The sequence below is a fragment of the Carya illinoinensis genome, chromosome 12, assembly GCF_018687715.1.
Source record: "Carya illinoinensis cultivar Pawnee chromosome 12, C.illinoinensisPawnee_v1, whole genome shotgun sequence".
In the NCBI taxonomy this organism is placed as follows: domain Eukaryota; kingdom Viridiplantae; phylum Streptophyta; class Magnoliopsida; order Fagales; family Juglandaceae; genus Carya; species Carya illinoinensis.
This window is the reverse complement of record NC_056763.1, coordinates 18676638-18727370: the sequence shown is the minus strand read 5'-3', so window position 1 is coordinate 18727370 and position 50733 is coordinate 18676638. Positions and strand designations below refer to the sequence as shown.

Here is a 50733-nt window from a genome sequence, read left to right as displayed (position 1 = left end):
AGCGACGTAAAACTTCAAACATGTTGCCTGCAGGCCGGGCAAGTATCCAGGGCCTGGCCGATGATGCAATTTTGTTAGATTATAATTGGGCTATAATTAGTACATTTAATACCCAAAGGAGGCCCATTTCTGCTCTGTACCCGCACGTAGCTTGCACAGCAAACAAGCACTCGAGGGCTCAGCTTTGGGATGGGAGGCAATGGAAGATTCATATTCCGTGTAAATATATATTCATGTTGGGCCTAATTTTTGATTTTTTCGTCACTTATATAAATAAAAGTAATAAATATTTCCGACTTTTATTATTTAGTGAAACTAAACATTAAACAAAGAGCCCCCGAATTAGCCTATTTTCAATCTTTTAGACCGAACCGATTCTTTCAATCCACCAAAAATTCGGACTGGACTGACCAATAAGGCCTTTGGACCAAACTAAAATTTTGGTTCGGTCCGTTCAATCTTATCAAGTGTTTCGGTTCGGGTCATTTTTTAACATTTTTAAGTTTTTGATAAAAAGTTATATAAAATAATTAAATAGATACTTTAACTTAAATTGTGTAACTAAGTATATACTTAACTAATTACATATAATAATTGAATAGTATATTTATTATCAATAATTAATAGTTAATACAATGTCTTAAAATTCTTAACCCTTAATATTTTATATAATCCAAGCATAAATAATCAGATTAGAACAAAAGTAGATATATTAATTGCTTTCAATTTATATAACTACTTAAATAACAGAACATCATATAAAAAATTATCTAAAATTTTATATTTTAAATTCAGTTGGTCTAGGGTAAAAAAATTCCACCTTGAAATCAAACTGAAAATCAAATTTCTTAATTTTCTCGAATCGAGACCGATCAGTTATCGATTCAAACCAACTAAAGCCAGTCAGCCCATCTATGTGTCGATTTTAAAATTTTATTTGTAAACATATTAAATCTAAATACTTTTATACATTAAATCTTATTTTATTATTGGTGATCTTATTATAAATAAGTTTTTAATATATATATATATAGAATCAACTTTTTCTAACAGAAATGTTATTCATATTTTTCTTAATATCATTTTTTAATGTAATATTTAAATGAACGGTTAATGACAGCTTTTTTGCCGTTTGACCAAAGCCATCAAAGTGACCGACGAAAAAAACAAAAGAATAATGTTACTTGGCCACGGGAAGTGCGAACTTATAATGTTAAAATGGCTCTTTGGAATCCTGGATGTTGATGTAGCACTACTATGTAATATCATGGAATTTATTAAAAAAAAATTAAAAACATCAATACAAAAGAGATAGAGAGAATTTAGTATTTTAATTTTCATCTTTTTATATTTTTGAGCATCCTTTTGATTTGAATATAATATTTTGTATTTGTTTTGTTTTTAATAAACGAAGTGACAATGCCATGGCAATTCACGATCCTAGGTCGTGTTTATATCATATCAAGTCATGAATATTTAATTATATGAGCCGTTAAAGTAAACGAGTCAAATTTTTAAACTCTAATATGACTCATTTAAATAAAGAAAATGATATTATACTGACTAAGTTTGTTCCCTCAATTTGATCGCTCATGTATTTATGTATATATATATTTCTTAAAAAATAATTTACTTATGGTTTAAGAAGTGACTAGTATTAGTGTTTTTATTTTTATTTTTTAAGGATGTTTAAAAATATATTTAAAAGAAAAAGCATAAAAAAATGTGCAATTTGCACTAAGGGCACACCAAGTAAGCAAATTTGGGTGGCATAGTAACACTACCATTTAAATAATGGATTGTGTTGCATCACCTGTTTTGATCGATTTATTATCAATTAGAAATGGATCAATATCATACAACTCATTTATACCAATTTCATATAAATGGGTTGAACTAACCCGCATAACTTATTTATCATAATTAACATACTTTTATATAAAAGTTAAATTTTATATTTATTAATAAAAATAATATTTAAAAAAAAAAAGATTACGCACTAATAAAAAATATCAATAGGTTTTAGATTTTAATATAGAATAAACCAATATTATAAATCCAACGATAACAATCAACATAGGTCCATAATTACAATCTCAATAATAAAAAAATAATCATATTGAAAAATATCAATATTACAACTCAATAATAATAAAATTATATTTTTAAAATAAAATTTAAATGGATTATTAATGGTTAATTTTGAGTTAAGTGGGTTAACTGATTATTAGCTCGTTAATTAAACGTGTCTTAATGGATCAACTCATATTAACCCAAAAACATTTATATAAAATCCAAATCCGTTTATCTCATATTATATTTATATTGAGTTCACGAACGTGTTATTAACTGCCTTAATATCAAGAGAACTATCATAACTATAAGTTCTGGTTTGATTTCACAAATGTTTAAGTTCTCAAATCTTTCAAACTATCTTATGTCATATGATCTCAACATCTAAACATCAATAAAAAACAATCATTTTTTAATTTCAAATTTTTAAAATTTCAATTCTCTCATTTAATCAGTACCTAACATTACAAATTTTCCAAACTTTAAAAAAAAATATAAAAAAAATTCTACTTTTTTATATTTCAAAATAAGAATTATATTAAAAAATTATATCCGACCCTCTTTTAACTTTATAATTTTTATTCTTCAATTTTTTTCTTTCGTTTTTTAAAATTTTATAAAAATTTTAACTCAAATTATTTTATTACTATTAATAAAGAGAGGCGCTTTAAGCTGGATGTATGCCAAAAAAAATCTTCACACCAGCCAATAGACAAGTGCCACATAGGCACTCCAAAATGATAAGAAATGAGCCTGCATCCATCTAATTGTCTCCCTCTCCTTCTTCGCATCCATGTAATTTTCACACCAGCTTCTCTCTCTTTCTCTCCCTCTCCCTCCCTTCCCAATCTAGCCTCAACGCCGAGAAGCCATAAAAAAAAATCGTCGTCCATCCTTGCTTTGCATTCAATGCCGACAAGCCCAAAAAACAATCGCCACCGTTCCTACCCTACACTCGATGCCGACATTAATTTGCGTTCAGTGGCTTGGGATGGCAACCTTTCGTTACAACTATGGTCAATCAACTTGCTATTAACTTGAAAAAATTCATGGCTTGTCCAACGGAAGCTTTAAGGCAAGGAGAAGTTGCAGATCAGGGTATGAAAATTTGTCATTTGGGTATGAAAAGAACATTTTGTCTCAAGGAAAAAGTGGGAATAATAATGATGTTAATGCCCCAAAAAGCAATGAATTTTAAGAAATTAAAAGTAGAAAAGGAATTAAGCATTTCTGATTCTTCTGCATGTATCATGGCATATATGTGGAAAATTTTATAAGGAACTTCAATACAGGAAGCCAACAGGGGCATAGATACATGAGCAAAGCAAAGACAGAAGGGAAAGCATTTTTAAGGTTGTCAAAGAAACTTAAGCAAACATACAAGTCCCAGATTCTCATTCACTTCCATAGAATTTAACAAGTTTGAAGGGAACATATTTTACAGGAAAATGCAATCTATGTTCAGTTTCCAATATGCTCATACTCCATGCAACTTTAGAGCACTGAAAACCCATAAAGCCTCATTCAAATATGCCCCTTTAATGTAGAAAGAATCAAGCAGCATAGGAAGCAACAAGCATGTCACAGCTCCATTCAACAAGGTAATTGCAACTCAACAGAATTTTTGCAATATTAATCTTACTTCTCTCTCCATGAGTATATGAGAAAAAACACCCAAGAAAGCGTCAATGCAATATCCCCAACAGCCTACCTTAGCCAATCTCGAGCGAGATCCTCGAGCTTCCTCTCAAAGTACACTCTCCAAACGGCCATGGAAATGTGAAGAAGCACACACCTCTTAGCAAAGAAGATCTGGAATTCTATCCTTAACAAAAGACACCATGAACAAAAGTAACCCAATGGTAAATAAAAGCAAGCTCGAGAAGGAATCTAAGGTCCAAGTCAATAACTAATCTTGGGGCGTGGATCCTTGAAGCTTTCGTGCGATTTCAGAGATGGCCAAACACTCTATCGTGGGAACAGGGATGGTGGCGATTTTTTTTTTTAGGCTTGTCGGCATCGAGTGTAGAGCAAGGATGGAATGAGCAGGGATGGAATGCGATTTTTTTTGTTTGGACATCTCGACATTAAGGCCAGATCAAGGAGGGAGGGAGAGGGAGAGAGAGATAAAGAGAGATAGGATTTTCAGAAAAATCGTGTAGATGGGAAAGGGAGATGCATTCAAAGAAAGAGAGGGAGACAATCAGTGGATGTAGGCTCATTTATAATCTTTTTAAAATGTTTACGTGGCAATTATCTATTGATTAGTTTGAAAGTGTTTTTCGACACCCATTCATCCGGAAGGTTATTTCATTAATAAATTATTTTATTATTATTTATAAATTTTTTTATTTTATTTATATAATTAAAAAAAAATTTAATTATAAATATAATTACGTACTAATATATATCTCAATCTAACGTGATTAATTAAAAATTAAATTTTATTAAAAATAATATTAATTTAAATTTTAAATATAAAAAAATTAATATCAGATTAATACGTGACTTTCCGTTTATATAACAAAACTCTATAATCAAACAAGCTCCGAGGATTACTCAAAAGGACATCAGCGACTGCTGGGAAGGCATCCAAAGCGACATGTTTCTCATGCAGAACTCCATCCATCGAACAAGTGTACTCACCATACTCCACGTGTTCACCCTGCCCTCTCGTTAAAACTCACAACACCATCCCTTTGATAAAATCATAAGAACCCCTACCTCTTGATCATAATCTCCATCTCTCAAAGAATCAAAGCATTATTTACGAGCCAGGAAATTAAACCAGGACCTCCATGGCTGACCAGCGCCACCAACAACGCTCCACCGATGCCATGAAGGCCGGCATGTTCGCAGGACAAAAAGGTCAGGCTCAGGGTCCCCCTACTTCGAAAGTTCTAGCAGCCGTCACTCTCGTACCCGTCGCCGGCTTCCTTCTACTCATGTCCAGTCTCACACTTGCGGCAAATCTTATGGGCCTCGCTGTCTCGACCCCGCTGTTCGTGATGTGCAGCCCTATTTTGGTTCCGGCAGCAGCGGTCATTGGCTTGGTTATGACCGGGTTTTTGGCATCGGGAGCATTCGGTATCACCGGGATTTCGTCGCTTTCGTGGATAGCCAACTATCTGCGTCGAGCAAGACTGCCAGAGCAACTCGAGCACACAAAGCGACGAGCACAGGAGACAGCGGGTCAGATGGGGCAGACGGTCACGGGGAAGGCCCAGGAAACAGCTGGAAGAGCTCAAGAGGCCGCTGGGAAGGGGTGAAGAAAAAGGAACATGAAGAGTGTTGTGTCGATCCGAGGACTTTAAGGTTGTACTGGCCGGCGGTTGTATGAAAAAGAACATAAAACCCCTCTCTTTTTGTCAGTGTCTGTACTCGATCTGCATGCTTTCTTTACCTTTGTAGGCATGGCGTAAAGTCTGCAATGGAACAAATATTACAGGACGATAATACGGTACTCTCAAAATAATACAATTAATCTTCTAAACGACTTAAAATAATATATATTTATATATATTGAATGATAAATTTACCCTTCTTTTTATAATTGTTTTATAATTTTATTTAAAATAAGAATAGTTATTTCAAAATTAAAACTATTTTAATAAATTAAGTTAATTATACTGATTAATTGTGAAATGGGACGTTTTTTTTTTTTTAAAGTAGAATTTAAGTTAGAAGAAATTACTTGAAATATATAAGAATTGAAAAAAATAATATTTATGCCCTGTTTGGATGTAAGATAAATTGAATTATTTATTAATAATAGTAAGTTGAGATGGTAGAGTAAATTTTTATAGAGTCAAAATGAATTTAGATGTTAATATAAATTTAAATGTATTTATACAAAATTAAAAAATAATTATTTATAGCGCGTGAAAAATGTGTCGAGTTTAGATAATTTTAATAATTTAAAAATTAAGTATTTAAACTCTATTTAAAATTAAATTAAACTGTATTGAAGTGATATCAGTTGAGTCAAAATTGAGTAATAAAATAGCATTTTACAAAAAAAATCCATGGGGCTGGTGCTTCCGCTAATTAGGAATCTTATATTTAATATGAAAAAATATATATTTTGTTAAAAGAGAAAATGGAAGAAAAACTAAATAGTGACTGAATTTAATTTCTTTTTGGGAGCCCCTATAGGCCGGACGTTGTGTAATGCGAAGATTTACACCCTCTAATGTGAGGGTGACATGTGGCAGGTACAACAAGTTTACAAAGATGCAAAACACAGAAACCTTTAAGAGCATTCACATTGGTTTAGACATATGTATATGTAAAATCACATCTTTTAGAGATCCAATTTGTCACACAAGTAAAATTTCCACATTGGCTTATGCAAATTTGAGACAAAATAATAATAAAATATTATCATTTTTTTTTTTTTTTTTGCTTTTTTTTTAATAGGATTTGATATTCAAATATGTAAAATATTTAAGTAAAATATTTTTTAGGAAGTGAATGAGTAAAATATGTAGTAAAATATTTAAAGGTAAAATATGTAGAAAGAGAGTGGGAGGAGAGAAAAAGAATGAATAAAATATGTTTTGGAGAGTGAATAGTAGATCTTTAAACATGTAAAGATACTGTTCATAGTTATGCAAATATTTGAAGATGCATAATCCAATATAGATGAATTTAGACTCATATTATGTAAATATGACTTTGCATATGCATATGCATAGACCAATGTGAATGCTCTAAAAAATGCAAATTGCAATCCCTCCCCACGAGTCCACGAGTCTCTCTCTCTCTCTTTACCCTCCCTCCCTTTTCAGAAACCACATCTATAATCTCTCTTCACTCTCTCTCTCTATAAATGCAATCCCGCTCTTTCCACGACTCACTCTCTCTCTTTTCACTCTCTCTCCCTTTCAGAAACGACTATCTACAATCTCTCTTCACTCTCTCTCTTTTAATCGGAGGTGTGTGCCTTCCATTGCCATCTCTCTCTCGTTTTGTCCAAGAAATAATGATTTATCAATGGGTAACACTACACAACCACCCACTGTTCACGCATCCACCGCACTCCAGCCTACGTGGCAATATTTTTTTTTTTTGAAAAAAAATTAGAAACGCACGTTTTGCTATACATTTCAATTTCTTCCCCCCCCCCCCCTTCCCTCCCCCGGTTCGTGTTCATCAATTGCAGAAATCTTCCCCGCGTAGGTAGTACTCCTCGCCTCCCCCAGCTCGTGTCTTCGCGGGCCTGACCCTCTCCCCCCCCCCCCCAACCGGCATCAGTACGGAGCTTTGTGGGTTCATCACGCCGTCACGGTGGAACCGAAGTGAACATCTGGGTGCACCAGTTCCGTACGAGTTCTCGAGCCTCACGGTTTCGGCACGGGTTCAGTCCTCCAGTGGATGAGCTGCTTCCGAGACCCACCTTCTCTTGTCTTGAAAGGGTAAGAAACTAACGGCTAGGGTTTTGATTTTTCTATTTTCGTTCACATCTCTCCATTTATAGCATTATGCTGTTTTGTGTGGTATTTGCGTTTATTACCCAGCATTTGATGTTGGTTTCTGCGATTTGATGTTGGTTTGAGTAGCTTTTTTGTTGTAGAGTTACAGTAAGTAAATTCGGTAGCATATCTACCATTAAATTTACTCAAGAAACGAAGAACGCCACCAAAGAGAACTTTTCAAAATCTATATCCAACTGTTGACAACAAATAAAAACAGAGAACTTGCATCTTCTCACACCAGCCTTCCATAAATATCACTGTTAGAACAATATTCAAAACTTATGCCCCTAGGAAATTCAAGTCCCACGAATATCCAAAATATATAAAAAAGTTTAAAGCATTTCCAATAATTTCTACAAATTTAAACACCATATTGACCGAAAGCTTGTTGCTTGATTGTGAGAAAATTCAAGATAAAAGTTAATTCATTACATGGATTTCCAAATTGCATCCCTAGCTTGTCATTAATTTATATTTCTTGAGAGTTGATAACGTTGCATGCACTAAGCACAGAGATTACAATGAATATTGCCCCTGGTTAACATTTCTTTGAATGATTATCCTTAAATACAATGGAGGTGTAGCCAGGCAGCCTAAGTCCCCTACCCCAAGTAAGGTTCCTCACTATTACTCCCAACAATTTAAAGATAAAGAAGCCCAAATTACAACCTTGCACTACCCATGATCAGTACTGGAAATATACAGAAAGTTATTAATATAAATTAGAAGTCGAGTGGAGCGGGATATCAATGTTAGAACAGGTCCTTTTTTTGGCTTTTAATTGATTGATATTTGGTCATAATCGATACATGTCATAAAACTGAATAATTTTTTGGAGGGTACTCATGCCAAAAGTTCAATGGGTATTCAATTTATATGTTATTCATAACCTTTTTAATTATATTTTTAATATTTTTTAATATAATATTATGCCCAAATCACTGTAAACAGGAGTGTTATGTGTTTGCAGGGTGTTAGATGAGGTTGATTTTAAGTAGATAAGCTGCCCACCCACTAAATTTACGTGTAGTAGATACTGTTCCATAGAAATATCTATTCAAATAGCGTGATGGGCGAAGAGGAAGATGGAAGGCCACCCGGGCCTTCTACATCGACCCAGGTTTGATACACAGATTGCATATTTGTATATGCTCGCAGTGTTAGATATTGTAGCATCAAATTAATCCATGTTTTATTTTATATTGTAGGGATATCATGGTACTGGACTTCCATATGACCCGCCATATATGATGCCTACATATCCAAATCCATATCTGTATACTTGGGGTAGCCAGGTAAATAAATTATCTATATTGACTATTTTTTTCATATGAATATTTGTTTAGCAACACAACCAAAATCCTAGTTCTTATTGATATGTGTCTTGCATTGAAATTTGAAGCAAGATAGCTTTGTGAATTCATTTACATGTTGTTGAATTGTGGAGAGTAGAGAATTTTATCTCGGAGTCGGACCCATATAAAGTCAAATATAACATGCCAATGAAACAGATCTTTTATTTTTTGGGATTTAGAAGCTTGTGTTCTCATCCACTGTGCTTTTTATATTTGTGAAAGTCTAAATATCTATGAAATTTTATTATATATGTGTAGGAATTGAAACGTGTTTCTATTTGCATTTACTATCTTCTTGATCATCATGCAGAAGCAAATGGGTGCTTTTTGATCCTGATCAACTCTCTGGAATGTGTCTTAACTTTTGGATGTCGATGTTGGAGCTTATGGTAGAGCATACAAAGTGGGCATTAGCGAGATTGTTATGTATTAGAAGTTGAAAGGAATGTATAACCACTTGATTTATTTTGATTGGTGGTAAAGAATTTGTATAACTGATGAATTTTGAAGTAACCATAGATACAATCCAATTGAGAAATTTGTAAATAAATTTGTATATGAAGTGGAGAATACTTTGAGAGTTTTTTTGTAGTGCTTTAATTAAGGTTGTATTGCTTGCAAATGAAAATATATAAGGCAGGTTCTTTCATGAATGTTCCATGTCTATGATATTACAGGTTAAAGGCATGAAGTCACCCATTGATTATGTCCTGTGTGTTGGGGACTTTCTAACAAATGGTCTGGATGTATGGCCTGGAGGGTGATGGCATGGGTTCAATAAGCATTTAGATAATGTGTAATATGGCTTATATTTTCACTATTTTTAACTACATTATTATAGTCTATTAGTTAGAGCATTTAAATACCAATATGATTCAGATTGACTGGATGTATGATGCTTCAATTTGGTTTCATAGAATCCCAAATGAATTTGGGCGAGTTAGTGATGCTGGCTTCTAAAGCTAGACCACTTAATTTTAAAAAATGTAAAAGGAAAAAGATTAAAAAAATAAAAATTGAAGAAAGAAAAGTTGATAATGGGAACGCACTTGACGTATGTGATGATTCATCAACTGTATGTGAAGATATTTCACGGATGGAGACCTAATAGCAAAGTATTATGATTCAAAATGTAAGATGCCAACTACACATGCAGAAAAGTGAACCTAACATCCATAATAAGTTGTCATAATATAATTCATAGATAATATATTATACATGTTAGGATCCAATCATTCTATTTACATTTAAAACTAACATGATACATCTACATTCAAAACCAACCAAAAACTATTACAAGAGATACAACCCAATATAGACACAACAATATACGTACAATCCTATTATCTATTATCATTCTTCGAAGTTCGACCTCTTGCTTGTGAAGCATATTCTGTCTCTATTAATTTGTCCTTTTCTTTTTTAGCTTCATACTCATGCAACAATACAACATCTTCCCTCTTCCGAACTTCATTCTCTTTGTCAAGATTTTCTCAAATACTACTGATTGAAGTATATCTATCCAAATGAAGAATTGACATTTTGTTTCTCTTTATACCAAAGGCTGGGGTGATCATAGCACCAAAAGCAGGCGTGCTTGTAGCACCAAAGGCAGGGGCGCTCATAGCACCAAATGTAGGGGCGCTCATAGCACCAAATGCAGGAGTGCTTGTAGCACCAAAAGCAGGGGTGCTACTTGCACTAAACGCAGACTGACTTGTTGCACCAAATGGTGAGGAGGAACCAAATATGCTACTCCCAAATGCTGGTTGTGATTGTTGATTTGTGCTTCCAAAGGGACTTGCTGGAGTAGAAGTGGATCCAAACCCACCAAAAGAAGCCTTCTAACCAAAGACAGAGGATCCTATAGAGACAAAAGTGACATCAATTCCAGTAGAATTTTACAGTAAAGAAGGAAAACATATTATTTATATAATAAGGCATTTTAGAAGAAGTAAAGAAGAAATCACTCTACTCTAATGAAGTCTACATCACCAATATTAGAGAATGGTCACTCAAGATATACAGGAGGAAAAAACACCAAGGTAAGAACACTAGTGCAAGGAAAAAGAATAAGCAAGCTTCCATGTACTCAAAATTCAAGCAAATTACTACCTCAATTATTGTTTAATAATTCATTCAATTTCCAAAGAAGAAACTAATTCCTCGCCAGTGATGATGATAAAAAAAAAAAAAAAAAAAAAGCTGCAGCACGAATAAATACTCAATGTTCTAAATTTGTAAGAAAATAAATACTCAATTTTTCATTCCTTTGCCTCATGAATTCATGCCCTTGTCCTTTCCTTTGATGTTTCCGTTCCGAAACTGAAATAGAAAAAGAAACCAGATCAAACAAAGAATGCAATGTGTCCGTCAATAACCAGGTACTCAAAGGCCCATTATTCCATCTTTGCAAACTATTATTATACAGCAAAGGTTGATACGTAATTGGAAAATTGAAAATTTTAGTAAATCAACCTTAAGAACTTATCGACAACGGACTCCGAAATTTGAAACCACTTCTGCTTTCAGATTGGATAAGATCTGTTTTATTCTGATGAATCGGAAAAAGTAAACTTTGAATTAAACCTAGTAGATTAAGCAGCAATCCGCAAACCCTAGTAGGAATACCAATATAAAGCCTTACACTGCCGACGAGATTGAAAGAGATAGAGAGAGAAAAGAGGGAACGTAGAAATAGGGTTTCAAAGGCTCGTACCGTCGAAACATCGATATGTGTGAGCAAGAGAGAGCAGCGAAGGACGCAAGAGGAAGGGTTATGTTGCAGTAAGTCCTTTTGGCCTTTGGGGACAAAATGCCGTGCCGAAGAAGGAGAATGAAGCTTCGAGTGAGAGGTCTGAGGGAGGAGCAGAGATCTGAGGGAGAAGCGGGAGAATGAAGCAGCGAGGGTTTCAATTTCACTAACCCGTGATGTGGCTCGGACCGAGTTCGGCCACGTCAGGAGTGTGGAGTGCGTTTGGAAAACCGGGGGCTGAGTAGAGTTTTCCTTTATCAATAAGATTTGAGAACTGGAGCTTTGACGAGAAATGAATTCTAGAGAAAGAGATTTAGAAAAATATTTCTACAAGCATAAGTGATAGGAATTTTTACCATTTTCTTCATAACACAAGCATAAGGACGGCAAGATCTACGAAGAAAGAGTGAAGTGTAAGAGAGAGAAGAACGGCTGAGGAAGAAGACTGAAGCGGAAGAGAGAGGCAATGGACTCAGGAAAATAAAGAGAAATAACGTGTGAGTGAACCCACCGTAAAGTTTATGAATTTATGACGTGGCACTCTTTCATTGGATGGTGTAAAATGCCCGAAGTCACCTAATCCTGTTTTAAGATAAACTCTTTCTTTTTTCTTTTTATTTTTCCTGACAGGAAGAAGGAAAATCATCATTTTCACTCGAGAAATTTCAACCCCCCCCCCGATTTGATACCTTCCTTCTCCCATTCGCTTTCCTTCTGATTTTTTTTTCCTCTTGCCGACTAAACGAAAGCACACGGATTGATGACTGTTAATTTGAATCGAGATTCCTGAGTCTCTCTCTTTCTCACAGAAATGACCGGCGCCGCCTCGGCGCTTTTCCTCTTAGACATAAAAGGCCGCGTCTTGATTTGGCGCGATTACCGTGGCGATGTCTCCGCAGCTCAGGCCGAGCACTTCTTCACCAAGCTCATCGAGAAAGAGGTTTGTTCTCTATTAGCATCTTGAGTGAGAAATCGCAAATTCAGTTTTCAGACCGATTGATTCATTTTTCTCAAGTTTACCTCTGCGAGTTTCACTTTTTTATTAAAAACAAAACGGTTAGTTTAAAGAAAAAAAAGCTTCGGAACCAATAGTTTCGGTTTGGTCTGCATGGAGAAAAAAACCCGATTAATTTTATACGCTCATGATCTCGGTTTCAGGGCGATCCGCAATCGCAAGATCCAGTGATTTACGATAATGGCATAACGTACATGTTTATACAACACAATAACGTTTACTTGATGACTGCCTCGAGGCAGAATTGCAATGCCGCCAGCCTTTTACTCTTTCTACATCGTTTAGTTGATGTAAGCCGTTTTTTTTATTACAAGAAGAAATATGTATATTAGAGATAGAATGGGGAAGTTGATAAGTATATTTTCAGGTGTTTAAACATTATTTTGAAGAGTTAGAAGAGGAATCCCTCCGAGATAATTTTGTAGTTGTGGTAAGAGCATTTCTCAGCTTTTATCATTATTTGTATGTTTTTATGCCCTTTGTGACGGAATGGATACGGAACTTAAGGATAGGTTTTAACGAATGTGCACACTGATGACGTGCCTTTTGTGAACTTGCAAGTATGAATTGCTCGATGAAATTATGGACTTTGGCTTCCCGCAGTACACTGAAGCGAAGATTCTTAGCGAATTTATCAAGACCGATGCTTATAGGATGGAAGTTACACAGCGTCCTCCCATGGCTGTGACAAATGCAGTGTCCTGGCGTAGTGAAGGGATACGATACAAGAAGAATGAAGTAGAGTTATCTTTTGTACATGTTCTTGTAATTAAAATGAGACGTCATCTGATATTTGTTTGAAGCTTTGTTCATCGTAAATCAGGTTTTCTTGGATGTGGTGGAGAGTGTGAATATACTTGTCAATAGCAATGGCCAAATAATACGTTCAGATGTTGTGGGGGCACTAAAAATGCGAACATATTTAAGGTACATCATCATATCATCTTTTTTGTAATTTGTTTAAGCTTGTGAAGAGTTCATCAAGGATGAGAGTTTTAAAGCATTACCTGTTCTTATGACACAGTTAGTTGAACTCATACTATATGGTAAGCTTGATGGCATGCAAATCTACAAATTAAAACTGAAAGCCACCTAAGTTGCTGAAGTTTACTAATATGAGGGTCAATACTAACCCAAAGCCGAAAGGTACATAAGGAGTCAAAGATCTGGACCAAGTAATTGAGACTCACTGAAATATAGGTGGAACCTCACCAAGCTAAGGTCTTTTGGACCCACCCTATGGCCTCAAATACATGCCCCCCTGCCAAAACTGTGTATTAGATAATCTAGGGAATCTCCTATTGGGGAATCGAATCCAGGATGTTTGAGTCTTTAGCTCGCTCCAAGCCCATCCATTGACCACTAGGCTGCACATTGATAAGTACAGATGACTATGTTAAGGGCCATATTGAACTCCTGGCAGAATCAAGGTAAAATTCAGATGTCATTATTAATGTTTAACAAAATATAGTGTACGATAAAGGTCTCAGTTCTAAGAGAAACCATATATGAAAATTATAGGGAGGATATGCTAGTCTGTACTTTCAAAGGATTACACTAACCATGATCTATTTTGTTATAGTGGTATGCCTGAGTGTAAGCTTGGCCTAAATGATAGATTACTACTGGAGACTCAAGGTGGAGCAGCAAAAGGAAAAGCCATTGATCTGGATGATATCAAGTTCCACCAGTATGTATGATTATTTTGCTCATTCCGTTTCTCTGCTGGTTTATGATATATTTTTTTTTATAAGCTCTGCTGGTTTATGATATTTCCTATGTGAACACTTCTGAAGATAAGATCTTCTTTGTTCTTGGTTTTTCTTCATGCATATTCGTTTCCCTTTTCCAGGTGTGTACGTTTGGCTCGATTTGAAAATGACAGGACAATATCCTTCATACCTCCAGATGGATCTTTTGACCTGATGACATATAGGCTCAGTACTCAGGTTCATTTAATGTTGTTTGCACCGTAAATGTTCAGTGGCTATTTTATAGCTGTTTACACATTTTTGCCTCCATTGGTAATCAAGATGTACTTAAAATTATACGATCATTCTGCATGGGGTCAATCGGTTGTGTCTTGATTTTTAGTCATAGTCACCTCGTTTATTTTCTTGTATCTAAGCTCTTTATTTATGGTTTCAGGTAAAACCTCTCATTTGGGTAGAAGCACAAGTTGAAAGGCATTCTAGAAGTCGTATTGAGATCATGGTTAAAGCTCGGAGCCAGTTTAAGGAGCGCAGGTAAAATTTTTGTAGTGTTATCCTAATAATGTACATTCGGGCTTGTTCTTGGTGGTAGAAACAAAGGTGCAGTTCAACCACAATAACTGATTTTATACTATACTAATTAGGACTCATTTGTGGTTTGTTTTAGCGGTTAATAGCCCTGCATAACTGAGAAGGCAGATACCGAGGTTTGATGTTTCATGAAATTTAAATTTTAGCCTTCCTCCCGAAATATTCTTCCAGTAGTGTTGAAGACATCCAAATACATTTTTCGTGTGCCGTTTTTGCTTTTTCTGTTCTTGAGTAGATAAAATCACAAGCAGGTGCTTTCATGTTTTAAAATCTTTGAGACACATGGAGTTTGGACATTTGACGGCAGTGAAATGGTAGGACTTAAGTTATCTGATTATTTGGTACAGTCAGCATTAATTTTTGGGGCCCTTTTTTTATATAAGTAACTTTTGGGGCCTTTGAAGCATTTGGAATGATTTTGTCCTCTTTCCATAGAAAACTCTGTAATTTATAGTGTCTGGAATGGCTTAAAAAAAGGCTCGAGATTGGATGGATACAAATCTTCACTTTGAGGGGTACAGCCACTTTTTTATGTTTGTATTGATGTTGAATCCTTCAATTTTTGTTTGAGTGTAATTCTCGGTTCTGTTTGTGGCACCTTCTTCTCTCTCTCTCTCTCTCTCTCTTTTTTTTTTTTTTTTTTTTTTGGAGGAGTTGAGGAGGTGGATGGTGGTTTTGGGTCTCCATATTCTACGTAAAAACATGATGTATGCCTTTGGGACAATGAATTGCTTCATGGCCGTTGCTTTAGTTTTTTGTTTTTTTCTTGATCTATATAAAATAAAATAAAAAAGGATAAGTTAAGGCCATAGTTTCTTATTTGATTCCCTGGTTAATTTCTAATACAGCACTGCCACAAGTGTTGAAATCGAGTTGCCTTTGCCATCCGATGCTACAAATCCTAATGTCAGAACATCGCTGGGAACTGCTACATATGCTCCTGAGAATGATGCTTTGGTTTGGAAAATCAAGTCTTTTCCTGGTAATAAGGTAAGGACTGGTCTAAGACTCCAATTCCTTTTTCCTGCATGCCATTAGCAACTGGGTAACTATGTTATTTGGTGCAACTTGACCTTTCCATTCTTAACCTTGTCCATAACCTGGAACCTTTTAGGAGTATATGTTGAGGGCAGAGTATACCCTTCCTAGTATAACTTCCGAAGAAGCTACTCCTGAAAGAAAGGCTCCTATCCGTGTGAAGTTTGAGATACCATATTTTACTGTCTCGGGGATTCAGGTATGTGTTCCTGCATCTCTGGATCCATGAATCTTGTTATTTTGCCTCACCTTTGTGTTTTCTGATGAATTGGAATAGAAACCAAAAGAAGAATACCATTTGTGTTGTGTGGTGAAAATGTAGTAGGGTAAAATCTTTAAGCAGCATTGTGAAGAGATGCTCAAAATAACTAGGGTTTAAATGGCTGGATCAAGACTGACTGTATGGAATGTAAATTAGATCAAACTAGGGTAAAATTGAAAAACTGGCAAGGATTAATTTCTTTGGGTTACCACTTTGTTATTTACTTGAATTGCATGCCTCTTTTCAAGGTCCATCTTGGACTTTTGAGAAAGAGGTTGTCCCGGTATTGATACAAATACGCTTAAACCGTGCTGCTTAAGTGCACCTGGCACATTCAACACCGGGTTGTCCCACACTTTAGGGCAGGGCAAATGATATTTCACATGAACCATGCTATCCTTAAAAGGTTTTTCTTTGGTAATCATAGATGCAGCAATGAAATTATGATAGGTCACACTTACCGTACTTGTATGAATTGGGTTTTTGCAGGTTCGATATCTCAAAATAATTGAAAAAAGTGGATACCAGGCTCTTCCATGGGTGAGATACATAACGATGGCTGGTGAATATGAACTAAGACTGATGTGAAGGCTGTTCTAAATAAAATTGCTGTCCACTTTGGAAGAAGTTTGTTTCCCTAATTTTGGTGGGTGCATGGGCTCTGCCTATTATATTAATACAATCGTATACTTATCAAAAAAAAATTTTGGTGGGTGCATTAGGGTTGCTCTTCTGTAATTATTTTCCTTCTGAGAGTAATGTGAAGGCCGTTTTGTAATAGGGGCGCTCTATTTGTTCCCATAAATTTTTGAAATGTAAGGATTGCTTTCTAAGGATACAGTAGCTGTTCAAAACGTTGAGTCTGTTTATTTTGTGTGAGTTCGGTCATTTTTGTTGTGAAATTGGACAGTGGGATTTCATTCAATTTTTGTGTATGATTTGGCCATTCTTTTGCTATCTTCCTACCATGAAAATTATGGGAAGTTTCAACAAGACAGAGCTTGCAAAATCTGAAGCATTGTTTTTAAATTAAGGCAAGTGATTAAGATAGTCTTTATTTTGTAGATTAGTTAATATGGGCAGCATTAACATCCTGTTTTGTACACATTTAGGCTAGACTCTTAACAATTCGGGTTTTTGGTCTTGGACCTACGAATGCAAAGAAAACACCAAGAGACAAAGGTTTTGGTGGAGGCTAGGGAGTCTCCAATGCCAAAGTCAGTATCGTTTTAATGTTTTGTGTGAGTGAATAGAGAGTTCTTAGTACTTGAGGATTGATTACCTTTTATACCTGGTTCTTGGGGTCAACTGTCCATATCTTGTGTCAGGAGTGTATGTCACCTTAACTGTCTCTTTGGTCAGAGTCCATTAATGTGGCGTGGCCTCTTGGGGTGGCACAATAAATGTAATGAAGATGCAAGAAGGGTCAACCACGTGCCATCTAGATGTTGACCGAGTTTGTTGGCAATTCCCTTGATTTCAGGGGCTAATACAATTTGGAGGAAGTTGGGCATTTGAATACTCTTTAGATTAGGAAATTTGAATAATCTAGTTTAAATATCGTTTTATTTATTTGTTAGATTTCCCCTTAATTTTAGGAGTTGCTGGGTTTGTTTTGGAATGTTATCTTGAAAAAGGTTTTTAGATGGAATAATTGGGGGATGACTAACCGAACCCTAGGGTCTTTAAATATTTGCAACTTTATATTGGAATATTGTGCTATTTTTCGAATAAAAGTTTCACCCTATTTTCGAAAATTGAGTGCTAGCCCAAGTTAGTCTTAATTTTCATATTCTAAACAATTCGGATCTTGGTATTGTCCCAAGTTAACCCTTGATTCATCCAACCAACACGACTGTAAACACCTAAGCGCAAGCGAAACTTCCATAATTGATGCTTTCGTTGAGAGGCGTCCAACTTGTGAATAGGAAGCCAAAAAGGAAGATCATGGCCGATCGACAACATACACATAGGAAGTGGATTGAGAACCTTGAAGCCACTTAGGAGACACAACAAACTGTCATCAATGAACAGTTTGGAAGGATAGAGAATGTACTTCACCAATTGGTATACCAAAGGAGGGCACTCGAGAATTGAGGTGGAATGCGCTATAGAAGAATGGCTGAGAGACACCATGTCTCATACATTCCGTTGGGTCTAGAAGAAGCCAACACCATGAGAAGGTAGAGAATTCAGATTCATCTAATAGAGATTCCTCAAGCCTCGATGAGAAATCAACTGAGAAAAGTAAAAGGGAAAAATAAAAGTGAAGTAAGAGAAGAGGTGCTTGTAATGGAAGGCCAATGGGAGAAGCCATCAAACCTAAGATGGATTTTTCAAGTTCAATGGTGATGACCTAAGCACTTGGGTAAAGGGCAGAATAATACTTTGAGCATAATCGCATTGAGGTGCTAAAATGTCCTATGCCGCCTACTTCTTTGAAAGGGAGGCTAACCAATGGTGGCAATGGATGAGGAAAACCTATAAAACTCAAATGAGGGAGTTGACATGGCAGGAATTTGTCAAGGAGCTCTTGGGAAGTTTTGGACCAACCAAATATATGGACTATCATCAGACTCTCTAAAAGATCATGCAGACTGGATCTTTAAGAGATTATCAAAAAGAGTTCGAATACTTGTCTATAAGGGTACACGGGTGGTTGAAAAAATCCTCATTGGGACTTTCGTGTGAGACTTGAAGAGTGAATTGGTGGCGGAAGTAAAGCTTAAGAAGCCAAAGACCTTGATGCAAGCCTTGGAGGTTGCACGGATTAAGGAGAATCAACTCCAAAATTTGAGAAAGAATAGTCGCTTTGAAGTAAGGAAATCACCCCTAGTTATTTCCAAGTTTGGTGCAAACAAAACTTTTAGCAAGAAATTTTCACTGGAAAGCCCTAGTGGCAGTGCATCAAATGGAGTTAAACCATTACCCGTGAATACGAAGAGGCTATCATGGGAAGGGATGCAACGATAAAAAGAGAATGAGTTTTGTTTCAATTGCAATGACAGGTTCACAATGGACCACATATGCAAGGCGAAGCAAACTTTTCTCATTAAGATGGACTCAAAGAAGGACGAAGACTTAGGGGAGGAAGAGCATGGAGCAATTTCTGGAGCTTGACCTTGAGGACAAGGTCGGTCTCAAAGGGAGGAGGATTGATGGAGATGCAAGAAGGACCAACCACGTGCCATCTAGATGTTGACCGAGTTTGTTAGCAATTTCCTTAGTTTTAGAGACTGGTGCAATTTGGAGAAAGTTGACATTTGAATGCTTTTTAAATTAGGAAGTTTGAATAATCTAGTTTGAATATCGATTTGTTTATTTGTTGGATTTGTTTCCCTTAATTTTAGGAGTTGCTGGGTTTGTTTTGAAATGTTATTTTGAAAAAAGGTTGTTAGAGGAAATAATTGGGAGATGACAAACCGAACCCTAGGGTATTTAAATATTTTGTAGCTTTGTATTGGATTATTAAGCTATTTTTTGAATAAAAGTTTCTCACCTTATTTTCAAGAATTGAGTGTTAGCTTAAGTTAGTCTTAATTTTCATACTCAAAATAATTCAGATCTTGGTGTTGTCCCAATGTAACTCTTGATTCATTCATCCAACATGATCATAAACACCAAGCGCAAGCGAGGCTTTCATCAAAATGTTGTGTGGCTTTCTATCCCCTCTGCCCAATTGCAGGTGCATTCTGTCAATTTCCTCTCTACTTATTGTCATAGGATCAATGGCTCCATCTGTTATTTGTCTGCACAGGCTCTCTAAGGCTAGGCGTCGTGAGAGAGGCTAGAGTGACGTGTCCCTTGCCTCCCCGCCTTTTGAGACTTACCGCGTGATGGTGACCATAGGCTGACTTTAGCTTTGTGGTTGGGGGCTCCTAATTGGCCGATAGGTCATCTGGTTGGCTTAAGCTTTCTATATTTGGGCTTGCATTCAAGGCCTTTGGCCTGGGGGAAAATCTCATTACAGGAAAATTGATTTCTACACTTTAATACAGATGTTACATATTAGAAAAGAAAAAATAATAATATAAATCATTAAATTATAAAATAAACCCAAAAATTTATATTCTTTTACAAAATATTAAGCAATGTTATTGAAAATAGTTGGGACGCTCTTTTTGAACACTTCTGCCAATAAAAAAATTATTAAGCAATATTAAAAGAATAAAATGAAAAAAAAAAAAAAAAACCTACCTTTGCCCTTTGGACGGAGGATGCTGGGGGGATAGAAAAACTTACCTTCCCCACCTTTCTAGTTCAGTCCAAATTTTGAACCACCTCTGGACAAATTGGTTTTGGCCACTCAGGTTCAGTTTGGTCATTAAACATTTTTATCTTATTATTATAATTTTTTTAAATTTTTATATAAAATATAATAAATAATTTAATTTTTTCTTAACTTTTCAAATCTCAAAATAATAATAATAATATTATATCTCATTTTAAAATTTAAAATTCTCATCTCAAAATTCTTACTTACCAAAACGGACCCCGGGGATGGCTTAAGATTGGGGGGAAGCCGGATGGATGTTTCTACTCCCACTCATGAAGGCTTGAAACTTCAGATTTAATGATACTTTTTATTATTTTAATTTAATGATTTGGTTTTGTTTATCTTTATTTTAGTTTTTTTTTTTAAAGGAAAATTTATTATCTTTATGAGACGTCTATTTAATTTCTTTTATACATATGGCATACTAGTGACCTGTCAACTAAACTTTTATTAGTTAAACTGAGACCACGTTTACTAGATCTTTATTAAAGATAACCATTCTCTTATCTTTAAACTTAATTTAAAAGTGAAAAAAAAAAACAATTAAACTTTAATTTTGTATGGAATCCTTATATGTCTGTAGACACGTCTACAAAAATAATTTACACACTAATGTATCATTTTAGTTTCTGATCAAGTATGTTTGGCATTTTCAAGCAAGTATGCTCATTTCTAAACACTTAACGAACTTTTGAATCTGAGCTTCTCACATAACATTGACAAATACAATGCCACATTAGTATCTAACTCACTCTCGTTGCAAGTCTGTGCAGATAGAACATTTTCTTTTTGTATATATTCCAATTCTATTGAATAAAAATACCCCCACTTTAAGGGGTGCGAGTAGATAGGAGCCACCCTAATCCCGCCCCCGCATGGGTCGAGGGGAAGAGTTTGGCCCCTAGGGCCCCCATCCATACGTCGAAAGGTAGATTGACTCACACGACCATCTACCCGCTCCTCCCACCCCCTACCCCTAGGTCCACCCAAATCGCCATAAAATCTGTTGTCCAAAACCAATAGAAAACAAGAAAAAAAAAATATCCAAAACCTTAATCTAGTAAAGAGAAAGACATACTTAGAGCTGGGAGGCCAAGGTTGACGGCTAGAGGAAGAGAGAGAAACAATGCTGGACAACAGAGGTTTGGGTGAGGCTACAGGAAGGGGTGTAAGTTTACTAGTTCAGATCGGAAAACCTAACCGAACCAATAAGTATAATCGTTGGTTATAGTCCATATAATCTTAGAATTTCGATTTTTGATCCAATCTTGAAGTGTATTTTTTTGGATCAGTCTGATCAAAGTATATATATAGTTTTTTTAAATATTTATATATATAGTAATTGCATAAATTAATCATGTAATTTTTATCTAACTTATCACTATTGACCGTATAAAATGTTAAATATACTTTAACTAATATGCTATCAATTGATTAATATATTATATGATAAATCATAATATTATATGCAATGATACATAATATTTTTTTCATTTCATTTTCTTTCATTTTCCTTTTATTTGGAGTTTGGATGATATTGCATTTTTCAAATTCTCTTTCTCCATTTAAACTATAAAAAATTCTCTTTCTTTATTTTTTGTTTTTAATTTTATTATAATTGTTAACACCAAAAATGACACAACAAATCAGAAAGGGAGAATGATCCATTCCCAGCCCTATCGAGGTTATGCTGGAGCTGGATCGGTGCTGTTTAGGCCTCGACAGTGGTCTGGTGAGGCTATGCGATATCCGAGCGTACACCCATGATAGTGAATAGTAGAGAAATGCAAGGAAAGTAGACAGAGATGAGCATGCAGATTTACGTGGTTTTGCACTGGGCTTACGTCTACAACAGTTTGAGGATAGAAAAATTTACTATAATAAACTTATTTTACAATCTCTCATGGTTTCTCATCCTCACTATACAATAAATTTTGTAGGTCTATCTTCTCCAGGTTTGGCCTCTATTGCTAGAACCCATGTCTTGAGGTTGAAGAAGCCTTCCCCCAGAAGCCTGGATAAAAGTCCCCTAAAGTCGTAAGTCCCTCTCCCTGTATCTTTTATATTTTTTTACTTTATGTCACATCACCCATCCTTTATGCCTCATTCTCTATTTTCTCTCCTGACACCGTGACACCACACATTGCCTTCCCTTCTCTGCCTCCTCACTTTCTCTCTTCTTTTATCCTCTAGTGATTGCCTTGGATAGGCTCGGCCTTGAAAACCATTTTGGGCCCTGTGATATTTTATTCCATAACAATGATGATTGCTAATTTTCATGAATGAATATGGATAATTTTGATAATTTTTCCTTCTTTTCTTTAGGTTATTTTCAAGAACAAAACTTGTAAATAAAGTTAAATAATTGATGTTCAACACTGACAAAAATTTTGAGTTTTTTTGTATAGTTGAGCTGAAAAATACACATTAGAATGTAATTTTGGGCTTTTTGTATATTTAACCCGTTTTGCATTGGCCTATACTGAATTAGACCAAATGCTAATGGCTTGCTTTGGTTTATAGGGGTAATCAGTCTAATAAATGAGTAGATCGAAATTTTTATACTAATCAGACTGGACCAATTACACCCCTTACCACAAGAGAGAGAGAGAGAGAGATAGAGAGAGGGAAAAGGGAGAGACACTGCAATTGAAGGGTTTAAGTTTTTTAACAAAACCTAATAAGAAATGAAGTCGTTTTGGGAGTTCTAACTAAAACGACATTGTTTTATTAAAGAAAATTAGTTTTTAAATAAATATGTATGTATATGGGCTATGTTGGGTGGATGGGGTAAACCCTAGGACTTGAGTCCAACTTGGGCCTGACCCTGATGCCCAACTGCGTGCGGAGCATATGCTTGCATGCCCTTGTTTCCAGATGCGGCTCCTACCCTAGCTGGATCCAAGCCTACCGAGCCATTTGTTGTTGAAAACTTGAATGGTCTATTTTTTTTTTTAGTAATGTTAGATACAATTATGAAATGTGCAAGTATCACGCAATCATTTTGAAAAAGAATAGTCTATTATAAAAAAAAAAAAATTTAATGTAAATTCCGTATTTATTAATCTTTTTCCAAAAAATTATGTACACTTACGTACTCCAAATATATATATATATATTTTCATTTATGCTCAAATTAGGGTTGAGAATTAGCCGGTCTAGACCTAATAAATCGACTGGATCGACCATTTCGATCTTAACTAGACCGACCTGGGGTCGGGTCCAATCAGTCTCGATCTATATTTTATAGGATCGAGTGCTTTCAATCTGGTCTTGGTCCAGGAATTTTTCACCTCAGACTGGTACCGAAATAATAATATAGAATATAATTATACTAACTGATTGATTCAACATAACTAATATTACTAATATGATATAACTATACTAAATTATTAATAATCTAATACTGATAACTATTATATAGTTATGCTAATTATAAATTCATAATAACTAAATCATTATAAGTCTATAACTATATATATTTAATATAAATGTATTATTATATTCTTTAATGTATAACTATTAACTATAATATATAGTACTAGTATATATTAATATATTAACATATTATAAGAGTTATAGTATAAATTATAATATATCTTATATGTATAGATTTATAATTGTATTAGTATAGTTAACTTAATATGTAATATGTTAGTATTGAATTACTATAACTATATAGAGTATTAGTAATATAGTATTTAATATAATTGCATAGGGTATTACTATTATTTAATATAGTATTACATAGAGTATTAATAAATGTGTGGAGTTTGAAGAGATTAGTAATATTAGTATATTACATATAGTTATTAATTATAGTATTAATATTAGTGTATTATTAGTATTATATGTATATATATTAAATATATCACAATATAATTATATAAGTATTAAACAAAATGCTCTTAGATTAAAAAAAAAAAAAAAACCTAGTGGACCAAATAGACTGGCAGGACCGGATCATCCGAATGAAACTGGACCGGCTCCGTCCTTAGAGATTTTGGTCTGGTTCAGAGTAGAAATCTCTCGAGACCGGACCGAATAGGTCTAATCTAATCTATAAAATCTCTCGAAACGTGACCGGACCGAACTCCGGTAACTCGAATCTTTTGCTTCATTGAACGGGCTCCTTTGTTGTTGTAAATCCGAATGGCCAAAATGCCACTCTGCCACAAAAAAGTAGTGAAACCCCCGAAAGAGTCATTGCCGTTGGTTGGTCACTGCCGTCTCTCTCGCAGTCTCTCCCTTTTTCCTCGTGTCAAATCGTGCTTCAGCAATGGTAAGACTCGCAAACTAGGGATCTATATTTCCTTCTAGCTGTTCTCGCTTAAATGATTGGTTTCATTTGGGCGAATACTCTGTGTTTGAAAACTCAGTTCCAGTACGAAGATATGTTTGTTTTTTTTTAATCAAAGCTTTGTTTTGTTACTGGGAAAGTGTGACTGTGTGGGATAGCAAATAAGAACTCTATGTTTTGGGTTTTGTCTGTATGGTTGAAAAGAGTTTGTTTTTCTTTTAAGCTGGGAGTTGTGGGTCAGTATGGGGGTTTTTGGGTTCCTGGGTAAATGGTGGAGAAGAAAGGAGAATTGTGTCCAATCTTATGCTCTTGGTTTGAATGCATTCTTTGGTGCATGGCTGTGTTTTGGTTTTGTTTGGCTCCTGGGAAAATGGTGATAGGGAAAGAAAATGCATGTTGAATATTATCAGATGCGTTTGACTCTGTTATTTGGTATATCATAAAGGTGAAAACTTTTGTAAACGAATATTTTGTGGTTTTGTTTGAACGCTGGGTTTGGCTATTCTTGGTTGGTGATCAAGAATATTATGTTGTATAGCTTGCCTTCGCAACAAATACAGTTATTTTTCACTTGATTTAGTGCCTTCTCTTTAAAACCAAAAGCAAGGCTTGATATCTCTTTAAATTTTCAACCAGTTTGATGAACAAAATGTTGATCTATGACTGGTACACTTCGTTTGCGTCCGCCATTATTATTTTAAAATAGCACATATTGGGGCCTTTAGAAGGAAAAAATTGCGGGAGATGTCTCATTCTGATTCTTAATCACTGCTACGAGAGAGTTGTGAATGCTTCCTTGTTATCTCTCTCTCTCTCTCTGTGACATCCATCTCCTCTTGGGATCTCTCAATCTGAGCTATACTCCCTCTCCCTTTGCCATTTCTCTTCATACTCTTCCTCCTTTGACGACGTAGCGGTGGCAGTGTTGGAGGACATGCAGCGGAATCTCGAGTTAGAGGAGGGACTAGGAAGTGTTCGTCAGCTAGAGCTCAGCTTGAGTTGGAGCATGTCCAATTTCAGTCAGGCTGAGCTTGAACACTGGCATTCCAGCTTTACTTGAGCCAATATTTACATTGAGCAAAGCCTGAACAGCTAATATTTGGCTCGGTTCGGCCTCAATTACAGCCCTAGTCTACTACATTAATTTTTTTTTACTAGTTTTATTATATTTTTTTGTGTTTGAGAATATCACAGTTCAAATATAAATTATTTACTTAAATTTCATGTTTTTATGTTGCAGAGCATACCAGTTAACCCGAAACCTTTCTTGAACAATTTGACTGGGAAGCCTGTCATTGTGAAACTGAAGTGGGGAATGGAGTACAAAGGTTCGGTGCTTTTTACAACTTGCTAAACTCAAAGATTTTGGTGATGCATATACCTAATGCATTTTAATTCTCTTTTAATTTGGTGGCCATTCAGGTTTTCTTGCTTCAGTGGATTCATACATGAACTTGCAGGTGTTTTTTTTTTTTTTTTTTTTTTTTTTTTTTTTTTTTTTTTCGCATATGCGCACCTCATGTTTGTTGCAATTTGATTATTTTTTACACGTACTTTGTCCAAATTTTAGTGAGTAGTATGTTATCGCTTTGACACGTGCAGGATGGGATCTTGTGTGCATTCATTGTGGTGATAAACAATGGAATGATGTTAGTAAAAGTAAGAAGAAATTAACCATGTAAAATTTTGAAGTCACAAGATGAAAGTTTATGGTGTTGCTTGAATTAGAAATAACCCTTGAGGATCGATAAATTTTCTTACTTATCAAAAACAAAAAAGAAAAGAAATAACCCTTCTATCATCATGGTTCTGTAACACCCCTTCCCGTAGGTCAGGAATATTATGTACATTCATCACATAATGCCTTGTAAAGAGATTTGAAGTCATGAAAATCCCTCATTTATTGAATTATCAAACTAACTTAACATAACAGTCTTTGATAACATAAAGCTGAAAACGTAATGAAAAGGCATAAGCTAGTTCTATATGGTGATCCCACCACCCCTATTCAAATATCGTAATCATAAACTAAATCCTTGTGGAAATAACACTTATTCCAATTAAGTCTAAACTAATCTACTCCTGGCTCTCCATCCTTTCAACCAACATTTGGAACATTACAACATAAAGACAGAAAGCAAATGAGTCGAAGACTCAATAATAGCACATCATAATGTAAACTTAACTTAGCTTAACATTAGGCTTGATTTATAAAACTTTAATGTATCGTAACACATGCAGAATTAACAAAATCATAGAATTTCATGTAACATGATGCATGAGTGACTGACTCCATGCATTTCCCATCAATCATACATGACTTGTTTATCTTGCCTTTCACTTATTTAGTGGCATCATTACATGTGTGCATCGGTCCAATTGTCATTGACTGCATATACATATCATGACATGAGTTGAACCATGCTTGGGTCCGTGGCACCATGTAACATATCATATCATGTAGTGATACACACTTGGGTTCGTGTTATCACTTAACATATGGTGAACTACGCTTGAGTCCGTAGCACCATGTAACGTATCATATCATGTAGTGATATACACTTGGGTCCATGTTATCACTTAACATATGGTGAAGCACACTTGAGTATGTGACACTGTGTAACATATCATAACCTGTGGTGAAGCACGCTTGGGTCCGTGTCACCTCAAAACATAATCGCTTACATGTGGTGGACCATGCTTGAGTCCGTGAATTGCACATCCACCCATAACTTAAGGCCTATCTTAAAGCTTACTTGTCATTCATGTGTTTTCTTATTAATTTTCATAATGCATGTGAACATGTTTGACTTCATGAAATTACATGGCATGACATACTCTTGTGCATGACATAACATTAAACATGAGTCTTACACAACCTAGCATAGTATGGGCATGTCATAACATGATCTAACATTACATGGCATACATGTGATTTTCATAACACCTCATCCATCTAACAACAATCCATATCAGCATAGCATGCAAAGTCTTATTCAAAAGCATATCGTCATAATTCATCGAGGTTCGTGAAAAGGGGCTAACCTTGAATTGGCTCATAGAGTAGCGTAGGTAAACATCACATTTTTCATGCACAATCAGAGTATTTACAGCACACATAGAGTTATGATCATGCTACTTACCTCTTAGCACTACTACTTGGTTCCTACTTCGTTGCTCATCACCCAGAGAAGGAAGAAGAACCACTGCGATGGTGGGTCTGGGTGGTTGGCCGAGGTTCACTGTGGTGACTGGAGGATCCCTCGGAATAGTGGGGATCTGATGGAAATTGGCTGGCTGGTATTTTCTGGGCAGCCTAGGTGGTGCTCCGATGTTCTCTGGGGTCAATGGTGGGTGTCGGCATGCTCTATGGTGGTTTCCAGTGAGGCTGCTGCTTGCTTGCTGAGAGGAAGGCTATGGTGGTTGTGTAAAAGAGGAGTTTTGATTTTTGCTGGGGGAGGATTCTGATCGTGGTTGCTATTTGCGTGGGGGAGGAATAATGTGAATAAAAATAGAAGATTTAGGCTCGGGTTTTGAAGTGTGAATTTGGCTATAAATTTGGAAACTACTCCAACTGGGAAATAAACAGTGAGAGGCATATGGGCGTGAAGGGTGGAAGAAACCCAATCATATAAAATCTCTATTTTAAAATAAATCTTTAAAAAAAAAAATACTCTTAATTCTAGATCCTAATCTAGGACCTGTATGTTACAGGTTGTGTTTTACACTGCCTGGAAAATAATTGGAGGAGAATGATAGAGAAGTGTTAAAACTAGATGTATAAACTTCTCTTTCTATGTTTGGATTTCTACTCTGCATGTTGAATTGCCCTCTAAATGTATATTGCCAAATGTCTTTTTAAGTGCTATTTACATTTATCTTTTTGCATTGATCATGGGCAGACAATATTTAAAAAAGAATTGTATATAAAACTCAACTTACTTCCTTCACTCTTCACCAATTATGGGAGACAATAAAGCAGGCCAGTGAGAAGTGAGACCCTCCCACTTTTCCCAACTTGCTTTGAGTTTCGACTTAACTCCCCAAGCACTAAGGGTATTTCCCACTAATTCAGCCATCTTTTCCTTTTTACTTTTCTCCACTTCCCTCAGTCTAAGTATGATGCAAGAGTTTCTCGTGAACTTTAAGTTAGTTTTTTTAAAGTTTAGAAAACCAAATTATATCATAACCTCATAAAATTCAATATTTATGTTCTTGCTCATGTGCAACATCTTATTGGGTCGGGTCTTTCATGGTTTTTGAAGATTAAACTATTTGGAGTCTAGGGTGTCAAAACAGTTTCTAATTAATCTTTTATTTCATGAGTTATGGTTAGTTTGTAATCAAAGGCTGATCTCATTTCATGAGTTATAGTGACTTGCTTTGCTTTAATGAGGCGTGTTTTTGTCCCAATAGGGCTTGGTGTATATTGGATAGGTTTCTAATTTCTCCCTATTGGGCGATGTTCATTAGGGCCTCTCTATTATGGGCTAGGTGTTTTCTCTTGTATACACCCAGTGTACTTGGTTACGCCTATGGATATTAATACATTTTTACTTATCAAAAAAAAAAAACTTGTGAAGAAAGGGATTTTGGTTATTGAGTCGAGGCTAGAAATTCCCAGGAGTTTCTAAATGTCTTCTATTTATTTTCTTTGAGTTTAATTAGATTCTTAGTTTGCTAGTCAATTCGGAGACTTAATTCTCACAAACTAAGGACAACTTAAAGAATTTCATAGATATACATTTTTTCAAAATTTGAGAGACTTAAAAGACAATTGAGGCTATTGTGTCTTGAGTGTTTTTTTCCTTCTCTCTCTTATTTGTCTTCTTCTGTGTTATTGTTCAGGTCACTTTTATACACACATTTACATGGTGAAATAATCTCTCGTCTTCCTTAATGACCCATATTTAGATCATTTATCTTAAACCCCTTTAAAATCTATAACCTTGAAATTTTCATAATGTTTAGTCACCAAATAATCCTAATTGCCCAAGATCCTTCACCAGTAAATTCTTGCAGTCAGTTTATTTGATTTCCATGGCCTTATTGCCCTCAAATCCTCCATATTAAACCATAATTTTTCTACAAATTCTAAAACCATTTACTTCAAATAATAAACCCTAAAAAATTATATTTTCTTTCCATACTAAAGCATAGGACAAGCACACAAGGCAGGTTGTCACTAATTTTTCCTGCTTCACATAATCTTAAGGATTGAGATGAGATTTATGATTTGGATTATGGTTCATATATACGGATTACCTATAAAAAAAGAAGCCTCAATAAGGATTAATTGGAAATTGAATTATAAATAAAATTTTTCTTGTATAACTCACAATTTTGGCTTGCGCAGCCCATCATGTTTGAACCATTGTAACAGTGTGAGTGAGAATAAAAATAAAATTAGAAAGCCAATTTTTTCTTTAAAAATGCAGACATTAATGCTGAAATGTGCTTCAAACACCATCATAATGTGTGAACTCTGAAATCTTATATACTTGGCTACTTTCACCCTCTCATATGAGTACATATCTAAATGTCTGTTGTTTAACGTGATGCCTATTGAATTTAGTGGCTGCTAATGATCCAGTGTTTTGTGCGGGGAAAAAAAGCTCATATGACATCTTTCTTGCAGCTAGCTAACACTGAGGAGTATATTGATGGGCAATTCACTGGAAATCTGGGAGAGATTTTGATCAGGTAACTTCTCCAATTGTTAGAGTTTCTTGGTTATAGTTTTTGTTGGAATGCAACTTGTATGGAAGTTCCTCTTATTTTTAATCAATGTTTTCAAGCAGAATCTCATCAAATATTTTATGATAATTGAACAATGTATGAGACGTGAATCTCCTTTTGGTTTGACTGGAGAATGTAGAATTTTAATGGTCTTCAAATGTGGTTGGAAGGTATAAATTCATTTAAAAGCATGCTTTATTTTCTCCATACTATCAACAGCAACCTGTGAGTACTTACCAAAAAAACAACCCATGAGAGTAGAGAAGTGTCGCTGGCGTTGGTTTTGTTTTAATGTGAAAAAACTAGATGTCTTCTTTCTCTTGTTAATTGAGTTAGTGTGGGTTAGTTTATGCTTATTTGCATCACCATGTACCAGACCTGATGCAATTGCTCTCCTATTCCTTTAAACCCATAAACTCTTACTTCAATCTGACAGAGAATGTGGACTTCAACAAACTTAAGAGTTGTGGGTTTTATTTTGGTGTATGGTGTTCTTATTTTTGGGGTTTATTTCTTAGTTATTCTTGTTTCGGAATATTTCTGATTTTTGGTACAGTATTAGGAATTTAGGAGTCTTTTGGTTTTTCCAAAAATTTGTTTATTTGTCAAGTTAGGTGTCATTGTCCTAGTACGTTAAATAAGAGTTAGCAAATCCATATAAAAGAAAATTCTGACTCTCAGTGTACATCAGGGGCTCTGATACAGAATCCGATGCAGGACTGCCGCACACAGATATTTCTAGGTTTGATTGATGGGAAACCATAGGGGAAAGATTCAGGCTTTGAAGTTATAAAGCTTGTTAGAAAGAAGTAGAGGGTTTCTTAATTAAATCAGGCTTGAAAGATTGAATTGTACAGATTTAACAGCTGGGAAACAAAACTTTTGGGCTTGTTGGGATTGAAGATTTTCCTGACAGAAGAGATTTTTGTAGGAATTAGGGTTGTTTTGGATTAGGACTCAGATTAAATTATGGTGTAAAAATATTATTATGTTTTGGGGCAGAGCTCAAGCAGTTGAGAAAAGTAGGGTATCCGTATCTTAGCTGACTGAAGGCCATTGAAACTTCCGAACTGTAGTAGATATGGTGTTGTGGGTTTGGAGTCCTGCAACTTTGGAACCGTAGCTGATATGTAAGATAATGAAAGTCACGTTTGCCTTTACTCGTGACTTTTCCCTTCTATTGTTTCTTTGTGGTTTGCAGCCAACCTTAAATCTTAATGCACACCAAATAGTCCAGTGCTTGCAAATTTTCAATTCCTATGGCAAAGAGAATCTAAGATAGGATCCGTGATCACCATGAATAACAGCTGTGGAAGTAGACAGGAAAGCAGTTCTTAATTTAATTGATTTTCTACATTGCCTTCACTGAATCTTTTGATGTTTTTCCATCTGCAGATGTAACAATGTTCTCTATCTTCGAGGGGTACCAGAGGATGAAGAAATTGAAGAAGCTGATAAAGACTAAGAGGCACTTAAAAGACGTTCAGTAATGAGCCTAAGAAAGACTCCAGTATGTTATTTTGTTACCTTTGAGCCATAGGGCCTAAGCTGTATTTTGTATCGTATCTAGAGGTCTTCTAGATGTTCCATGGCACATGCTAACCATGACTTGAAGGACCCTCATGGATATATCCGGTAGACAATGCTAAGGTGAGAGTAGTTGGATGCTCCACAGAAATAGCACACTTTGTGGACTAGCCCTTTGACTTGAAATGAACCTAGATTTCTTCCATTTCATTTAGTGATTTCATCACAATGCAAACCTTATAGTTCTAAACTCCCAACAAAATGGCTTAAAGGGTGTTCTTTTACCTATAAAAAAAAAGTGTCTTTAGATGTGGTCGGGTTTTTACAACCACTTCATTTTGTACTGATGACCTTTAAGAGACGAGACAACCCTTGTAATAAATCGCAAGTCTGAGGGAGCCTGGATCAAAGATGTGGTCTATAATATGTTTGCCATAGGAGTGGACTCAGTGGTCCACCTGTAAGAATAGAGCAAAAGTTTTATGTAGTTTTGTTTCATAGAAGTCAATATGCATTTATCGGGAGACTCGTTACAGTTATAAAAATGTCAAACCACCAATAACTTTTTATACTGGTCCATATGCCAAGTTTCAAATCACTAAATTTATATAAACTCAAAGCATCTTTATACATGAGATTTATAATTTTTCTCAACTCAATATTTCTTTACATGTATGATCTACAATCTTTTTTAACTTTTTATAAATACATCTAAACTTAACTTAACATTCAAATACATTTAAACTCATTTTAAGTGGGTTATATAGAATTTACTCTACCATATTAACTTATTACTATTCATAAAAAATTCGACTCATCTCAACTCAATTTAACATCTAAATGGAGCCTGACAAATAAGCTTATTCTTATAGGCCTGTTATGTATGCTAATATCGACTATGTTTTTGGAGCTACTATTAATATAATCATACATTCTGTATTCTATAATAGCATTAAGTTTTATCATCTTTTGGAGTTAGGATTATATTTAGTGCAAAAATGAATAGATTTGTCGTTTTATGTAAATGAATGAATGAGATCAATTGACTTTTTCAACAAAACACACATTGGACTTATTTTTTAGATACAAGGTTGCATTTCGCTGTGATCCAACTCTAAATGATGGTTGAGTTCTTTTCTTCTTCCTTAAATTACATTAGCCATGTTTTAACATCTCTCTTTTAACTACATCTGAGGGAATTCATTTGCACGTTTCTTTTTGTTTAATCTGTGTCACCTTACTGAAGGAGACTCAAGTGAGAAATCCAGAACGATGGCTTGCCGAGATGGCACCATCCTTGGTTTTTCAGTGGGAGAACCAGGATTGAATCCAAATAGAGAAATGATTTGTATAGTCTTTGAATGTACAAATTTTGCCTATTCTCTTTCAAAAAATTGAATATATATATATATATATATGATTCATATGAAAAAACTCACTTTTTAATAATATATATGGATTGTATAAGCACTGAGTCAAGTGTCAACATGATCCACAATAACTAAATTAGAAATTATTAATAGATCAAGGTGTAAACGGGCAAAGTTCAAATTAAGAGTAACTAATCAAATTCTGTTGGTTTTTATTTGAATTCTAGCCTAGTTTGATTATTTATGCCCTCCAATAATTCATTTATTTTCCAATAAAAGCTCAAATCTATTCATAAATGGTTTCTATAAGTATCTTTCAAACAAATTGTACATGTATATATAAAACATTTTCATTTCCTTTTATTTTTAAATGAGTAATGCCACATGCAGTCACTTTTGCGTATTCTCTACACATTCCACTGATATGATTGGTTGGATTAATTTTTTTTTAATACACAACCAATCATATCATTAGAGTGCACAAAGGCGTCCGCAAAAATGACCGCATATAAAATTTTTGTAAAAAATATATTGCAAATGCTTTCTATATATATAGAAAAATACTATTTGCATTGCTCATATATATTTATAATGTACATGAATTGCTTATTGAAACCAACACCCCCCCTCCTCCTCTTCCCTCTTTTCTTCCCAAATTTCCTCCTGCTTAGCTTTGTTACAAGGGTTCAAATGTGGATCGCGGACAGCCTTTTCACAAGAAGATGGAAATTGTCATCACGATCGAGCATGCTTATCCTCACGTACTCTGTTCCAAACCCAAAGTGCTCACCTCCTCGTGTGAAGATCTTGTGGCCTTGCAAGAAGCTTTCGCAGTCCTCTATATCTCTCTCACATTTCATCCAAGCGAACGCTGCGAAGGAATAGAAGAATATGAGTGCAACTCGATGATATCAACCTTTTTTATTTTATTTTTGACATTCATCAATCTAATCACTTGGTGGGTGGTTTTACCAGGTTGAGGCTCCGAGACCCGGTTTAAGAAGGTGCAGAATCCAGGATGAAATTCGGGCAGACTGAAACTTCCGCTGTGTTCCACCGCCTCTCTCAACAGCTTCCACCTCTCTGACATGAGGTGGTAGCTGAACTCAAAGAAGGATTCACCTTCTTCAGAGCTGCCAGCACGTTCTGAGCTATCAGAAATGACTTCGAGAATCTTAGCAGCCCGGAGCTGCGAATCCTTGGAAACGCCTATAGTGTTGAGCTCAATGAATTCGGTCATCCTCCTTGCTATTTCTCGGTCCTTAACAAGAGCCCAACTGGAAAATGTAGAAATTAAAAGTTCAGGAGTAGAATCAACTCAACACGGTTTTATACAATCATCATCCTCAGGATTAGAACTTTAAGCAACCACTAAGTAATAAAACCACTAGATATGTTCATATTCTTATGTCAACATGGTTAAAAATGGTTTTTATTCCTAAATGCAGCAGTTAAACATTATTTTATTCCATTGCCAATTTACGACAAGTTGCAACATGGTTAAGAATAATTTGTTGCTGAAGAAGTCCGAAAAAGAATTTGTTACCAAAGAAGTGTTTCATATGACTCAGAATTTCAGACAATAGATCTGGGGAAACCAAATACAGATAAATTATTTGCTACAGCAGAAGTGTTTCATATGATTGGCTTACCCAATCCGCATCCCTGCATGACCGGTACTCTTGGAGACAGTGAACAGCATTAGATCATGGTCTGCAGGTGAAGATATTGGAGTATACTGTGGCCAGTAGTAGGCAAGATCGTGAACCAATATCCCCTCACTTTTATTGACCACAGATCTCCTAATATGACCATCAGGGTTGTTGGGGGAAGTGACAAGTTCTATATAAGCCCCATCTTTATTGAAGCTCCGTGCATCTCCCATCCATTTGTATAGGCCCGACTTGAGGCAATCCGTCATGGATGGGTAGGACTGCAAGTAATTTGTGAAGCCAATCATAAATGTCTCATAGGCAGAGTCCACAGATCAATTCTTTCAGGTTTTTTTGTTCAGAAAAAAGAAATAGTTCACTATTTTTTACTTTCAGGACACACAAAGATCTTTCACCAATGCATGATACCAATCAAGAAATCTAGATCTTTAGCAAATTACAGAAAGCCCACTTCTTAAATATTCGATAGTTCGGTAGAGAGAGACTGGTTATGATTATCAGTGTGTCCGTGGCTCTAAGCCACTGAATCTAAATCAACTGCATCATAGATAGAGAAGATGGTAAACAAAGATGTGTAAAATGCTATGTTAGGTCAACAGCTCAGGAAAACAAGGCAGTCAACACGTCAACAAGTAAGATTATCGTTTACAGTTTAGTCTAAAGTCAACGAGTTTATTTATTGTCTCCTATTGGGAAACAAAACAGAAAACGTGATGGACTTGATCATGTCATATCGAGTAATTCTATGTAGATGCAATACGAACATAAGCATCATAAAAAAAATTGATACTAGTAATATGTTCCTTACTGACATCAAATACTTAAATAAGTATAGAGCAGACAGTGCACATGATGGAATGCATCAAACCCTATAGACAAATTTATTATGCAGTAAAGTTCTTGTTTTCCTTTAATTCATGAGGGGTAGTTTGACTCACAAGTTCAAGTACAATAAAGGAATTCCTTCTTTAAAATATTTTTCTATGTATCTGAAAGTACAAACAGTATTTGAACAACCATTTTAAAGCTGATTTTCAAGAATATTTTTTCCCACCTTGTTTGGCACATGCAAATATGCAGAGTCTCCATGTGCTTGAGGGCTAGTTGAATTCGGTTGGGTTGAGTCATTTGTCAGCATGCATTAGTGCAAGCATGAGAAAGAGAGAACAGAAGGGGAAGGTATATGAAGTGTAACACAAAGTGCAGAAAATAATGGAGAGCCAGAGTCTAGGATCAGCATATTAATTAAGAGGTGAAAACTTTGGTAGTGCAGGAAAAACAAATGGGATGCTACTACTGATATTTCAGGCACTATCTTGGACAGGGTCAACCACATAATGATATTATTCCATTACGGTAAATGGTTTGAAAAAGAAACATAAGCATGCGCACTTTGTAAAGAGATTAAATTAATCATATATACAAAACGTCGGAATAACCCTTGTTCGATGGTACTACCTTTCTATTTGCTAATTGGATTCTCTAACAATCAAACTAGAAAAGAGCTAGAATTTAAGCATTACCATTAAATTAACAATATAGAACTCACCGAATAGAAGGGGGCTTCAGATACCACACTTACTGGTTCAGGTAAATCATGTGCAGATAAAGCAAATAGAGCAGCTAAATAAAGCTGGGATGAGCCTGTACCAACAACAATGTGACGATCTTCTGTCACAGCATTTCCCACAGCTTTATGTACCCTTACTACCTCTTTGGCAAACTTGGGCTCCAAAAACCAGCAAATGTTGGTCACATCAGAAAAGTAGCTAATATGCTGCCATCCCGGGATCACCACCGTGGCTTTGTCACCCATTTGTTGCCAGTATTTTTCAAACATGGTTGGATCACCACTATTGAATAACATTACAAAATTAGCATCTTAAATACAGTGTTGGTCAATCATATTTAGCAAGTTATTGTGCTTTGGGTAACAGTATACTATCATGTTGCAAATGAGAAAATTATTAATATTTAATACAGCACGAGTTTTCAAGCATATATCTTGAGTATTTATTGTACTTAGTGTCCCCCACTCCACCATCTAAATCTTTGAATAGTCCAATAATAGACAGTCCACTAATACTATTGCAATAATATTTATTGTAATAGTATATCATACTAATAAATTGCCATAGAAATCATCTACTGTTCCCCTACCAATTTTATAGTACAAGTTTGCAAGGAAAAACTACAAAAGCATTATAATAGCAAGCTAAATCGTAAAATATGTTAGGCCCAGGAAAAAAAAAAATGAGAACAAGAGGGTCACTCCAAGGAAAAGGAGTAAAGACTGTGACAGCAATGGGATTCTACATTTGCATGGGGTAGGTATGTGAAAGGCAGCATAGGTGGTCGCTGTCAATCACTAGAAATATGCATATGTTAGTTACAAAACAGGAACGTGTTGCAATATGTGTAGTAAGTAATAGGCAAAAGCCAAATTATATGATGATCAAAGCACAGAACCAGCAAAGTGTTAGATCCAAGCAGTCCCACTTTTTACATATAGGACTACAAGGGGGCTTTTTAAAAGCCTGGGCGGCCAAAAAGCTGTTTTAGATTTGAGACAGCCCAGGGAGCACTTTAGTCTTTTACATCAAACCAAAGGCCGAAAGGGGGTTTCTGAATGCTGCGTGCACAAAGCCACATGGCTCCCAATAGCATGCATCCTACTTCCAAAGCCTCCTCAATAGTGCTTTGTCCTCTACAAGACATGCACCTTGGGGGTCTCTCCAACTTCCTATCAACTGTAAAAAGTTATTTGAGCTATTTGAGGTCCACAACAACTTGGACACATAATGATGGTGTTAGTTAAACGTCATTAAGCACCACACAACACCACATATGGTGCAGCTTAGAATCTTGAAATATCACCAGCACCTCCCCCCTCGACTTGGAAACAGAGAAATGACAAAAAGTAAATAAATAAAAAGAGCCATCGAATACTAAGGATGCTCGGCTCTCCCCCACACACTCTCGACATCCACCATGGAAAATCCCAACCAACACAAGGACCTGTCTTTGTCTACCGCTGGGAAATCCAACTCTGTACTGCGTAAGCCCTCCCCCCAACAGAACCATGGCAGCAGAACAATAAACAAATGGCCACGAAAATGAAAAATAACAATTACCCCCTTATGCTTCAGAACTATCACTGACATCACCTCATCTCAGACTTCCGACCCATCAAGGACCCCTTGGATTTTAACCTGAAGTAATACCTTCCATCCCATATGGTGGCCATTTCGGTTGATGACAATAATGCCCCTTGGCCAAAAAATTTCACTCGAGCAAAGCTGTTCTCTTTCTGCTCAGAGAGCCCTCACAGGGAAAACGATAAGTCAGAATCTCAAGGACCGGAAAAAGAAACAACTTTGCTGAGAAAAATGGTGGGGGAAGAAGAACTTCAGGAGGTAAATAGCCTGAGCCGGGAGGTAAATGATATGGCAAGAACCAAATACCAAAAAAGAGATTAGTGATACATTTGGAAACTTTATGGAAAGTATTAAAGCATTAAAAAACCAGAGAAAAAAAAAAACATTCTTGCACTAACCGGGCGAGATTGAGAATTTTCTCCCCGCCATCTTGAGTGTCAACTTGAGTAGTAGCTGCAGGGGACGAGGAAGAGGACGACAATGCCAAACGCGTCTTCTGGACAGCTTGTCCTTTCTGAGTTTCGAAACTGAGCCAATGATGGCTCTGTTCCCTCTCGTACATAGTCCGCAGAATCAAGCTGACATTTAAAGCCAGAGATAGCACGAACAAGTTCCTCATCGACAAAACACTAGTGATTGAAGCCATTGGATTAGAGGAAAACAGAGTATTGAAAGAAACCGTCAAGGAAAACAGAGTAATGAAAGAAATAGAGCACGAAAACAGAGTATTGAGTATACACTGCTATGAGAGCTTGTTTGGAGTGAATGCAAGGCAGTGAAGCCGGCTGGGGATTTATAGAGCCCGGAAAGGTGAAAACAAGAAACAAGAGAACGAAAAAAGGAAAAATCGGGATGACAAATGTATGGGAGAGAGTTTAATGCATGCTGAAAAGGTTAGTGAGAGTGTATCTGTGATGGATTCTCTGACTTAAGTTACTGGTTAAAACACAGGAAACTGAAATTCGAAGCAATACTTACAAAATTGAGAAACAGAAATTGTGGAAAAGAGCTCGGTGGCGGTTTTGGGACTTTGAAAGGACTCCGAAACCCTGACAATTAGCTAAAATATATTGAATCCTAGGGTTTCCAGAGCCCCTGTGCATGGAAATCTCAGGGGTCTATGTTTGGAATTTGATCTACCCTGTCAAGACCTCCATACAAATCTTCAGCTCTTTTCAGTGGACGTTAGCTGAATGAATACAAAGTACCAGCATGATTTTCCAGAGCTTTCCAAGGAGCTTCAGACAAAACTCACTAAATGAACAAGAAATAAAAGATTCAATCCTAAATCCTCACACATTGGCATACTTCAGTAAAAAATTAAAACCCAGAACTGATGGGGTTATGGAGAAACTAAAATGTGCCAAGAGTCTAGCATTTTCCATTGGAATACCCTCCGACAGGAGATTTTCTCAGGAAACAAGAAATCCCGATAAGACTTTCCGAGAAAATTGCCGCTTTCCAATGACAGAAGAGTAGACCTCGAAACAATACACTCCTACTCAGGCGTATGTTCATTCACTGTTCCATATTTATAACAGAAACCTATGCAATAAAGTACGAGAAAAATGCTGAATTTAAAATATATATAATATAATATAATATATTTATATATTTATATAAAGAAGCTAATAATTCCCTCTGCACTCTGCAGCCTCCCTGTTTTGTAGCTTTGCTTTTCTTTTGCTTTCTCCATCTTTCCATTCACTTCTCTTTAAACTTCTTTTCTTCTTTTTGGGTTAATTTCTTTACAGCATTTTTGCTAAATCTGTGTCGCTTTTGAGTTGTCACTGATCTGGACTGTGAACTAAAAATGAAAGAAAGAGTGATTAAATGAGAATTCAAAGATACGGGTTTTCTGGGAAACTAGTTTAGTTCCCAGGTAAGTGTTTTGCTACCTTAAATAATAACTTGCAGTTCAACAATGTTGTTGCTTTTCTGGGTATCTCGGCAATAATTTGAGCTTTTACTTTTGGTCCATTGTTTCTTCTAAATCCCTCTGTCTCCCCTTCTTTATGGATTAATTTACTATGCATCCTCACACTTTTGGTTCATTTCTGTTTAGGCGTAGAGTTGAGTTAAGTTCTTTATGAATAGTAACGTGTCGAGATGGTTGAGTGAGTTTTATGAGATCTAAGATACATTTAAATGTGTTTGGATATTAAAATGAGTTTATATATTTATGAAAAGTTGAAAAAGATTATGAATCCCGCATGTAAATAAGTATTAAGTTGAAAAATATTGTGAATCTCACGTGTAAAGAAGTTTTGAGTTAAAATGAATTTAGTGATGTGAGAGTTGAATACTTAAATATTAGACTCACCTTAAAATTATACTAAACTAAATGAATCTCATTTACAAAATTTCAAACTGAACCTTATCATAGTTTACTTGTTAAAGCTAGCCTCAGCTTGATTGATGAGTTTCAATGGATAATATGAGTATTAACTGATTGCAACAAGAAATACAATTTCATTTAGCGGGATTGTGATAACTAGAATTTGTCTTTAAAAGTGCGAAACAGATAAGATGATAAAGTAGCTAATACTCTTTATTTTCATTTAAATGATGTCATTATTCGGCTTGTTAACATAAATGAAAATATTGTGATCAATCTTGATCTCATTTTATCCAAATATGAATACTCCATCAACGTACATCTCCTAGTCCTAGGTTTTGTTGTTAAAGTGTGAAATAGACACATAATAAACTAGCGAATGATTTTATGTCAATTAGCATTATTTGGATGAGTTTTGCTATATACAAGCAAAGTCGCGTACTAATCTACATACCAATACTGATTCCTTCATACTTAAAATTTTAATTAGCACTATTTTCAATAAAATCTACTTTTTGACCAATCACAATAGATTGGTGCACATATTAGTGCACAATTGTGCTTGCAACTAGATTTTTCCTATTTGAATTCGAAACATTCTTATCTCATCTCATCTTATTATTACAGCTTTCTTAAATGTTTATATAAAATATAATAAATAATTCAATTTTTTAAAATTTCAAAATAATAATAACAATATTTTATTCAACTCATTTAAAACTATCTCATCTCACTTTTAAATTCAAATCGGGAAATTTGTGATATCATCATGATGATCAATCTTGAAATTTTTTTTCCTTCTCTTTTCAAAATTCAATTGAAAGCTAAATGCATGAATATTGTGAGATAAATCATGACCCAAATATGAATATTCCACCACCTAATTGCAATAAGAACTATAATTTTTGGAAAATGTTTGGGCCATTGAGAGGTATTATTAGAAGTACATTAGTTTTTCTTTATATGTACAATTACATTTCTGCCCTTGTATTTTAGTACATATAAATACTTCCTTTTGATTGTAAATCATTCACCGAAAGTAATACAACACGAGTGAATTTCTGCCCAAATCTTTCTCTCTGTTTTCTACTTGTTCATCAACTTGATCATCAATCCATGGCAGAACTCCAGTTTTGTCATGGTATCAGAGCATAAACCGCTGCTCTATGAGATTTGTCATGGATTCTGATTCATCTGATTCTGATTCTGATTCTTCTATTCTTCCTGCTTCTCTCGATAACCCCTCAAACCCTTATTTCTTACACCATAGAGAAAATCCTGGTGTTATACTTGTTACCGATCGTTTAAATGGTGATAATTACCATTCTTGGTCACGGTCCATGTCCAAAGCCATCAGTGCGAAGAACAAGACTGGATTTATCACTGGAATTCACAAAAAGCCGAAGTCTGAAATAGATCCACTCTATTTGCCATGGATTCGGTGTAATGACATGGTAGTTTCATGGATCCTCAATTCTGTGACAAAGAACATTGGATCCAGCATTCTCTACATTGATAATGCCTCCGATATATGGAAAGACTTGCAAGACCGCTTCTCACAAGGTAATCGTCCACGAATTTTTCAATTACGTAAGGCGATTAGTTCATTAAAGCAAGATCAGAAGTCTGTGAGTGATTATTACACTGAATTGAAATCTTTTTGGGATGAGCTAGCAAATTATAGGCGATTGCCACAATGTTCTGTTGAAACCCTAAGGTTTTTTGAAGAAATTCAACAAGAGGAGTATGTAATGCAGTTTTTGATAGGACTAAGTGACTCTTTTAATAGTATTCGAAGTCAGATACTATTAATTGATCCTTTTCCTTCTATGAACAAAGTCATATCCTTGGTATTATAAAAAGAGAAGCAGAGAGAGATTACTTTGGAGACTTCTGTCCCTAGTCTTGAATCGGTTGCTGCTTTGACAGCAAAGCCTATGAAAATTGGTACTAATGCTTCTAAACAAACCAATTTTCGAAAAGATAAACCTGTGTGTAGTCATTGTGGATACACAGGTCACACTTCTGAAAAGTGTTATAAGATTCATGGTTTTCCTCCTGGTTTTAAATCTAAAAGAGGAAATAATGTTTCAGCCTATCAATCTTATTCATCCATAGGTAAATCAAATGATGATGCTCCAAAGTTCTCTTTATCTTAAGATCAATATCAGCAACTACTTGCCATGCTCAAACCACAATCTACTTCATCATCAGTGAATCAAGCCAGCTTTGGCATTTTACCAACTCCACAGCCACTTTCCACTGATAATTTTGCAGGTAATCTCGTGCCTTGGATAATTGACATTGGAGCAACAGACCATATGGTTAGCTCCATTGATCAATTTTCTTCCATAACTTCTAATCTCTCTTCTGTTGTCAAATTACCAAATGGCCATTCAATTCTCGTTACACATACTGGTACTATCCAACTACTAGACAACTTGACTTTGTACAATGTCCTTTGTGTTCCTGATTTTTCCTCCAATTTAATTTCTGCCAGTAAATTAACCCGTGACCATTCATGCTGCCTTATTTTTGTTTCCAATCTTTGTTTCATTCAGGACTTGCCTACATGGAAAACGATTGGGATGACTGAGGAGAAGGCTGGCCTCTTTTACTTAAAGCAAAGTTCTTTGGTTGGTTGTTCTATTTCTTGTCTTTCAATAAATCAGAATGTTAGTCTATGGCATTATAGGTTAGGTCATATTTCTTTTTCCAAATTGAAATTGCTTAGCAGTAGTGTTTCAGATTTACACATATCAAAATCCAATAATTCTTGTACTTGTACAATCTGTCCTTTAGCTAAACAAAAAGGTTTACCTTTTCCTTCTAGTGAATCAAATTCAGTTTATCCATTTGAATTGATTCACTATGATTTGTGGGGACCATTTTCTGTTTCTATTTTAGATGGTTCAAAATATTTTCTTACAATTGTAGATGATTACTCTAAAACTACTTGGGTATATCTTCTACAACATAAATCCCAAATCAAAAGGAAGTATTTATATGTGCTAAAATACAAGGGCAGAAATGTAATTATACATATAAAGAAAAACTAATGTATTTCTAATAAGAGGTGATCTCGAGACATTTATTTTATTTTTTTATTTAATAATTAAATAAGTATTTTTTAATGATGTCAATTTTTTAAGAAATATTTAAAAAAATAAAAATATGTATAAAAAAAGGGCCAAATGGCTTTTTGGAGAGAATTTCTTAGGTTACTTGCCTACACTCTAGGTTGGTGTAACACGATCCATAATTTTTTTTGGCAGGTTTGTTATCAACTAGATTTTGTCGTTAAACGGTTAAAACTTAAATTTTGATGCCATCATTCCGCTTACTAATATAAATGAAGGAATATTAGTCTTAATCTCAATTTGTCCAAATATAAATATTCATTTTACTATTTTATAGTTCATTTTAAATCAATCGACGTGATTATGTTATTTTCCTAAAAATAATTTGAAGTTTACATAATTATCCATATTTTAATTAAAGTTATAGAATAGTTATAGGTTTAACATTTTCATTCCACCAATTGGTTGAAAGAGAATTTAAATTTTATTTGGTTAGATTATTATCTCCTATATGTGATATCATCATTCTTCTTATCACTTTAAAAAATATTTAAATTATCATGCATTTGTTTGTGCAAGTCTTGCTAACGCCTGGTTTGGATAGTAACAACCTATCATCTTATCTTATGTCATATTAATATTTAAATATCATAAATATAAATATTTTTAAATTTTAAATTTTAAATTTTTTATTAAATCATTAAAACTTTTCAAATTTTTAAACAAAATAAAAATAAAAATTTAATTTTTTCTAATCCCAAAATAAAATAATATTAAATAATTATATTATAACGATAATTTAACTTTATAATATTTTTATTCAACGTTTTCATTTCTCAAAACTCCATAAACCATATTAATTCAAATCATTTTATTACTATTTACAGATTAACTCATCTCGTCTCACTATCATGCTCAAGAGATCACGGTTCTATCCCTTTTTTTTTCTATTTGGTAAAAGATTGTGTCACTTATTATCCATCTGGTTTTACATGATTTGCATGAATTAAGAAAAATATTCTCTGTTTTTAGAGTAATGAATAAAGAGAAAATACTCTAACTAAAAAGAGAATACATAAAAATAAATCTATAAATTGATGTAACATGATACAATATGTTAATATAAAATCACGTCAATTTATAAATTTATTTTTATATAATTTCAATAACACTCTTGAATGAACAAGACATAAAGGTAAAGGGCATAACATATCTAAATTCTAGGGTCCAAATCTTTGGACCTCTAGTTTGATTTCTGTTTGGCTACTAAGATTTTTTAGACGAGAATTTTAAGTTTTAAAATTAAATATTAAAATATTATATTTTAATATTATTATATTAAAATTTAAAAAAATTAAATTATTTATTATATTTTATATAAAAATTTAAAAAAATTATAAAAATAAAATAAAAATTTTATATTTGAAATAAAAATTTCTTAAAATCCTTTCAGCACTTTGAAAAAGAAAAATTTTGAATTCAAAAACTGCGGCCATGTAAGTACGTTTATGAGAGCTCAGTCATGGTGATCTCTAAAGAGTTTTGACCAAACCAAGACCTGACACCTCGTCAGCCTCAAGGTTTGGTTTTAATTTTGAGCCTTAGATGTCTCTTCTTGCTATGCATTTAAGGTAGGTCAGTCTCTGCACCTTGCAAAAAGTGGTCTCTGTTTTCATTGAGTGTGCACACACTTGGGAAGATGGTCCCTGTCAACTTGCACAGCATGGCCAATCCCATTCAAGTGGGCATTTGTCAGATGATGAGTATCTCTATCATTTCTATTATATTTTTCTAGATTTGTTCGTGTCACTTTTGTTAGTGTACAAAACAAATCATTCTATCGGAATTTTATTTACAAATTGGTGCAGATAACATACAATAAAATATTTATATAGAATAATTTAATTTTTTTAAATTAAAATTTAAATTTTAAAAATCAAATATTATCATTAAAATAATATAAATTATATACTTTATAAATTAATTAAGAATAGAATAATTTCAACTGTCAACAAATAATTATTTCCTTATTCTTATTTCTTTTGTATGTAATCATGGTTACAATGATATGTCATGGACTGGAGCATGGGTGGCTGTGCAGTCATTGGTGGGAGCTCTTTATTTATATTTTTGTTAGTTTATTTTGTGTATTTTTTATATTTATTTTTTTAAAAAATATTTATAATATTATTTAAAAAATATTTATGTAATTATTAAATTCAAAAAGAATAAAAATTACAGCAGCAGCCCAGCGGAGGGAAGGTTATCATTCTACACATTTTAAAATGAAATGGTCCATATGAAGTTGACAAGATGGACAATCACATTGAAGAGGCCTGATCTCACATTGAAGTGGGCATATGTCATATTAAAAGGTCTGCATGATTGACATGTGTCATTGCAAGACATTTATGTTTGTATTCTTTTAAGAATGACACAATCTCTCACCAAGTCTACATCTTTATTATAAAAAGAATCTATTTAACTGAAATATGTTGTTTTAATAAAAATTTATTATTTTAACATTAGTTTCATTATTTTCGTTAAAGTTAACTCTCTTTATTAAATTTGTCTAAATTTATTTATTATCTTTATTTTAATTTCTTCTATTTTTTATGTCTTCTCTTTAATTTCATTCAATAGTTTCTTTCTCTAAAAATAAATTTATCTAGTACAGCACATGACCCAAGGTAAAATTTGTCCAAATCTACAACGATATCAATAAAAAACATTCAAATCTATCATGATACCCACCGCACACAAATCTTTTAAAAATTTTGAAAAAATTTTTGAGAAGCACAACAATGGTGGGGTGGTTTAGGCTGTGAGGGAAAGAGAAAAATGGGCATTGGCTAGGAAAGAAAGGTATGGCCAAGAGATGGAAGTATGGTGTGCTTGTGGGTGACGACGAGCAGCTATTGATGGCGGATTTGAGGGAGGAAAGAGAGAAAAGAGATGTAAAGAGAGAGATCATCCGTGCGAGGGAAAAAAAAAGGGCTACGGGTCTCAGACTGAAGGAGGAGGAAGGGCTCGATGGTGGAATAAATGAGTGAATGAAGAGAGAGAGATCGACATAAAGGAGAACTGCTCACCGAGAGAAATAAATGTGACGAAGGCTTGGCCTGGGATGATGCAACTGAACGACAGCGAAGAAGCACTAAGAAAGAAACGTCGAGTAGCCTCCGTTGAGAGCAATGACTTATTGGGCAAGTTTAGCTCACGGTGGAGTGTCTCGACAGTGAGGGGTGTGGAGGAGAGCAAGGAGATCGTGGCCACGACGAGGCTGTGACTAGTGGATTACGGTGGACTTGCTGGCAGTGACTGATCTAAGAAGATAGAGAGAGAGAGAGAGAGAGAGAGAGAGAGAGAGAGAGAGAGAGAGAGAGAGAGAGAGAGGGTGCAGTTTGTGAAGGGTTATCCTATAACGGATTTATAATTTTTTATATACAATGGAAACAATTTGTTTATAATTTTTTATATATAATGGAAACAATTTGTTGAGGAGATAGGTTTATGAGATAGATTCAATCTGTTTACAAATTACTTAGTTTATCTTGGATCGGTTCTGCTTAGCTACTGAGAATTCTCAGATGAGAATTTTGAGTTTTAAGATTAAATATTAAAATATTATATTTTAATATTATTATTGTATTGGGATTTGAAAAAGTTAAGAAAAAGTTAAATTGTTTATTATATTTTATATGAGGATTTGAGAAAGTTGTAATGATGAAATGAGAATTTTATATTTGAGATGAAAATTTCTTGTAGCCAAACACAACCTAAATTTTAGAAGACAATATTTTCATTCAACGAAGAGTTTAGAATTGATTTCATAAACGTTAGTCGATTTCGTTGATGTATTATTATAGTTACGATAGAAATAAAATCATAATGTTGCGTTTGGTTCTCTAGAAGCTAAACTTACAAAATTTGGAATTATCGGATTTATGGTTTGTTGGGTTTTTTCTCTTAATCAATAGTTAAATTATAGTTTATTCATATTTTGTTACCTTCTTATTTGCACATTGAATATATGAAAGATTAATCTGCTATTCAAAATTTATTTTATAGGAGCATTGACCATATGTTAAAAGTATTGCGGAGAAATTATCAAAAATATTTTGGAAGATTCAAGTTTAGATAGATCCAGAAAAACTGAAGGAGAAAAAAATATAATCATTTTAATGTTCTCTTTATTGAAATAATGTAATATGATAAAAATGTTAGATCGTTATCTTAGAATTAGAATGATCTCAAACAGCTTTCATAAAATTATCGACGGTATTTATTTATAAGATCAGACTATAGATTCTATTAATGCTCTTCTTTTATAATATATCATAATGTGTAATTATTTATTAATTACATAAATATTACATCGTTAGTTATTTAATTAACTAAAAACATTACGTCTTTATTGATAAAAAATTAGTTCTTAACAAAAAAATAAATAAATATAAACAATGCAACATTATACATTGCTTTCACCTAGTGTGTGTATATATATATATATATATTTGGGTATACGAGGCTTTTATATTTGTTCATGTCACTCTGTTATTTCTCATATAATACGGTCATGCACAACTAATATTTACTGACAAGACCTTATTGCCAATATTAGGTAATAGGTGACTCGTATTATTTTACGTCAAGTTTATATTTACCAAACTGCCATTCAAAAAATTATTTTTATAAAATTAATATTATGTCGTCTGAATTTATTTTTTCAATTTAACCGTTCATATATTTTTTTAATAATTAAAGAAGTAATTATTAATTTATTTATATTTTTTTAAATATAAAATATTTAAAAAAAATATAATTAACATTATTAGACATATTGTCAAAACTGAACGACATGATAACAGTATTTTTTTTAAAATTTGTCATTTATTTTTTTATCATATCATGATATGATATCAGATGATAAATTTATAAATAAAATATAATAAATAATCTATAATAATCTAATATCAAATTATAAAATAAAAAATTAAAATTAAAATTAAAATTAAAAGCTTCCGCGAAAATCAACTTTAGTTAAAATGACATATAAGAGTATAAGTGTTTACTGTAAAATATTAGTTTTTAAGATAATATGGTCTCTATTTTCAAGTGAAATTGATAGCACCAATCCATTGAATGGTCTCTATAAAGTTTGATAGCATGGCCAATCACATTAAAGTGGCCATTGATAAGGCCCGAATGACTCTCATATCAAACTACAGTATAATATATAAATTTACGAGCGATCACGATAGTTTAGATATATTTTATAATAAAATAATTTTATTTAATTCATCTCATTTTAATTCATCTCATCTCATCTAATTATTATAATTTTTATAAACTTTAATACAAAATATAATAAATAATTTAATTTTTTTAAATTTCAAAATAAAAATAATATTATAACAATATTTTATTCAACATTTAACTTCTTATTATCTAATCTGATCTCATCCCATTTCATCTTATTTTAACTTACTATGCAAATTTGCAAATGATGAGAAAGTTTATATTTCTAGAAATGACATAAATAATGATATCCAAAAGGAAAAATATAGTTGCAAGTATAATTGTGTACTAATTTGTGCACTAATGTGATGTGATTGGTCAAAAAATAGATTTTATTAAAAACAGTGTTAATTTAAATTTTAAATGTGAATGAATCAGTATTGGTATATAGATTAATATGCGACTGTGTTTGTATATAACAAAACTATATCCAAAAAGCAAGTGACTATAATTTTTTATTTATTTTTTCATTTTGTGGACTATTCATGGAGATTGCACTGACCGAGCTTTTACATTCTTAGAGTACTCTCAATGGTTTATGTATAATACAAAAAATGTAAAATATTTAAAGAAATGTTCATAAAATGAGCTTCATTCGATTAGGTAAAAGTTTTTATAAAATACAAGTTGCTACAGTAACTAGCTAAATGTAGCGGGTATTGTTTATCTTTCAAATAATTTTGTAATTATTTATACTTCATTTACTCTCTCATTTCATTTTACTTTTTTTACATTTCAATGCAAATTCTTTTTATTGTTCATCATTTAAAACACCTCTATATTTTTTTTCTAAAAAAATCTTGGAAATATTATTTATCTAATTTTTTCATATTTGATTTTTATTTAACTTATATAATTTTATTTTGTGTTCATAGGATTGAATTATATTATATTATATATAATAATATATTGTAAATATAAAAAGAATATGGATATTACAAATTTATTGGTAGAAAGGAAATGTTTTAAAAAAATAAGAAATATTATTTAAATGATATGAAGAAAAAATAGATAAGCTGATGTATGACCTATTGTAAAAATTAGTATGTAAAATAGAAAAAATGAGTTTTGGTGGTATATTTTGAAGAATAAGATGAATCAACCATTGTGAGTGCTCTTAAAATCCTATTGATTTGGCCAAATGAGAAAGATGGCTAAAATTTGGATAATCTACCAAAAAGACCCCACATTGGGTTGGGCATATCTAAAATAATTTGGATTTCAATTATAGCCTAGTGCTTGGCAAAAATAGAAAACTATTGTTAATTCATCAAATATTAAAAAATTAATTTCTCACTCCAAGCAAATATTAAAATACTAGTTTCTCACTCAAAGAAAAAATACTATTTGGTTAATAATTAAGAAATTTCGATGAGTTAATATTTTTTGTTACTAGCATTAAATGATAATTGAAAATATGATTTTTAATATTAATTTAATTAGAATATAATTATTATTAACATTTAATTGGTAGAACTACTCAATTTGATAAAAATTAAATTAAATTAAAAATATTATTATATTAAAAATATTTTATTATTGTATAGATAGTGAATGGATAATCCAATGTAGAGATTGAATTTAAATGGAATGAACAAATGAAAAAAATGTGACTTCGGCTAAGTTTTGAAGATGCATTTAGTCAAGCCAATGAGTAGTTACCGATGTGTGGTTTTTTTAAAAATAATTTTTA

The 50733-nt window shown here is 34.0% G+C and overlaps 4 protein-coding genes and 1 long non-coding RNA gene across 8 annotated transcripts; 3 read left to right on the top strand and 2 right to left on the bottom strand.

Moving 5' to 3' along the window:
• Nucleotides 1-4777: 4777 nt before the first annotated feature.
• On the top strand, nt 4778-5444 carry LOC122289146 (oleosin H2-like). The gene has a single exon (XM_043096102.1). The coding sequence runs from the start codon at nt 4872-4874 to the stop codon at nt 5340-5342; it is 471 nt and encodes a 156-aa protein (XP_042952036.1). The 5' UTR covers nt 4778-4871; the 3' UTR covers nt 5343-5444.
• Nucleotides 5445-10056: 4612 nt separating this feature from the next.
• LOC122289926 lies at nt 10057-12197 on the bottom strand. Of its 2 annotated transcripts, XR_006236256.1 has the most exons (3): nt 11625-12132; nt 11384-11459; nt 10057-11230 (listed from the first exon to the last, which is right to left on the bottom strand). It is a non-coding gene; the product is annotated as an uncharacterized LOC122289926 (long non-coding RNA). The 2 variants fall into 2 exon arrangements; XR_006236255.1 differs by lacking the exon at nt 11384-11459 and having other exon boundaries at nt 11625-12197.
• A 127-nt stretch (nt 12198-12324) lies between these two features.
• On the top strand, nt 12325-17203 carry LOC122289925 (AP-1 complex subunit mu-2-like). 2 transcript variants are annotated; one of them, XM_043097334.1, is made up of 11 exons: nt 12325-12600; nt 12819-12965; nt 13043-13105; nt 13237-13413; nt 13499-13602; nt 14294-14365; nt 14528-14624; nt 14824-14921; nt 15827-15968; nt 16093-16215; nt 16768-17203. In XM_043097334.1, the coding sequence occupies exons 1-11, from the start codon at nt 12472-12474 to the stop codon at nt 16864-16866; spliced, it is 1251 nt and encodes a 416-aa protein (XP_042953268.1). In that variant the 5' UTR covers nt 12325-12471; the 3' UTR covers nt 16867-17203. The 2 variants fall into 2 exon arrangements, with proteins under 2 accessions (XP_042953268.1, XP_042953267.1); XM_043097333.1 differs by having other exon boundaries at nt 14258-14365.
• Nucleotides 17204-24660: 7457 nt separating this feature from the next.
• On the top strand, nt 24661-32330 carry LOC122289611 (probable small nuclear ribonucleoprotein F). Its single transcript, XM_043096765.1, has 5 exons — nt 24661-24836; nt 26095-26182; nt 26277-26314; nt 30493-30557; nt 31989-32330. Exons 1-5 carry the CDS (start codon nt 24834-24836, stop codon nt 32056-32058), a joined length of 264 nt encoding a protein of 87 aa, XP_042952699.1. The 5' UTR covers nt 24661-24833; the 3' UTR covers nt 32059-32330.
• A 1711-nt stretch (nt 32331-34041) lies between these two features.
• LOC122289610 (tryptophan aminotransferase-related protein 2-like) lies at nt 34042-40178 on the bottom strand. Of its 2 annotated transcripts, none has more exons than XM_043096763.1 (6): nt 39300-40178; nt 38720-38950; nt 36713-37016; nt 35143-35423; nt 34463-34767; nt 34042-34361 (listed from the first exon to the last, which is right to left on the bottom strand). In XM_043096763.1, the coding sequence occupies exons 1-6, from the start codon at nt 39422-39424 to the stop codon at nt 34177-34179; spliced, it is 1431 nt and encodes a 476-aa protein (XP_042952697.1). In that variant the 5' UTR covers nt 39425-40178; the 3' UTR covers nt 34042-34176. The 2 variants fall into 2 exon arrangements, with proteins under 2 accessions (XP_042952697.1, XP_042952698.1); XM_043096764.1 differs by having other exon boundaries at nt 39060-40177.
• Between the last annotated feature and the right edge of the window lie 10555 nt (nt 40179-50733).

Bases quoted from the DNA above. Each gene is read 5' to 3' on its own strand.
- LOC122289146 (XM_043096102.1), top strand. From the start codon at position 4,872: ATGGCTGACCAGCGCCACCAACAACGCTCCACCGATGCCATGAAGGCC.
- LOC122289925 (XM_043097333.1), top strand. From the start codon at position 12,472: ATGACCGGCGCCGCCTCGGCGCTTTTCCTCTTAGACATAAAAGGCCGC. The intron at 13,106-13,236 runs GTAAGAGCATTT...TGAACTTGCAAG, and splicing joins GAGATAATTTTGTAGTTGTG to TATGAATTGCTCGATGAAAT. The intron at 13,603-14,257 runs GTACATCATCAT...ATTTTGTTATAG, and splicing joins AAAATGCGAACATATTTAAG to TGGTATGCCTGAGTGTAAGC.
- LOC122289611 (XM_043096765.1), top strand. The intron at 26,183-26,276 runs GTTCGGTGCTTT...GTGGCCATTCAG, and splicing joins GTGGGGAATGGAGTACAAAG to GTTTTCTTGCTTCAGTGGAT. The intron at 30,558-31,988 runs GTAACTTCTCCA...TTCCATCTGCAG, and splicing joins CTGGGAGAGATTTTGATCAG to ATGTAACAATGTTCTCTATC.
- LOC122289610 (XM_043096763.1), bottom strand. From the start codon at position 39,424: ATGCACAGGGGCTCTGGAAACCCTAGGATTCAATATATTTTAGCTAAT. The intron at 38,951-39,299 runs GTAAGTATTGCT...TTCAATCACTAG, and splicing joins AATTTCTGTTTCTCAATTTT to TGTTTTGTCGATGAGGAACT. The intron at 34,768-35,142 runs GTAAGCCAATCA...TACATTTTCCAG, and splicing joins CATGCAGGGATGCGGATTGG to TTGGGCTCTTGTTAAGGACC.